Source organism: Dermochelys coriacea, chromosome 8, assembly GCF_009764565.3.
Source record: "Dermochelys coriacea isolate rDerCor1 chromosome 8, rDerCor1.pri.v4, whole genome shotgun sequence".
Taxonomy (NCBI): Eukaryota; Metazoa; Chordata; order Testudines; family Dermochelyidae; genus Dermochelys; species Dermochelys coriacea.
Genome location: NC_050075.1, coordinates 78,574,440 through 78,646,528, shown reverse-complemented (window position 1 = coordinate 78,646,528; position 72,089 = coordinate 78,574,440). Strand labels below are relative to the sequence as shown.

Sequence of the window (72,089 nt, the reverse complement as noted above, 5' to 3'; positions counted from 1 at the left end):
ATAATAATACAGAATTCCACTACAACACCAACATTTCTTAACTATAAATTTCTTTTTTAAATCGAAAAGGCTAAATGGTATTTTTACAGCTGCTCCAAATATACCTTAACTACCTAAGCAATCATCACACCCATACAGTAGCATGCAGTTATAACATTGATCAGGTATCTAGAACAGGACTAGCTAGACCTGGGATGTTAAACCCATGTTGGCTGGCTCCAACTGGACAGGGAGGTACCAGTAACAAATCCTTTAACAGTAAGAGTTCACCCTTGTATACCTTATCTATCGGAACCTTCATGATGATTGTGACTGCTTGTTGAATTCCTTTCTTTGCAAAAACCAGTTAGAACCATCCTTGATAATTGAGGCTTTTTCTTCAAAGATTTTCCTCGGAACTTATCAGCTACACTCAGGTATTTCCTATTAAGTCACATTCCAAGCCAGTATATCCAATTAAGCATTCAATCTTTCAAGGCACTTTACACAAACTGCAAAACACATATATTCTTTAGTCAAGGTAATCTAACCCTTTATATACCTTCTAATCCTACAAGCTGCCATGACATTTCATTTTTTTGCTGAAATAAGACAAACTAGTGTAAGTAACTATGTTAGTCTTTGAACTAGGTTCAAAACCAGGTTATTTCAGTATATGCTACATAGACTGAGTGACATGGTTGTAACTGTAAGAAAACCAAACATCCTTTTAATTTTTTTTGGCCTGCTGGAAAGGCTTATATGATATGATATATAAAAATTATCTAAATGTACTTGGTACTGTATTGTTTGCAATACAAAGGCCTTTATCATAAATGACTGCATATCGGATGATCAGTTGTCATGACTTCCAAATAAATGACTACACCATATTTATACTGTCATTACTTAAAAAAATAATTTAATACAATGTTTAATAATCTGTATATAGATTGTTCCAGTTGTTTATGTTTGTCCAAAATATGCCCTGGACTTCATTATTGCTAGTCAAGTCATTCTGTTCAGGATGCTGATGTAAAATTTAATCTAAAACACCTCAACCTGTCAATTAAGTTAAATGATAGCTAAGGCAGCTAAATCTTTACTCCAAAGATATTTTCAGTAAACTGCCAGCACTTCTTCATACCATACATCTACTTCTTCCACCCTTTTATTTAATGAAGAGGTAATGTGTTGCTGAGAATTAGTTCATCAGTGATGCACACAGTACTCACAAATGTAAACTCCCATTTACTGCAGTGGGACTGCTCTGACAAAAAGGGGCTGAACTGAAAGATCACTAGAATGCACAGTGACTGTTTTTCATATGGAAGTATGGTATTCATGGCATTAATGTCATTACATTGTCAATTGTTTGCCAACACAATGCCAGATATTAAGAAGTGTGTGGGTATTGTAACTCGGCTATATTATTTGATACATATGTATTAAGAGCTAGATTTTAATGTACCATATCAGGGAAAGTATACATCCCTCCCTCCCTCCTGCCCTCACCCCCCTCTCCCAAGCTCCATAGTGAACAAGGAGAGTGCACAGACCCTAAAACAAAAAGATAATTCTATATACAGAAATATAAAATATGACAAAGGCCAAATTCTGCATTCTGTTACACGTGTCAATATGGAATCAGTCCACTTTCAACACTGAATTGTTTCCAGATTTATACCTGTGTAACAGCTAGGAGAATTTGCCCTCATATGTGCAAAGGACCAACCAACATTTGTTGCCTATAGGAGCCATAACTTTGAATTGTCTGATTTGTTCCTTAAAAACCTCAAACATAACTTTTTACTGACATAGTGTTTTACAATGATATTGGGCTGCTATATGTGAATAGCCACTTCTAGGCCATCATAATTACATCAGACAATTCAAAATTTCATCTTATCACAAATTGATATATAAACTGGATAATTGACCCTTGAAACTGATATACCTGATTTTCAAATTAAAGCAGAAAAGTGTTGTAGTAAATTATAATGAAGGTGGTTGTTTGGTTTTTATGTAATACACAATACATAGGCTCAAACTCAACATGCTTTCCTCACTGAAATATAGCATAAACTTTCTTACATTCGTAGACTTTTTGAAATCAGTGAGACTGCTAATATGAGTAAGGTGAGCAGGATTTGACTCTGAAGTATAATATGTCATAGATTATACAGTAAGTAATAACATTACAATATTGATTTCTCTACATCATACATACCCAGGATTATAATAATCACTCACCAAAAACTACATTAAAATAACTTTGTGGCTTTAAAAAGAGAGGTGGGATGGATGGGAAGAGGCAGGAGAGAGATGCTGCTTTAAATATTATGCAGACTCTGCTGGGTGTTTGTCAAGGCCCAATACTTTATCTGATTTAAAAAACATAACAACTTTTTCCATTTCTGTTTAGGAAACTGGAGGCACTAAAGCATTTCTTTTTTCATAGTTTAATTATGGCAATAGTATCTGATCAAGGAAAGTCTCCATTTCCACTTCCTAAGCATGGATTTAGCTGGTGTATAACTGTGGATAACAAGCACAAATATTTTACTGATCTTTATTAAGGCAGCTGCTCATTCCATCTGGGTATTTTCAGAAAGCGAGCTATGGGCCTCTTTAAAAAAAAGGCCAAAAAACCCCTCTACCTTGCTAATATATTAAATGGGGAGGAGGAGTGGTGCAAGCCTACAGATCTAGGAGGACTAAGAGGTGGATGATAGGGAGATACCCCTCTTCTGTAGCATTGTCCCCCACCCTCTTCTCTAGACCCTCTAATGAATTCCCTCTAGAGTTAGCAAGCCAGTTGCAACATGAGTCAGCAAAGTGCACTTAACATTTCCCATCAAGATCATTATCTGCTAACAGGGTGGGGTTTTCAGGCAAATACTGTCAGCCTGGTTCCAAACCTCCTCATGTGTGGGGAGTACAAATCTGTAATAAGTACCCAAATAGCTTGTTTATTCATGTGTACGGTGATTCATGCTGACAGGTTTTTTAAGCATTACTAAGAGAAATGTGCACAAAATGAAGCCACTGTATCATACAGTCAGGGCTGTCCCTAGAGGGGTGCGGGGCCCGGGACAAATCAGCCTCCTCGCCATCCTCTTGGTGCACCCGCCCGCCTGCCGCTCGCTTCCTCACCCGCCTGCCCACCGCTCCCCTCCTCACCTGCCTGCCGCTCACCTCCCCATTAGTCTCCTTGCTGTCCATCCGGCACCCGCTCCGTGCGCCCGAAGGCCGCTCTCCTCCTTGCCATCGGCCCGCCCACCTGCCTCCTCACCCCCCCTCCCACTTGCCCGCCTGCCACTTGCCTCCTCACCCCACTCACCCGCCTCCTTCCCGCCTCACCTCCCTGCCTGCCTCCTCACCTGAATACGGGGACAAACGGCATCCCGATCGCACATTGGTCGTGACGTGGGACAAAGGGCTAAATATCAGGACAGTCCCGATTTTATCGAAGCGCGGGGGCCCCCAGAGTGTGGGACGGTCACCCCGATTCGCCTTACTCAAGGGACAGCTCTGCATACAGTTTCCTCAGCTGCAGGTTCTAAAGTGGTGGAGTGGGGGCGGGGTCTGGGCTGGAGTGGAGGGCGGGAAGAGGCGGGGCGGGAGTAGGGACTTGGGGGAAGAGGTGGAGTGGGGGCGAGGCCTGGGGCGCAGTGTGGGTTGAGCACCATCGGGGAAGGAAGAAGCTGGCGGCTGTGATTTCAACTATTGACTGGGTACATGTCACCTCAGGACTGGATGCAGAGATAAAGTTTCTTGACACCTTCAATGATTGTTTCTTGGAGCAGCTAGTTCCGGCACCCAAAAGAGGAAAGGCCTTGATTCAGTCCTAAGTGAAGCACAGGGTCTGGTCCAAGAGGTGAATCTAGCTGAACCGCTTGGTAATAGTGACCATAACATGATAAAATTTAACATCCCTGGGTGGGGCAGCGGGGGAGAAAACACCACAGCAGCCCACCATGGTAGCATTTAATTTCAGAAAGGTGAACTACACAAAAATGAGGAAGTTAGTTAAACAGAAGTTAAAAGATACAGTGCCAAAACTGCAACCCGCAGGGAAGCTTTTTAAAGCACCATAATAGATGCTCAATTTAATTGTATACCCCAAATTAAAAAACATAGTAAGAGGACCAAAAAAGTGCCACCGTGGCTAAACAACAAAGCAAAACAAACAATGAGAGGCAAAAAGGCATCCTTTAAACCCTAGTGAGGAAAATAGAAATTAGAAAGGAGCATAAACTCTGACAAGTGAAGTGTAAAAAATATAATTAGACAGGCCTAAAAAGAATTTGAAGAACAGCTAGCCAAAACTCAAAAAATAATAGCAAACAAAAAAAAAATTAAGTACATCAGAAGCAGTAAGCCTGCTGAACAACCCGTGGGGCCCCGGACGATTGAGATGCAAAAGGAGCACTCAAGGAACATAAGGCCATTTTGGAGAAACTAAATTAATTCTTCACAGCTGATGATGTGAGGGAGATTCCTAAACGTGAGCCATTCTTTTTAGGTGACAAATCTCAGGAATTGCCCCAGACTGAGAAGCCAGTGGATGTGGTTTTGGAACAAATTGATAAATTAAACAGTAATAAGTCACGAGGACCAAATGGTATTTACCCAAGAATTCTGAAGGAATTCAAACATTCACCCCTTCTTGTCAACTGTTGGTAATGGGCCACATCCACCCTGATTGAACTGGCCTCGTTAGCACTGACCCCCTACTTGGTAAGGCAAGTCCCATCTTTTCATATGCTGTGTATTTATACCTCCCTACTGTATTTTCCACTCCATGCATCCGATGAAGTGGGTTATAGCCTACAAAAGCTTATGTCCAAATAAATTTGTTAGTCTCTAAGGTGCCACAAGGATTCCTCATTGTTTTTCCAGTAGATATAGTGTACCGCTTTGACAAGGATCCTCAGCAAAGGCTCTTAAGAAAAATAAACTGTCATTGGATAAGAGGGAAGGTCCCCTGGGATTAGTAACTGGTTAAAAAATAGGAAACAAAAGGGTTGGAATCCATGGTCGGTTTTCAATATGGAGAGAGGTAAGTATGGATAGTAGTGTTCCCCAGGGGTCTCTACTGGGACCAATACTGTTCAACATATTCACAAATGATCTGAAAAAAGGGGTAAAGAGTGAGGTGGCAAAATTTGCAGATACAAAACTCAAGATAGTTAAGTCCAAAGCAGATTGCAAAAAGTTACAAAGGAGTCTCACTAAACTGGGTGACTAGGCAACAAAATGGCAGATGAAATTCAATATTGATAAATGCAAAGTAATGCACACTGGAAAACAGAATCCCAACTATACATATAAAATGATGGAGTCTAAATTAGCTGTTACCACTCAAGAAAGAGATCTTGGAGTAATTGTGGATAGTTCTCTGAAAATATCTGTTCAATGTGCAGCAACAGTTAAAAAAGCTAACAGAATGTTGGGAATCAATAGGAAATGGATAGATAATAAGAGAGAAAATATCATATTGCCTCTATATAACTCCATGGTACATCCACATCTTGAATACTGCATACAGAACTTGTCAGCCCGCTCAAAAAAGGTATATTGGAATTGGAAAAGATACAGAAAAGGACAACAAAAATTATTAGGGGTATGGAACAGCTTCCCCATGAGGAGAGATTAATAAGACTGGGACTTTTCAGCTTGGAAAAGAGATGACTAAGGGGGGATATGGTTGATGTCTATAAAATCATGACTGGTGTGGAGAAAGTAAATAAGGAAGTGTTATTTACTCCTTCTCATAACACAAGAACCAGTGGTCACCAAATGAAATTAATAGGCGTCAGGTTTAAAACAAACAAAAGGAAGTATTTCTTCATACAACACACAGTCAACCTGTGGAACTCATTGCCAGCGGATGTTGTGAAGGCCAAGACTATAACAGGATATAAAAAAGAACTAGATAAGATCATGGAGGATAGATCCATCAATGGTGATTAGCCAGGGTGGGCAGGGATGCTCTGAAGTGTTCCTAGCCTCTGTTTGCCAGAAGCTGGGAGGGGCAACAGGGGTGGATAACTTGATGATTACCTGTTCTGTTCTTTTACTCTGAAGCACCTGGCATTGGCCACTTTCGGAAGACAGGATACTGGGCTAGATGGACCATTGGTCTGACCCAATATGGTCATTCTTATGTTCTTAACAACCTCCTTGATCTAACTCCATAATAAGTAATGCATCAAATATAAATACACAGAGACATGCTCCTTATTAATAAATAAGAGATATTTCCTAGTTTGTCACACATATATTGCTCTGTCTTGACTTGTTAAAAACTTAACAATACTAAATCCTGGATCAGAGTTCTTAGGCCTCTTTTAACACATCTTACCACATGCTCATTGGAAAGCCAGTTGTACTGGTGCCACTACTCATTTCTTGTGAGTCATTTCTAAACTCTCAAATCTCAGCCAGGAACCTTAGGATGTACAGGGAAGTATCAGAGTCTAAAATAAAACAGTCAGCCATCTGGACTATTTGTTAGAGACCTTTGAGATTTTAAAAAGAGGTTTTAAATATCTTTAGTTCTATTGCTTTTTTCTTAAGCAACTTTTCAAAGTCTACATGTGTTTGTTCACCTGAGTTGTTCTATCTGTTTAGTTTGGCTTCTGTATTTGATAATCCTAGATATTTTCCCCCCCTAAGATAACAGACAGATACAATCCATGAGCCTGGTTCTGATATTATCCTCTTGGTTTCTGAAGGGCAGTCTACATGCAAAAAGTCCACATACAGCTGTATTTTTTGAAGAAGAAGGCAGTGCACTCAAGTCTACAAGTGTGATTTAAAACAAACACATGAAGGAACTGACTCTGTAGTCCTTACTAGGTAAAACTGCCATTCCTATGAGCGGGACAATGCAGGATGCAGTCAGTAATGGAGATTTCTGCAAGACCTGCAAATTTCTCTGTAGACAATATAGCAAAAGCACACACACTCAGTCTAATTACACGGCAGATTCAGAGGGAGTGAAATGTGCGAGTAAAAGCTGGACTTGGGCTAAAGTTGATATTATATTTATATTATATTTTGGTATTGTTGGTATTTAGACCTGCTGAGCAATGGGATGATAGTTTACATTTTAATAATAAAATCAGTGGGAGATTTGACTAAGTAAGGATTGAAGGATTTGGCCTTTATTCAGGATAGGTGTTACTGGCCGAACTTGTGAAGGTCTTACAATACAATCAGCTCTATTATAGGTGCCTCCCACCCACCGGCAGTTGCTCCCTCTCCCTCCCAGTGCCTCCCACCCACTGTGGATCAGCTGTTCCACGGAGTGCAGGAGGCGCTGGGAGGGAGGCGGATGAATAGGGGTGCAGCGTGCTCTGGGTAGGGAGCGGAAAGAGATAGGGAAGAGTGGGCTGGAGCAGGGGCAGGAAGAGACAGGGCGGGGTTGGAGACTTGGGGGAATCGGTGGAGTGGGAGCTGGGTTGGGGTGCAGCAGGGATGGGAAGAGACAGGGCAGTGGCTTGGGGGAAGGAGTGAAGTTGGGGCGGGGCCCGGGGGTGAGCAGCAGTTGAGCAACCTCAGGGAAAATTGGAAGCTGGAGCCTGTGAACTCTATGGTATTTTTCTCTCTGTCTGTAATGTGATAACTTTTGAATGCTGTATCTGATCAATCCAGAATTAAAGGGAGTGTTCTAGGCATCAATGGCTAGAATCCTACGGACTTTGGGAAAAATCAGAAAACCAAAAATGGGGGATACAAGAATCTCCAGGTAGCTCTTTAGCACAGCCAAAGCTAGTTGATGGCACTCCTTAATGCCTTCCAGCATGACAATACCCTTAACACATCTCTGCCTAGCCTCCCAGTAGCTTGTAACACACTGACATCCTGAATGACCTAGCTCTGAAACAGACAGAAGATTAATGATGGAGGTAAGGGTAAATGGGGTTTGGGGGAATGAGAATGTGCTCACAGCCCCTGGAATGGGGAAGGGGGAGAATGGGGATTGAGGAAAGGGTATGCACAGAGGTCCTAGTATGGGGTAGAAGGCGGAAATGAGGGCAAGGGGCCCCTCCTACTGGGGGGAAACAGATGGGGCAGACAGAATCCCTGTCATAGGTGAGAAAGAATGGGGGATCCTGGAATGGGTGGAGGAGAGAATTGGGAGTACAGAAAACCCTGGAAGGGGGGAAACTGTGGGACTCTAGTTTGGAGAATGGATGGCATGGTGGAAAGAGGAGAATGTGGAACCACAGAATAGGGGCTACACAGAGCTCCTAGCATGAAGGGATGGGGAGAATAGGGGCACACAGAACCCCTGTCATGGGGTGGAGAGAGAATGGGGGACCCTGATATGGAAGTGGTAGGGAATAGAGAATCCCTAAGAAGGGCGAGATTGAAGGCAGTTTCGAGGAGTCCCTGATAGAGGCAGATGGGACACAGGAAGCTGGGAGGGGATGGAGAGGGCAAGGAGCCCCTGGTGTATGCAATCAGTTTGGCCTACACAGGCGACAAAATGTACCACTCCCCAGTAAACAAGATCCACAATCGTTAAGGTAATTTTCATCACTAAAAAATTGTGTTTATGTTAAAGGTGGGAATCTCATCTGTGATGGATTATGGCAGTTTCCTGCAGTATGCTTGAAAAATGTTATCGAATTAAGTTTAAATATTTTTGGAGTCCATTGTATTAAATACAAAGGTTATGTATTATTGGGAACCCTGGGAAATGTTATCAATGTAAAAGGACTGTATTGAACAATGTGCCAGATAAAAATGAATCTTGAACAGTGTCAAGTGGTTTGTCTGGGGAATCTCTACAGAGAGGTGACTGCAAATTCCCACCTCCAGTTATGCAAAATCTGATCCTTTTGAAGATACACCCTGAGGAAGGGACCATTGTCTACAAATTACCTAATCCTGGAAGCTAAAGATCAAAACTGTATAAAGGGAAGACTAATGTATGCATGGGAGTGCTTGTTTTGAGCTAAAAACTTGTTATGAACTTGTAATCACTGGGGAAAAAAACTTTTTGTGGGGTTTGAAGGACTGATTCCTCCCAGAGCCCATTCTGGGGTTGGGTGAGGCAGGCAGGGTTATTTCTGGCAAGCTTAGTAGCCTGTGTCTATGTTCTTTTATTGTTTTGATGTTTTCTCTGTAGTGCTTTTACCTTAAAAACAAATGTGCTTGCTTAGAAAGAGCGGTTTGTGGTAATTTATAACTGTGGGCAGCTACATTGTTTATTGCCTCTGAAGAGAAAGCAGAGGGCAGGTATTCTGGTTTGCTGAGGATATCAGAGTGTAGGCAGGGAACTGTGCTGCCTGGAAAATCCCTGGTCAGGAGGTAGAGAGATGCATGCATCTCTACCCAAGAGAAATGACAGCTGGAAGCCTAGGAAGCCCTTGCAGGATCACAGAGGGGCAGAATGCAATTGCCCTGAATTTTGACACCATTTCAAATCTGTTAAAAACATTTCTGGGGAAGAAAAGTTATCTGATCATATCAGCTCATTCTTTAACCAATGGGTGTAATTGAGGGCACATTTGGGGTCACAATCTCCATAGAGCTAGCAGAGGGCCCCTTCTCAGGAGGGATAATCAAGAGACAATAAGAAAAATCACTCTTGTATTTCCTGGTACTTAGCATGTGTTCATCACTAAAGCAGTTTGGCCCCTGGTTTTGAAGATACTTGTCCCATCTTTAAAGGCACACTTGGATGTTGGCCCCTTGAGAGTCCTGCTTCTGTCTTTCTGGGTGGGGAATTAGGTTTACAGCTCTTTCAGGCATGCACTTGGATTCTGAAAGAGGAATGATGGTTTGGTGTTTTAAAATATGAAGACAGGTTTCAGAGTGGTAACTGTGTTAGTCTGTATCAGCAAAAATAACGAGGAGTCCTTGTGGCACCTTAGAAACTAACAAATTTATTTGGGCATAAGTTTTCGTGGGCTAGAACCCACTTCATCAGATGTATGGAGTGGAAAATACAGGAGCAGGTATAAATCCATGAAAAGATGTGAATTTCCTTACCAAGTGTGAGGGTAGTCTAATGAGACAATTCAATTGACAGCATGATACCAAGGGAGGAAAAATAACTTTTGAAGTGGTAATGAGAGGGGCCCATTTCAGACAGTTGACAAGAAAGTGTGAGTAACACTAGGGGGAAATTAGTATTGGGGAAATTGGATTTAGGTTTTATAATGACCCAACCACTCCCCGTCTTTATTCAGGCCTAATCTGATGGTGTCCAATTTGCAAATTAATTCCAGTTCTGCAGTTTCACGTTGGAGTTTGGTTTTGAAGTTTTTTTGTTGATGAATTGCCACTTTTAGGTCTGTTGTTGAGTGACCAGGGAGACTGAAGTGTTCTCCAACTGGTTTTTGAATATTATGATTCCTGATGTCAGATTTGTGTCCATTTATTCTTTTGCCTAGAGACTGTCCAGTTTGGCCAATGTACATGGCAGAGGGGCATTGCTGGCACAGGATGGCATATATCACATTGGTAGATGTGCAGGTGAACGAGCCCCTGATGGTGTGGCTGATGTGGTTAGATCCTATGATGGTGTTCCTTGAATAGGTATGTGGACACAGTTGGCACCAGGGTTTGTTGCAGGGTTTGGTTCCTGGGTTGGTGTTTTTGTTGTGTGGTGTGTAGTTGCTGGTGAGTATTTGCTTCACGTTGGGGGGCTGTCTGTAAGCAAGGACTGGCCTGTCCCCCAAGGTCATGAAAGTGAGGGATTGTCCTTCAGGTTAGGTTGTAGATCCTTGATGATGCACTGGATCGGTTTTAGTTGGGGGTGTAGGTGACGGCTAGTGGCGTTCTGTTACTTTCTTTGCCTGTCTTGTAGTAGGTGACTTCTGGGTACCCTTCTGGCTCTGTCAATTTGTTTCTTCACTTCAGCAGGTGGGTATTGTAGTTTTAAGAATGCTTGATAGAGATCCTGTAGGTATTTGTCTCTGTCTGAGGGATCGGAGCAAATACAGTTGTATCTTAGAGCTTGCCTGTAGACAATGGATCGTGTGATGTGGTTTGGATGAAAGCTGAAGGCATGTAGGTAAGCAGGGCCGGATTAACTTTTTGTGGGCCTGGTGCCAAACATATTTGTGGGCCCCCTGGGGAATGATTGTAAAAGGGGTCAGGGGCAAAAGCCCAGTGGGGTGGGAACTAGGGTTGGTCCCTGGAGCAAAGGAGCAGCTGTGGTAAACTTCAAGTGCAGCAGGGCTGGGGAGGGGGTAAACAGTATCCCCCCCTGCCCCTGCCCACATAGAGCAGGTACCTACCTTCTCCCTGGTTCTAGCCCATTCTCTTCATCTCTCTCTCAGCACTGAACTGCCCCTCCTCCAGTGTGACAAAGTGGGAAAGTTCTTAATGTTTTCTCTGAATACTGTGTGGGTGCCTCAGTTTCCCCTATGCATTTCTTAAGTATCTAGGTGGTGGGATAAGGGTGTATGATTGTTGCAGAGCCCTAGGCAGGTGTGATCCTGTCTGCACAGAGAATGGCTGACACCCTGTCTCCTGATGGCCTGGGCCCCTCCCCTGCAAGGTGCCAACTGAAGGTGTTGGAGAACAAAGAAATCAGGTGGCCTCCTGGCCCGGGAAAGAGACAAAGGACAGAGGAGGAGCTGGAGGGGGTTGCAGTTTGGAGCTGGCTGGGGAAACAGAGGGAGGTCCAGCACTGGGAGTGTGTGAGGGGGTGCATGGGTCAAGGCAGGGGGCTGGGAGTGTGTGAGGGGGGTGCAGGGGTCAGGGTTGGCAGAGGGCTGGGGGTGTGGGCTGGGGTCATGGGGGTGCTCACGGCAAGGGGCTGGAGGGGGTAGCCCCAATTCCAGCCCCTTCCCCAAGACTCCGCCCCCGCCTCGTCTCATCTCCCTTCCTGGAGCGGCAAGCATGCTGAGGATCCGCTCTTCCCCCTCCTTCCTGCTGGCAAACAGATGATTGGCGGCAGGGAGAGGGGGGAGGGGTGGGAATGCAGCATGCTGGGGAAAGAGGCAGGGGAGGAGCTTTGCTGCCAGTGGAGCCTGCCCTGCTGCAGCAGGAGTCCCAGCACCCACAGCTTCAAGCTTCTGCCCCCACCGCGGGGAGGGCGGCGGCAGAGAAGAGTGGGCCAGCCCGGGGCCCCTTTGGACTGTGGGCCTGGCACCATGGCAAATCCGGTATAGCGGTCAGTAGGTTTCTGGTATAGGGTGGTGTTTATGTGACCATCGCTTATTAGCACTGTAGCATCTAGGAAGTGGACATCTTGTGTGGACTGGTCAAGGCTGAGGTTGATAATGGGGTGGAAATTGTTGAAATTTTGGTGGAATTCCTCAAGGGCCTACTTCCCATGGGTCCAGATGATGAAGATGTCATCAGTGTAGCGCAAGTAGAGTAGGGGCATTAGGGGACGAGAGCTGAGGAAGCGTTGTTCTAAGTCAGCCATAAAAATGTTGGCATACTGTGGGGCCATGCGGGTACCCATAGCAGTGCCGCTGACTTGAAGGTATAAATTGTCTCCAAATGTGAAATAGTTATGGGTGAGGACAAAGTCACAAAGTTCAGCCACCAGGTTAGCCGTGACATTATCGGGGATACTGTTCCTGATGGCTTGTAGTCCATCTTTGAGTGGAATGTTGGTGTAGAGGGCTTCTACATCCATAGTGGCTTGGATGGTGTTTTCAAGAAGATCACCAATGGACTGTAGTTTCCTCAGGAAGTCAGTGGTGTCTCGAAGATAGCTGAGAGTGCTGGTAACGTAGAGCCTGAGGAGGGAGTCTACATAGCCAGACAATCCTGCTGTCAGGATGCCAATGCCTGAGATGATGGGGCATCCAGGATTCCCAGGTTTATGGATTTTGGGTAGCAGATAGAATACCCTTAGTCAGGGCTCCAGGTATGTGTCAGTATAGATTTGTTCCTGTCCTTCTTTAGGGAGTTTCTTGAGCAGATGGAGTAGTTTCTTTTGGTAATCCTCAGTGGGGTCAGAGGGTAATGGTAATGAATTGTCTCATTAGACTACCCTCACACTTGGTAAGGAAATTCACATCTTTTCATGGACTTATACCTGCTCCTGTATTTTCCACTCCATGCATCTGATGAAGTGGGTTCTAGCCCACGAAAGCTTATGCCCAAATAAATTTGTTAGTCTCTAAGGTGCCGCAAGGACTCCTCATTGTAGTTGTTGTTTTAAAATATGAAATTGCCAGAAGAAAGTTTTTCATGTAGATCTAAAGACCCTCACCCCGCTTTCTCACTTAGCCACATCCTGAACTCTTTAATCAGCGTTTATATCATCCTACATGGAGTAAGGACCGCAAGGTTTGCCCCTATACGTAATTATTTTGGAAATTGACAGCTGCTGTGTTCTCGATCAACCTCCAGGCTTTAGCCCACTTCCAAACAGATACAAACACGCCCCACGCTTTAATCGTGTCCCCCACTCCTTCCTGTTTCAGCTGATTCCGCAGGATGCACGTACGGGTCCGGACAGCTCTGCCATCCTCGACCTTCACGCTGCCTCTTTCTCCCCTCGCTGATTGGCTTCAGGGCAGTTGTAAAGCTGGCGCTGCAGGGAGGGGCTGTTACGCTCCCCAGCGAGAGAAGATCAGATCAGAAAGATTGGGGATTTCTCTCGCGCGCACTAATCTCTGCTCCGCCTGCCAGGGCGGCGGTGGTTAGCAAGATGCTCTCTTGCTGCGCCCACTGCGGGAGGGAGTGGAGGAAAACGGGCGAGCAGGTTAGGAGCCCAGCCTAGGGTGAGGTGAGCCGGGCCAGTTCCTAAACCGCCCTGCCCCGCTCCACAGAGGGGCCGCGCTCCTCCCCAGTCCTAGCTAGCGAGCTCGGCATCGTGCAGGCAGGAGGGTCACTGTGCGGGGTCTGAGTCCCCCATTGCCTGCGGGATGAGCTGCGCAGACGGGGCTGCTGCTGCAGGCTGGCTGCTGACGCTGCTGCTCACCATGGCGGCGCCCCGGGGCGCTGCGGCGCTGCTGCGGGGCAATGGCTACGATGGGCTACTTGTTGCGATTAACCCGCAGGTGCCAGAAGACCAGAAGCTCCTCGCAAACATCAAGGTAAGAGGCCCCCCGTGAGGCCTCAGTTCGGCTCGAGCTCCTCGTGCAATACAAACCGGCTTCCCTGCAGCTTGAACAGTCCTATAGCTCACCTCCAGAGAAGCACCAGTTCAGTAAGGCAGCAGCAAGCCAGTGCAATGCTGGGTTGGAATAGTCAGTTTGTTGGCACACAGGCTCACTTTGATCACACCCCCTTTGGCCTTCATCTTCCCTTCTGGGCTGCAGGAAAGTCAGAGCTGAGGGTTTTTGTTTTTAAAAAGTCTGACCCCTCCTAGGTTTTCACAAAATATTTTTCACTGAAGGCTGGAAGGAATTCCTTGTCGCATGCTCACAGGAACGAAGCAAACTCCTGACATTAATGGTGATGGGTATTTTAAAAAAAGCCATGTGCAGTATTACACCAGTAACTGTGTTTCTGTTGATGAAATTATTGCCTAGGTATAGATTCAAATCAAATGAACTTGGGGTGGCCCTGCGGAAGCCCAGGACATAGGGTATCACAATTTTTTTTAGATAAAGATATCTGCTCTTGGAATTGTAATGCAGAAGTTCTATGGCCTGTGTTATAGTGGAGGTCAGACTAGATAATCACAATGGTCCCTACTTGCCTTAGACTCTTGTGAGTCTATGATGCCTTTAGTATTTTGCCAGTGCTTTGCTGCTCTATTAATATCCAGGTGTTCATCTGAGAAGGTGTGGCCTTCAACAGGTCCAGAGTTTCAACATGAAAGGGAATCTGCAGTAACAGCTCCAAAGCCAATTGTTCTCCTAGTTCCACTCCTGACTGCTATTGTGAAAGTTAAGGCAATTATAATTGTCCAGACAAGTCCAGTGCAGTATGTATGTATAATCTGTCTCAATAAAACTGACTTTAAGTGAGACTGTTCAAGCTTAATTTATACCAGCAGGTTGCACAGATGTTATGCTTTATTGTTTGCGGTTGTACTTATCACCAAAAGGTGATGTGACTAGTGGGTGAAGCTGAGGTGCAGGAGTCAGATCTCAGTTTCTGGCTCTGACACTGATTCTCTCTGTAGCCTTGTTACGACCCTTATGTGGCTCAGCTTATCAGTCTGTAAAGTGACAATAACAACTTTTAGTCTAACCTCACAAAGGTGGTGAGGGATTTCATTCACCTTTGTAAAGCACACTGCAATGCTTGGATGAAAACTCTATAAAAATGTGAAGTAGCCTCATTATATTTTCTTCTTCTGATTGTCCAATAACTTTTCTACAGCTCTTGCTGTGCATAGTAATATACACCATTAACCTAATGCCCCAGTGACTCAAGTAAGTTTACTGTTTTTTTTTAATTTCATTTTATTACTAGGAAATGATAACTGAAGCTTCTTTTTATTTGTTCAATGCTACACAAAGAAGAGTCTATTTCCAGAATATAAAGATTTTAATACCTGCTACATGGAAAGCAAACAATTATGGGAAACCAAAACATGAGTCATATGAAAAGGTAATATTTAAAGCCTGTCTTAGAAACTGAAGTACCGTCATGAGCATGTTTTAAAAGTGACTGTTCCTTTTACCCCAAGGACTCTAAACGTCCATTTCCACCATTGAGTCTGTCCCCTCCCCATGCCAGATACACCCCCTCCCCTGCAGTGTGCAAAAGCTAGGTCACAGCACCAAGGACCTGCTGTCTGCTCCTCTTCTTGCCCCCTTCTTTCACTCTCGACTCTTTGGATGGCAAGAATGAAGGCTCATTAAGGCATTTTTGGATTTGACTTCCCCTTGACTATCTTGTCTCCAGCTGAGGATGCTGCTCACCTACAAAACCTCTGGACTATATCAGTATTCACAAGTAAAATGTCACCCAGTGGGCAGGCTTGCTGTTCTGTAAATCCCACTTAAGTATGTAGTTTGTGCACATTCCTTCATGCCCCTTGATAGCATTAAACCCAGAGATTCTCTGAATGTTTTTGTTTGCCTGTACCTACAGTTGGGGCAACTTCAATCTCCCTACCAGCGTTATGTAGTGGTTCTCAGGCAGGGGTCCAAGGCCCCTTGGGGGTCTGCGAGCAGGTTTCAGGGAGGACTGCCAAGCAGAGCCAACATTAGACTTGCTGTGGCCCAGGGCAGAAAGCTGGAGCTGATGCTGAAGCCTGAGCAATTAGCTTCACAGGGCCACCTGTGGCACGGGGCCCGGGGCAGTTGCCTTGCTTGCTAACCTCTAATGCTGGCCCTGGCTTTTATATGCAAAAAAACAGTTATTGTGGCACGGGTGGGCCATGGAGATTTAATAGCATGCTGGTGGCGGTGAGTGGGGGGGGGCTTACAAAGAAAAAGGTTCACTTATTACTTTTGGCATATGTTTTCTGACTGGGGAAAAATTAGACAAAAATAAAGAAAAGCTTATTTGGCTAATTATTTGAATGAATGTTATCAATACTAGGCAAAAATAATATTAAAATGATTTCCAAAATAAATGAATGTTTCTACTGTCACAGAGAGATAGAAAGTGTAAAATAGCACTTCTGAAAGGAAGAAACTGGCTACATACTAGAAAGGAAACAAGTATGAAAAGAATATTATCAAGAAAACTGCACCTGTTATAAAAGTATTTGCTGGACTGTGGTGTCTCTGGTTATTGCTATATGTACAGGGACTGATTCTTATTTACCTTAAGGCCATTTTATACACGTTAGTCATGTAAGGAGGCCTGAGTATGAGTATAAATGTAATTTTTTCCCACTTTAAGGCCCCTTTATTCTCCCAGAAAGGTGTAATGTGGCCTTAGTGTAAATGAAAGTCAGACTCCGAATGTTTTTGTTCATGATTTGTATTGTAATAGCACTTAAGGGTCCCAGTCACGTACCAGGACCCTTTGTGCTAGACGCTGTACTTGCACAGAACAAAATATTATTACACTTAATTCATTAAACATGATGTTTTTGTAATTTTAGGCAGAGGTCATAGTTGCTGCTCCTTATTGGAAACATGGAGATGAGCCATATACCCTACAATATGGAGAATGTGGAAGCATGGGAAAATATATACATTTCACACCTAACTTCCTAGTAAATGATTATTTGATTGAGGTCTATGGATCCCGGGGTAAATTAACTAAATCATTCTTAATTTTCTGTTTTTATTCTCAATTGTGTTCAGCAAAAGAGGTGTATCTATGAGAATTCTCTATATAATAGTTGCTGTCACTTTCATGCATGTAGAAGTGCAATTTCTAAGTATGCCAAGAGTCGTAATAATACTCGGTACTTGTATTGCTCTTTCCATTTGAAGGTCTCAAATTGCTTTGCAAACATTAATAATGCCTCACACCACTGTGAAGTAGGTTATTAGGATCTCAGCACTTTGCAGGACTGAAATAATATTTCTCCCTCCTCCCCCTGCCCAAAAATACACTTTATGTAGAGTAGCTATACAATAGTCCAGGTTTGCCTCTCCTCAAATGTGTGGCCAAAAAATCATAGAAATGTATGCGAGGTCATATATCTAGTTGATTCTCTCTGTGCCAGGGCATGCTTAAATATACTATTAAAAATCATATGACATGATGAAATCCAGAGATGAGGTGGGTGAGGAAATTTCTTTTACTGGACCAACTTCTGTTGATAAGAGACAAGCTTTTAAGCTCAGATCTGAAGAAGAGTTCTGAGAAATTCTCTTTCACCAACAGAAGTTAGTCCAGTAAAAGTTACCTTACGCACTTTGTCTTTCCCGTATCCTGGGAGCAACATGACCACAATAACACAGCAACCACTTGTGACACCCAGCAAATTATAAATATGGAAAACTGATAATTTTTGGAATACTATCTTTATCAAGATTATCCACTCATTACATGGAACATGAAGTTTATTTTGTTAAATGCAAAAGCACACATTGAATGCAATGATATCAATGACATAGATAAGTACTCATAAGGCTAAAAATGCTGAGAACGTTAAAAAGTCAAGGAATGCTGAAGTTAAGGTTGTCATAGTAATATTATTTCATTTGCATCACATTATATATTCAAGCATACATGAAAAAGCTTAACTAGTAATCTAAAATATCATATGTGTAATTGAAGACAAGTTAATTTTATCATGAGCACAAGGTAGGGTGTGAACCTGTGTCTGCTTTTGACTCACAGGAGGCAAATGACTTGGGGTCACTTCAATGGGAGTTGGATCTGGCCATTAACCTCTCTGTTTCTTTCAAGCATGGAAAATTAGAGCCCAAGTTGAACTTGGATTGCTTTGGTTAGTTGGGTTTTTTTTTGAGCAATTCTCTTCTGAAGAAAGTCTATCAGTTGAATAACGGTGTGTGAAAACTGTGGAAATTATTGAAAACTTTTCTCCGTTTCACTTCGGGTAAGACTACTCCCCACACACAGACCTCACATGATGAGCGTGGGGATGAGTGAGTGCCCATTGCAGAGAGATTGACTGAGAGATTTAACTTTTCTGTGAGTTTCAGTTCAGTGACTTTTTTCCATCAAATAGATGGGAAAATTCAAAGCCAAATTAGCTCTGCAATGGACCCATTTTCAGAGGAAAATGCGTGCAAATTTTGCATATAAGTACCATGTCTGAATTCGTAATAAAATGAAAAAAATGGAAAATTGCATAGTTGAACCGTTTGCTGCAAATGTTTCACAGATGTCTCTCTAGGAAGCACTACTTGCAAACCTTATGTTAAAATTGTATAGGGATTTGCTTTTGCCCCATTCTCTTGGCACCTAAAGAACTCAGTTCACCTAACAGAAAATCAAGTACTGGTGCTTAGATGCATCAGGAACCTTAAGTCTATAATTACTGTTTATTGTGCACCTTCTTACTATTTCATTGCATATTTAAAAAAAAAAATCTCATTGCACATCTATATCACTATAGGTTTAGTGCAAGCCCAGATATATAGTAAAGTTAGAAGATGATTTTCAAAGAAATAAAACCCAAGATTTTCAAATGAGTGTCTAAAGTTAGCCATATTTAAGCATCAATATAAGTGGCTTGATTTTTTTTCAAAAATATTGAGCACCCACTCTCACTGTTCCACAGTGGTATTTGCTGGGTACTCAACAATTCTCACCATTACTATACATCTTGGCTGGTTGGTTTTATGTAAAGTGATCTGCAATGACAAACAACTAGAATACATCTTACAGTACCCCTTCATTTTCCATGTACTATTCCCACAGGTAGAGTTTTTGTCCATGAATGGGCCCACCTTCGATGGGGGGTATTTGATGAGTATAATAATGAAAAGCCTTTCTATATAACTGGACAAAATCAAGTTAAAGTTACAAGGTAATTGATCATTTTACTCTTTTAAATTCCAGTTCTGATCGGCTTTAGAAATATGGGTTTCAGTAGTATCCTACCTACACTAATTAGTTCATATGAATTGTGTTTATTATCCTTTCCTTGCTCCACATTGCATTTTTCTCTCTTAACACTGTTGTGGTTAGTAGTTTGTCAAGAACACTGAGCCTGATTTTCTACTGCATTGTTCCTGTAGACTCTGAATTACTCTCAATCTGGAAAAGCAGATGTTTAGCAATTCCCTTTCCTGTCACACCCCCTCCCCCATCTACTTGACTGTCTGTCCGCTGCCTGTTCCTTTTCTCTGCTGCCTCGTTTTCTCTTCTCTCTAATCCCTCCCAATATTCTGCAGGCCCCATTTTTTCTTCCAGAGCTTCTTGTGCTGGGCTAGTTTTTCCTCACCTTTTCTATCATCACTGTCTCAGAACTGGTACCATCACTGCTACGTGACCTGCTCTCACCCAGTGGGATTGTCTCTGTTTCATCTTTTTTCTCCATGCTGCGTCTCTTCCCATATGCCAGGGCTGGATTAGAAAAAACAGCAACATGTTTTTACTTGTTAAAACTAGCACATTTTATCTGGAAGTCATTGAGAGACTATAACCATAAATCCACACAAACCCATTTTAAGACGGTCACTTTTCAGAATGAAATATTAACCATGAAATGAGTAAAAAGCAAGAATAAATTCTACAAGATTAATGTTTTTGATTCCTCAGTCACTCTAATCCATTGAGTGAATCAAAAATAGTATAACTGGTTCTTCCTTATGTATTCCATGCTATGCTATGGAATACATTTCTACAAAAAACATCTCTTCAAACACATTAATTGTGTGTAATTCATTAAGGCCATGATCCTGCAATTAGGCTCTGCCCAGTGGATAACTGTATCATTAAAGTCAGGGTTCCCCTCATACCCATAATTGGGGCCTAACTCTAGCCAGGAAGTTCTAAATTATAAATATTCTTTCATTTCCAGGTGTGCAGCTGACCTTACAGGGATCTATGTCTGTGAAAAAAAAATCTTTCACCGAAGGAAATTGTGTCATTAACCAGCTGACGGGACTTTTTAAGGAAGGATGTGCATTTATTCCTGAGAGAACTCAAACGGCAAAGTCATCAATAATGTACATGCAAAGCTTATCATCTGTAAGTATAATCACATAAAAACAGATTTTTCTACAATCCACTCTACAGTTGCAAAGGTTAGACTTTATCCTTCTTTTAGAAATGCTAAGTTTGTTTAAACCTTTATCTCAGTAAACAAACTATTAAAAACATTGCTACCAATGAATCCTGAACTGTTTTCTATCTACTGATGTCTCCATTATATATGACAGTCCATTATAAAAATCTAGAATATCTTTTTGGACCCCAGGTATATTTCACAAATCAGACTCTACTTTTCAAACCATTATAGAAATGTACATTGTATGCATTTGTGGATGTCACTAAACTAGGATCATATAAGTAATATTGTTTCCACAGGGGCAATTCTGTAATCTTTACTCGGGCAAAAGTTCCAGTGATTTTCATTGGAGTTTTGCATAAATAAGAACTGGGCTCAGATTTTCCGTTTACTCATGATGTCTTAAATAATGCTTCTTACATGGCACTGGCATGCTGGACAGGAGAGGGAAACACACTGCCTAAGCAGTAATATTAGATCAGAGGCCTTTCTGTGGGCTGCAATAGTCTAGTGGTTTGGGCACATGACTGCATGAGAGAATTTCTAGGTTCTGTGCCGCACTCTGCTGCTAATTTGGGTAGCTCATTTAACCCATGTCAGTGCCTCAGTTATTGCGTTTGGTAAAACATATAATAAGGTTAACTGAAAGTGCTCCTGGCTCCTGTAGTAAAATATACATCCAAATTATTATTTGTCTTACATCAGTATTTGTGTTCTTGTGTTGTTGGCTTTATTTACCTTTTTCCCACTTCTAGGTGTTTGAATTTTGTAATGAAAGTAACCATAATAGAGAAGCTCCCAATCTGCAAAACAGAATGTGCGACTATCGAAGCACATGGGATGTAATAATAAGCTCTATGGACTTTAATAACACCCTTCTAAGAACCAACACCAGCCTCCCACCTCCTCCTACCTTCTCATTGCTACAGAAGAGAGACCGAGTGATCTGTTTAGTTCTTGATGTTTCCCACAGTATGAATGGGGTAAATTGTCCCTCAGAAATATTTCTGTCTGTTTATTGTTAACCCATTTGACTTGTTTACATTGTGCATTGAAACACTTTAATCTATACTAACCTGGGACTATTTTTTGCTGAAGAAATTTTCAATCCTGTTGTGCGTGCCCACACGTGTTTAAAAAACAACAAAAAAACATGTATGGTAGTGATTATTATGGCTAAGATTTAGTAAAAGTGAGGGACAGATCACTGGCAATAAACAAAAATTCATGGAGCCCCTGACCTGTCTGTGACTTTACTAAAAAATAACCGGGATCAGGGCTAAGTAGGGGGGAGGAATAGAGTCTGGGGGGGACGCACAGGCCGAGCCCCCTCCCTCTCCCTGCCATGGCGGGGGGGCACAGCTCCAGTTCCAGTGGCTGCAGCGGGAGGTGCAGCCATGGGGAGCACACAGCCCCCACTCTGGAGCTGGCTGCAGTTGTCCACTGGGGGTGCGCAGCTGGGGCTACAGCCCCTGCCAAGACCCAATTGGGGTGGGGTGGGGGAGGGCGCATGGCCCTGGGACTCAGCAAGGGGGGTGCCCGCTGCAGCCCCTGGTGGAAGCCGCGGGGCTGGGACACAGTGGGGGGCGCAGCCATGGGGATTGCACAGCTCCTGCTCTCGAGCTGGTTGCAGCTCCTGGACAGGGGTTCATAGCGCAGCTGCAGCGTTCCCTGCCCCAAGACACAGGGTGGGGGCTGCTTCCAGCCCCAGTTGCAGGGCAGGGGCGAACAGTCCTAGATGGGAGAATGAAATTCAGACTGAAAACTGTGATTAAAAATGTCAAAATTAGCCTCATGGTTCCCGGCCAATGGGAGCTGCGGGAGTGGCGCTCAGGGCAGGGTTTGCATGCGGAGCCTCCCTGGCCACTCCTTGCATCAAGGAACCGGATATGCCGGCCACTTCCGGGAGCTGCTTGGAACCAGGACCAGCAGGGAGCCTGCCTTAGCCCTGCTGTTCCACTGATCGGACTTTTAGCAGTCCAGTTAGCTATGATGACCAGAGCCACCAGCGTCTCTTTTCAACAGGGTGTTCCGGTCAAAAAATGGACACCTGGCAACCCTAGCTACCCCTGACTACACTGCTATTTTTAGTGTGCTATCTCAGCCAGTCTGTCTACTGAAGCTGGGAAACATGATGCCAGCTGCAGTGTAAATATACCCTGAGAACAGTAGCAGCCTGGCCCTCCGGACTGTTGGCACTACCCATACTCATCTCACCATTACCTTGTGTCCCCACTGTCTGTCTGTTTTATACATCTCTTGTTTCTCATAATATGCTTAGATTGTAAATTCTGTTGGGGGCAGGAACTGTATTTTTGTTATGCATATAGGGTGCCTACTAGCACAGGGCCCTGCTTTCTGACTGGGGCCTATAGGCACTGCCACAATACTCCTACCACTGCTAATTTTAATAAAGTAGAACTACAAATCCCAGAAAACCTTGCCCTGGAATCTATTCCCCCTGGTGATTCGTGTGTGAGGGAGAAGGGTCAGCTGCCATCTTGATAGAAGATGCCCATTGGAGTACGAGGAAGTATGGGGGTACTTTTAATCCCTTAGGGTCCCATTTTTTTGCTTCCAATCAAGAAAGGAATTCCTTCCCATCTCAATTGATTCTCTCTCACTGTTTAACTGGACTACTTCAGACAGGAATCCTGAGCTGTAATAGAGCTGCTTTCCTGCAATCAGCCCACCGGGCAGCCTCTCGGGACTCTACCATAGCTGCTCTTCTACTGATTTGAATAAGAAACCTGCTAAGGCAATATCTAATCCAACTCCCTTTTCTTCACTGAACATGACAGCATCTGGGACCATCTGTAAATACCTAGGACTGTTCCAGCCGAACCAGGGCTGTTGCAGCTCTGTGATTTCCATTGACTCCGTTAACATAAGTGGAACAGACATTGCCTGTGTAGCTGATCCTGTACCAAACTTCACACTGCAGGGCTCATTTGTTTCATCCGCCTTTGGGATATAGGCTGATATAGGGGGTTTTAGCATTTGACTATCCTGCTGCTAGGTAAAGCTTATTGATCTGCAAATTTTGGTTTTGTAATTTTAAATAACTGGTAAGGCATGCAGAGCCTGTCCCTGGGCACCTTTTATTCTAAATTGAAACTAGTTTTTGAATATGCAGTATTTTATACTGTTTTTCTCTAAGATGCTGTTCTTTTCAGCAGATAATTTAGAGGTGCCTGGTTTCATTATTGTGAATTATTAATAGCACTGTTTTCTTTGAACGTTTTATATATAGGATGATCGGATAAATCGACTGCGTCAGGCAGCAGAATTGTATCTACTGCACGTTGTTGAAGACAATTCCTATGTTGGTATTGTCACCTTCAATAACAAAGGAGAAATCAGAAGTCAGTTGCGTCAAATAGTCAACAAGGACATACGGAAAGAGCTTGCTTCTTACCTACCTACTGCTGCACCTAGTGGAGGAACAAACATTTGTGTGGGTCTGCAGCTGGGATTTGAGGTTAAATAGTGCAAGCATTGTTTCTGTTTGCATCGCTTGTGAAGTCACTAATTATGAACATTTCTGGGTTTTTGTTGCTATATCAAATGGAGTCTGTTGATTTATAATGTTTTTAAATAACTTTTATTCGTTTTCCACTATACATACCATACATTTACAACCTACTATCATAACTAATAAAAATTGGATATTTCAAGTCAGGTTATTAGGTTTTTTTAAAAAATAACTTTTTCCTTTAATTAGTTTACATTGCACAGTCCTTCATAGGCTTAATGATCTGTATTTTAACATGCAATTTTAGAACTAGAAATCACCCAAATGAAAAGTTTCTAAACTCTCTCATCTACTATTGAAAGTGCAGTTCTGCTTTGATAAGTGATTAAACAGCAGTGGTACTTCTTGCTCAGCAGACCCGCTCCCTGTATGTACTCAGGGTCATATCTGCCAACACTAATGACTAAAATACATTTAATTCCATTATTTCTTGTGCATCGACAGCTCCAATCAGTTACACAGGTTGCATGGGTTTAGCCAAGGACATAATTTGGCCAGCAAAATCTTTATTACTGGTGGAGGTGAATTAAAAGGAAAGAATTCAATTTGACATTCAGAGTCAGCAGGGTTGATGGATAAAAATAAATACAATAAAAAACAGCTGAGCACATTTGATATGGAAATCCTTTGAGAGAAAACAAGCCTAGAACCCCTGGATGCTATTTAATGGTATTTGTGTCCTGCACAAGTACACTGGGAAGGGGGTAAAGTTGAAGGGGTTCCCTTTGCTCATTCCTTCTGAAGTTTACCTATACAGGACATTCTTAATTTAGCCCATATTATTTCTTCACTTCATAACATAATGGATACCAAATGCAGATAAATTGATGAATATAAGGGCACTTGCATTATGTTTTCTTTGATATACTTTCTCTTACAATTCCATTTTCCTGTACCTGAATGTGCAGAACATATAATGTACATTTTTTCTTATTAATAATTAGTGCTCTATTATCAGGTGATTAAAAACAAGATGGAAATATATATGGTTCTGAAATTATATTACTGACAGCTGGAGAAGACAGTGGGATAATTGAATGCTTTTCTAACGTAATTAACAGTGGATCAATCATTCACACCATTGCTCTTGGGCCATCTGCTGCTAAAGAAGTTGAACAATTAGCCCATGAGACAGGTAAAAAAAAAAAAAATAACTTTTTTTTAACAAACCATGTCCCCAGTCCTGTAAACACTTGGCTCAAGTGTTAAAGTAAACAGAGTAAAGTTAAGTAAATATGTAGATGTTTGCTTGATTGTGATGCTGTCCCTCTTGTGTTTGTTTAAAACAATCTATGGTTGTTTGCAGTGTTGTTGTACCTGTCTCCCTTAAACAATCTGGGCAACTATGTAGGTAGTCTCGCCATACTCTGAAGGAACTACTACTAAAAAATACTGCTTTTGCAGAGCTGAGCTGATAATTCATAATGAGTAGTTTGTCAATTTTCCCTCTTTATTTTCTGTTTGAAACGTCCATGAGCAGACTTCAAGACTCTCACATTTAAACATTATTCAAAATTATTTGCAATTTTCTTATTCCTATACAATTGCTCACTAACAGTTCGTTCCAAATATTTAACATACTGAGTTTTGTGCTGCATTGGTAAGATACATAAGTCATGTGGTAATGTTTCTTTTCCTTGATTGGATGGCTTATTTAACTAACTTACATGGTTAGACTCTGAGTATTAGCAGAATATAAAAATGAAAATTGGATTTCAGTGAATAGAGAAGACTCAAGCTTAAAATTCCATTTTCCATCTCAACCATTTAGATGCCTGAGATCAGTGAGACAAACTGTAAGAGTAAGGTCCATTTGTCATAGGTGAAATTAACCCTTGTGTGGAGGGCCACCCCAAGGATTGGAGTGGGATTTAATGTAGACCTTGTGTTTGGCCTCTTTACAAAGGTGAATTTTATTCCATGTGAATGTATGTTACAGGGTCGGATCCAGGGTCTAAGTTCCCAAAAGTGAACATTAATTTTTGCGTAGCCATCATTACATGGTTAGGGTTACATAGTCTAATCCCTACTCACACAAATAGCCTTATTAAAGCCAAAGGGTCTAATTATGTGAGAACTCACCAGCATGAGTGAGGGCACCAGCATCTGGCCCTTTGTTTTTAAACTGGACACTCACAAATGGAGGTATGCAAAATCCATTAGTCACTTTTGAAAGTGCTGATCACCCATACCTCTATTTTAAATCAGTAGGACCGTTGGGGGCTGAACACCCTTGACAATTAGGTCAAATATGTCTAAAACTACTGGGCACTAAAAAATTGTGACGTCCATAAAAATGAGGCCACTTTTGGAAACCTGGCCCTAAATGTCTAAGCAGGGTCCAATCCTGTAATCCTTATTCATGCAAAAAGCCTACACCACAACTTGTCTCATTTAGTAAGGCTTAGAGGATTGGGTCTGTAATGCAGTTGGAATGCATTCTGTAAATGTAAAATGACTACTAGGATTTTTAAAATAAACCGAGTCATTAAGAGATGGTTCAGATTGTCACTCTGATGAGATCTATTTTGAAAGCTACGGGAGAGCTTTTAATCACAAGACTGTTTAAAGTCCATGTTTATGTTGTGTAGCAATCCTTGTGTTGCTTTGAAAATGTTGGGCTAAGATTCTTGTGTCAAGTTCATTGTATATCAGTTAAATCTGAGATCATACATCAAATATGTCAAAAGACTACAATAGCTAAAATTGAGTTTCTATTACAAAATAAAAACCATACTCTATTTCAGGGGGCTTAACGTTTTTTGCCTCAGATAGACTGGACTCCAATGACCTAATTGATGATTTCAGCGCAATTTCATCAGGGAGTGGAGATACTTTCAGTCATTCCATTCAGGTCTGTCTTGTAACCAGTTTTAATGCTTTGGTTTTCCAGTTTGACTAGCACTGCAGCATTAGTAAAACTTTTGTATGATACTGTATACATTTATTTTGAAAGAGGCACAGAAATAGTAATTAAGGCAAACCAGTTCAGGCTAAATAAGAATTGAACCTCCTGTAAGATTTTGATCAATTCACAAACCCTTCTTTTCCCCCTTTGCACCTTTCCGACCTGTCAGCCCACAGCAAACTTCTCTAACCCTCCCTTTGCTGTGACCACCACTCTCACCTTTACAGGACAGCTGATGGGCCTAGCTGGGTTTGTGGTAGGCACCGGTCTGTCCATTTTGAGTTCTTGTACAATGTGCTGTGCTTTAGCATTTTACAACAAGCTCTGCACCATGCTAGAGCACATGCACTTCTTCATATGGAGGGGTGTGACGGTTTGCAGCAGGTTCAGCTGGGCACGATGCATAACCTACTGATACAAACAGAGGCTTAAGAGGAGACAGGAGTGTCTCCACCGCGAGCTTCTTTTGTCGGTGTGCAGAGAAGGGTGTGGAAATAGATTGCCAAGAGTTCCATCTGAATCAAACTTTTTAATCATATCCAGTGTTGTCCTTACTACTAGCAACATTGCTGTAGAACAACGTGACTATGCTCGCATCTGGAATATTGAATACAACTTTGGTACTCTGCAGTATAAAGTAGATATTGTAGAGAAGAGTTAACAAAGTGTAACTAGAAAGCTCTGAACACTGAAGGATTTGTCATGCAAATAGATATGAAGGAATCTGAACTTGTAATACAGAAAAACAAAAGCTTTTTTTAAAGGTAATGTGCTAATGATTTAAAGGAGGAAATATGCAGATTCTGTCAGAGTTGGATATACTAGAACATTGACTCTCAATAAGAAAAGGAGGATATTGTGAATACACAATTATGCCCAATCCTCAGCCGGTGTAAATAATTTTAGCTTCATTGAATATGGGCATCTGTACAGCTAAAATATGTGCTGCTCTAACTACCCTCCTAGTGTGGATGAAGGTACACCAGTATAAAAGTATTTATACTGATACAGCTATTCCCACACTGGAAAAGGAATAAGATATCCCAGTATAAGACACCTTTATACTAGCATAACTGAGTCCACACTACAATTGTACTGGTAGAACTATTTTGGTAAAATATCCCATCTCCTGACTTTCAAGTGTAGACCAGGCCTTAAATGGAGCGATAGTGATTTACACCAACCAAGGATCAGTTCCATAGTAATTAATAAGGCTAATAAACAGCTACAGCAGCAGAGACAAAATGGAAAAAAATGCCCCATTCCTTGATCTCTTTCCAATTATCACAAGATTAGACTAATGAGAACTAAACAATGACATCACAGTAAACAGAAAGGAAAAAGACCATCCAGGAACCATGGCACACCCAAAGAATGGGCACCTATCTTCTCCCTTCTCTCTCTCTCTGTCTTTATTTTTATGCCTTACTCCACGCTGAGCTCTCTGTCAGCGCTCAACAAATAATTAATAACACGAGAGGCCTTTTCCAGCCCTTGTACTTGCCTTATGTGAAAGATCACACGAGTACACCAACTCCTCCATATTTAGACAGCCACAGAAAGTTTTTTGCAATTGACTGAGCAACCGTATTCTTAAGTCCTATTACAAATAACCCTGCCAAAGGAGTGCTACATTTTAGGAGCTCTGTATTTTAAGAACATAAGAATGGCCCTGCTGGGTCAAACCCATGGTCCATCTACCCCAGTATCCTATCTTCTGACAATGGCCAGTGCCAGATGCTTCAAAAAGAATGAACAGAACTGAGCAATTTATTGAGTGATCCATCCCCTGTCATCCAATCCCAGCTTCTGACAGTCAGAGGCTTAGGGATTGCATGCGTGACCACCTTGGTTAATAGCCATTGATGAACCTATCCTCTCCGACTTTATTGAATTCTTTTTTGAACACAGTTCTACTTTTGGCCTTCACAACATCACCTGGCAACAAGTTCCACAGGTTGACTCTGTGTTGTGCAAAGAAGTACTTCCTTATGTTTGTTTTAAACCCATTAATTATTAATTTAACTGGGTGACCTCTCTTCTTGTGTTATGTAAAGGAGTAAATAACACTTCCTTATTCGCTTTCTCCACACCATTCAGGATTTGATAAATCTCTCATCCTCATTTTTCTAAGCTGAACACTCCCTGTCCTTTTAATCTCTCCTCATTTGGAAGCTGTTCTGTACCTGTAATCATTTGTGTTGCCCTTCGTATTTTTTCCAGTTCTAATATATCTTTTTTAGATGGGGCAACCATGCATGAAATGTTCACAGTGTGGGCATAGCATGGATTTATGTATTGTGATGTTTTCTGTCTTCTTATCAATCCCTTTCCTAAAAGTACCTAACATTCTCGTAGCTTTTTTTTGACTGCTGCTGCACATTGAGCAGATGGTTTTTGGAGTACTAAACAGTGGCGCCAAGATCTCTTTCTTGAGGGTAACGGCTAGTTTAGACCCCATCCTTTTAATATGTTTTATTGGGATTGTTTTCCAATATGCATTAATTTGCATTTATCAACACTTAATTTCATCTGTCATTTTGTTGCCTAGTCACCCAGTTTTGTGAGATCCTTTTGTAATTTTTTGCAGTCAGCTTTGTAACTTTTGCATTCCCCTATCTTGAGTAATTTTGTATCATCTGCAAACTTTGCCACCTCACTGTTTTACTCATTTTTCTAGATCATTTATGAATATGTTGAGGAGCACGGTCCAGTACAGATCCATAGGGGACCTTGCTATTTACCTCACTTCACTTTTAAAAGCTGACCATTATTTCCTATCTGTTGGTTCCTATCCTTTAACCAGTTACTAATCCATGAGAGGACCTTCCCTCTTATCCCATGACTACCTACTTTGCTTAAGAGCCTTTGGTGAGGGACCTTTTCCAAAGGCTTTCTGAAAGTCTAAGTACACTATGTCCACTGGATCATCCCAACATATATTTGAGCTTGTCAGAAATTCCATCTAGTAGTGGGAATTGTGTGCTCCGTTTTGGAAGAAAGCCATTGGGTCTGAATATCCTTTCATTTACACCAGTGTAACTTCTCTGATTTCAGTGGAATTGCTGCTAAAATATGCTCAGAGCAAGAGGGAAAATTATGAAGACAAATGTTTTGCTATGTATTGTGTCCTATTTAAGCATCAGATTTTATTTTTAAGGGTAAAATGGAAGGTCTTTTTTTTTTTAATTTAGTAATTCTGGTTTTATTTTTTTTCTCTGGTAGATTGAAAGTGCTGGTGAAAGGACTGAAAGCTGTAAGCAGTTTAGTAGGACATTGAGGATTGATAGCACAGTAGGATAGGATACCTTCTTTGTAGTAACGTGGCAGACTGCTGAACCACCAAAGATCTCTCTCCTTGATCCAAATGGAAAAAACTACACCAATAAGGACTTTGAGGTTAATACGGTGTTGCAAGTAGCTCGTCTCCAGATTCCAGGAATTGCAGAGGTAGAAATTCACTTCTCTTTTTTTGCCATTTGATTGAAACCAAATAATTCGTGTAAAACATGAATTATTTAAATTGCATTCACATATGGAATAATTGAAAGAATGCGATATGATGACTCTGCCACATTGCAATTCATGACCTTTTGTTTTACCCACCGAGCTGAAAAATAGGTCTCTTTAGATTTAAAAGAGACTTTAAAGCTTATACTCATTTTATTTTCACTTCCTTTACAGTAGAATTCAGCTCCACATCCCCAGCCCCTCACTGCTATGCAGGGGGTCCATTTTCTTCCTTTTTATTTCTCTGTCTGATATGTAGCACCAAAAGGATTAAAATGACTTGTTAAAATTTACAAAGCCATAATTGAAAAGAACCTGTACTTTAAAAACATCAAGTTAAAAGGCTCAAGAATAAAGGAGAAGGAGAGAGACTTCTCTAGAGATGAAAAGGAGCATGTGAAGACTGAACTAATCCAGCGTGTTTAATTCCTTTTGAAACACTCACAAAATTAGTGTGTTAAAGTTGCTAACAAGCTTCATTAAAACAATGACATCCAGTGCATCAGATTTTTGTTAAAATTTTATATATTCCTAATTATTCTTCTGAGCACTCAGACTCCATGAGACTAGAGGTGCTGAGTTTTATAACCATGAAGGGCATGAATCTGTAAACCCTTCTTCACAGGAGTAGCCCTTAGTCATATGAGTAATCCATTGAGGTCAAAGGAGACTACTTCAATGAGTAAAAACTACTCATGTGAAAGGCTTTTTAAAATCACACTCTGTGACAAATTCTATCACTCTTAGTCATGTAGAGTAATATTTACTCAATTATTTAAACAAGGCAATCGGAAGAGTAAGGTACTCAGGACGAGTAAGGATGTCAGAATCAGGCCCAAAATTAAAATCTACGATCAAAGGGGGGGGTTCTTTAATTTTAAAATACTGTTTTTCAGGTTGGGGAGTGGACCTATGCTCTCATGAATACTCACCTGTCCCCGCAAGCTCTAACTATGACAGTGACTTCCCGAGCAGCAAACTCTACTATACCTGCAATAACTGTGAAAGCCCACATGAGTAGTGATAGAAACGAATACCCTAGATCGATGGTTGTTTATGCACGAGTCAGTCAAGGACTTTCACCTATTCTTGGAGCAAATGTAACTGCCGTTATCAAACCAGGGACTGGAGATCCAATTATCTTGGAACTTTTAGACAATGGTGCAGGTAACGAGGCTGTTGTGACACATGTTGCAATTTTACAAAATAAAATCAAAGGGCTATCATAATTGCTAATGCATTGTATGATTTTTAAACAATGTGCTCAGAGATATTGGCCCTGATTTCAATCTCACTTACATGAGTGCAACTGACATTAGTGGAATTACTCCTAGTTTAGGTCCCTATTCTGCAAAGCACTTCAGCATGTGCTTAATTAAAAGCGTGTGAATAGTCCCATTGAAGTCTTAACAGAGTTCTGGTGTATATTGTATTTGAGTGAGGGCCCAGTCCTCTATTCTCCTTCAAATGGAGGGACATGGATGTTGATCTGTACTTGTGGTATCAAGCCTTTAAGAGCCAATAATGCCAAACACATATTACTTCTCAGTAATAAGTATTTGCAGGATCAGGCCCTTAAACTGTTAGCTCCTCAGGGCAAGAAACTTGAGCCTGATTCTCCAGTGCCTTGCACCTGGTGCAATCGTTTGCATCTATGTGAAGTGGATGTAAAACATCACCATTTTGATTTAGTAGCATTCACACCCATTATACATTTGCTTTGCACCGCTTTAAATGACTCTGTGATGTGCAAGGCACTGATAAATCACTGCATCTATGTATTTTGTGAAGCAATGTGTATCTCTGTGCTGCTCCATACTACTTACAAAGGCTTTCTATAGACAGTTGGTAATTATCACTTCATAATTTTATTGACTGACATTTCTATAAATTGGAAGGTGATTTATACACTGTTTTCTTTTGTGTAATTATCTAGCATTTACTGCTATGATGAATCTAATCCCAGTTACATCACCACTTATTTAATTTACTCATTGCGGTCATCCTTAGAGTTAAGGCCTCAGTCAGAATTCAGTTGTCACTAGGACTCTGTGGAAATAAGAGCCCATGCCTGAAAATCCCTTTGTAGGACTGAGACCCAAGTGTTTTCAGCTTCTCCTCTGGACCTTTATTTATTTCGCTGCCCCCAACCTCCTCAAATGTCCCTCAGTGAGGCTAGCTGTTGCTTCAGAAATGACACTTAGCTTCTTGCTTCTGCAGTGTGTGGCAACTGAATCTGCTGTAACAATTTCTGAAAGCACAGATTATATGTGAGAGGCACCCAGGAAAAGTAAAGATTTTAATGTGAATGGTGCTCTTGACTTGTCATCTGTTATATGCAATTTGTGTGACTACACTTGCTACTGAATCGTACACACATTGGGCTTTTTGACAGGTTTCAGAGTAGCAGCCGTGTTAGTCTGTATTTGCAAAAAGAAAAGGAGGACTTGTGGCACCTTCGAGACTAACACATTTATTTGAGCATAAGCTTTCGTGAGCTACAGCTCACTTCATTGGATGCATTCGGTGGAAAATACAGTGGGGATATTTATATACACACACAGAGAACATGAAACAATGGGTTTTATCATACACACTGTAAGGAGAGTGATCACTTAAGATGAGCCATGACCAGCGGGGCGTGGGGGAGGGAGGAGGAAAACCTTTCATGGTGACAAGCAAGGTGGGCCATTTCCAGGAGTTAACAAGAATGTCTGAGGAACTGGGGGGGGAGAAATAACATGGGGAAATAGTTCTACTTTGTATAATGACTCATCCACTCCTAGTCTCTATTCAAACCTAAGTTAATTGTATCCAGTTTGCAAATTAATTCCAATTCAGCAGTCTCTCGCTGGAGTCTGGTTTTGAAGTTTTGTTGTTGGATAGCCACTCTCAGGTCTGTAATTGAGTGACCAGAGAGATTGAAGTGTTCTCCGACTGGTTTTTGAATGTTATAATTCTTGACATCTGATTTGTGTCCATTTATTCTTTTACGTAGAGACTGTCCAGTTTGACCAATGTACATAGCAGAGGGACATTGGTAGGTGTGCAGGTGAACGAGCCTCTGATAGTGTGGCTGATGTGATTAGGCCCTATGATGGTGTCCCCTGAATAGATATGTGGACAGAGTTGGCAATGGGCTTTGTTGAAAGGACAGGTTCCTGGGTTAGTGGTTCTGTTGTGTGATATGTGGTTGCTGGTGAGTATTTGCTTCAGGTTAGGGGGCTGTCTGTAAGCAAGGACTGGCCTATCTCCCAAGATCTGAGAGAGTGATGGGTCGTCCTTCAGGATAGGTTGTAGATCCTTGATGATGCGTTGGAGAGGTTTTAGTTGGGGGCTGAAGGTGATGGCTAGTGGCGTTCTGTTGTTTTCTTTGTTGGGCCTGTCCTGTAGTAGGTGACTTCTGGGTACTCTTCTGGCTCTGTCAATCTGTTTCTTCACTTCAGCAGGTGGGTATTGTAGTTGTAAGAATGCATGATAGAGATCTTGTAGGTGTTTGTCTCTGTCTGAGGGATTGGAGCAAATGCAGTTATATCGTAGAGCTTGGCTGTAGACAATGGATCATGTGGTGTGATCTGGATGAAAACTAGAGGCATGTAGGTAGGAATAGCGGTCAGTAGGTTTCCGATATAGGGCGGTGGTTATGTGACCATCGCTTATTAGCACCGTAGTGTCCAGAAAGTGGATCTCTTGTGTGGACTGGTCCAGGCTGAGGTTGATGGTGGGATGGAAATTGTTGAAATCCTGGTGGAATTCCTCAAAGGCTTCTTTTCCATGGGTCCAGATGATGATGTCATCAATGTAGCGCAAGTACAGTAGGGGCATTAGGGGACGAGAGCTGAGGAAACATTGTTCTAAGTCAGCCATAAAAATGTTGGCATACTGTGGGGCCATGCGGGTACCCATAGCAGTGCCGCTGATTTGAAGGTATACATTGTGCCCAAATGTGAAATAGTTATGGGTGAGGATAAAGTCACAAAGTTCAGCCACCAGGTTAGCCGTGACATTATCGGGGATACTGTTCCTGATGGCTTGTAGTCCATCTTTGAGTGGAATGTTGGTGTAGAGGGCTTCTACATCCATAGTGGCTTGGATGGTGTTTTCAAGAAGATCACCAATGGACTGTAGTTTCCTCAGGAAGTCAGTGGTGTCTCGAAGATAGCTGAGAGTGCTGGTAACGTAGAGCCTGAGGAGGGAGTCTACATAGCCAGACAATCCTGCTGTCAGGGTGCCAATGCCTGAGATGATGGGGTGTCCAGGATTTCCAGGTTTATGGATCTTGGGTAGCAGATAGAACACCCCAGGTCGGGGTTCCATGGGTGTGTCTGCGGATTTGTTCATGTGCTTTTTCAGGGTGTTTCTTGAGCAAATGCTGTAGTTTCTTTTGGTAATTCTCAGTGGGATCAGAGGGTAATGGCTTGTAGAAAGTGGTGTTGGAGAGCTGCCTAGTAGCCTCTTGTTCATATTCCAACCTAGTCACGATGACGACAGCACCTCCTTTGTCAGCCTTTTTCATTATGATGTCAGAGTTGTTTCTGAGGCTGTGGATGGCATTGTGTTCTGCACGGCTCAGGTTATGGGGCAAGTGATGCTGCTTTTCCACAATTTCAGCCCATGCACGTCTCCGGAAGCACTCTATGTAGAAGTCCAGTCTGCTGTTTCGACCTTCAGGAGGAGTCCACCCAGAATCCTTCTTTTTGTAGCGTTGGTAGGAAGGTCTCTGTGGGTTAATATGTTGGTCAGAGGTGTGCTGGAAATATTCCTTGAGTCGGAGACATCAAAAATAGGATTCTAGGTCACCAGAGAACTGTATCATATTCGTGGGGATGGAGGGGCAAAAGGAGAAGCCCCGAGATAGGACAGATTCTTCTGCTGGGTTAAGAGTATAGTTGGATAGATTAACAATATTGCTGGGTGGGTTACGGGAACCACTGCTGTGGCCCCTTGTGGCATGTAGTAGTTTAGATAGTTTAGTGTCCTTTTTCTTTTGTAGAGAAGCAAAGTGTGTGTTGTAAATGACTTGTCTAGTTTTTGTAAAGTCCAGCCACAAGGAAGTTTGTGTGGAAGGTTGGTTCTTTATGAGGGTATCCAGTTTTGAGAGCTCATTCTTAATCTTTCCCTGTTTGCTGTAGAGGATGTTGATCAGGTGGTTCCGCAATTTCTTTGAGAGTGTGTGGCACAAGCTGTCAGCTCACGAAAGCTTATGCTCAAATAAATTTGTTAGTCTCTAAGGTGCCACAAGTACTCCTTTTCTTTTGCGAATACAGACTAACACGGCAGCTACTCTGAAACCTGTCGTTATGCAAGGCACTGAATTTAGCCATATAGAGTGGAAATCTATCAACTTCATGAAAAAACTCGTACAGATACAGACAGATATCATCTTCCTCTTCAAATGCAAACAGATGGACATCATACCAAAAGGACTGAAGGTAAAAAATCCATTACAATCTACATACCACACAGACTATGCTGACAGCTTGTGCCACACACTCTCAAAGAAATTGCGGTACAAGAATTATAACTTTCAAAAACCAGTCAGAGAACACTTAAATCTCTCCGGTCACTCGATTACAGACCTGAGAGTGACTATCCTTCAACAAAAAAACTTCAAAACCAGACTCCAGCGAGAAACTGCTGAATTGGAATTCATTTGCAAACTGATACAATTAACTTAGGCTTGAATAGAGACTGGGAGTGGATGAGTCATTATACAAAGTGAAACTATTTCCCCATGTTATTTCTCCCCCCCCCCCCCCACCTCCCACTGTTCCTCAGATGTTATTGTTAACTGCTGGAAATGGCCCACCTTGCTTGTCACCATGAAAGGTTTTCCTCCTTCCCCTCCCCCCCATTGGTGATGGCTCATCTTAAGTGATCGCTCTCCTTACAGTGTGTATGATAAAACCCATTGTTTCATATTCTCTGTGTGTGTATATAAATCTCCCCACTGTATTTTCCACTGAATGCATCCGATGAAGTGAGCTGTAGCTCACGAAAGCTTATGCTGAAATAAATTTGTTAGTCTCTAAGGTGCCACAAGTACTCCTTTTCATTTGGCTTTTTGACATCTTCAGCAATTTTAATGTGTATAGCCAGGGGAACAAATGTGCTCTGGGCTGTCTTTTGCTGGTATGCAATGCCTTCCAGAACAGGCTGTAACTAGAGTTTTATTTATTTATCAAGTCATCACCTGCCAACGGTGATGTGCTACCAAAAATTAACAAGGGTTCCCATAAAAATTTTACACTGCGGCCAAGTGTATATGTGCTTACAGGAAGGAAGTGTGAAGGAATTGGGAACCATTTCTTTCTCATAACCAGTGAAAAAGAAGGCACTACCAATTGGCTCACAAACTTTGGTTACCTGTGCTTTAATGGAAATAGGTGTACTTACTTAATGAAAAATGTGTTAAGTATAACTGATAGTGTAGCACTGGAGTTTTTTTAAGTTTTGGTTGTGGATGAAGATTTAAATGGGGGTAATCTGGGAAATTTCTTGAAAATATCTATTGTGTGCTGCATTCCAAGGCAAAATGTATGTTCTTTGTGCGGCCCAGGGATCTGTTCTCTCCGAAAGCGATGGGTTAGCCATATACAAAAAGGGAATAAACTCCATCATAAACAGAAAGATCATCCCAACCTTCCTTCAATCTTTGGCAGAATTTTAATAAAGACCTCCCTGGAGCTCCCTCCAGTTGCATAACCATGCCTTTCTGTTGAAAGCACAATACTTGCATCATTGTCTTTTAACTGAGCAGTGTGGTTTGATCGTGTGGCCTTTTTCTTACAGTGGCCTGACTTTGGCTCACTTAGCTTTAATGATATAGTTGTATGATCATCCATGCTCGGAAGCAATAGGCCCAGGAGATGAAAATCCCTTCTCTCTTCCATGCTGAGAAATCAGCTGCTCCCTCAGTCAGCATCCCTCAGGGTGATACGCAAGCATTCTAGCTTCTGACTGCATTCTTTTTGGTCACTTTATAAACAGCCTGTGCAAAATTATTCTCTGATTTTGTACAGCACCAAAGTCAATGGAGTTGCATGGGCTATAAGTCAGAACAGATTTCCCTCCATCCTTGTTAGAAGGAAACTAAAAGGCAGGGAAGAACTAACTAATGCAGTAATTTCTTTGTGCTAATTCTGTTTTTTCTGTCTAGGGTCAGACATTGTCAAGAATGACGGTGTCTATTCCAGGTACATCTATTCTTTTTCTGAAAATGGCAGATACAACTTGAAAGTATGTGTTCAACAAGCTAGCAAGACTATCATACCAAACCCCACAGTGCCATGGAGTCATTCGATGTATATACCCGGTTACATCGAAAATGGTAAGATGGAGTAATGCGGTGTGAGGCATGTAAAACAAACTTCATTGTGGATACACTGGAATAAATAACTGCATCACATTTTCTCAAACACTATTAAAGGGCATTAGAGCACTGGCATCCTTGCTAAGAGATCTTCACAAGTATAAGGATCTGCCCATGGATGATATTAGTTTTGGATCCTTTTCAGAAATTGTTTTAACTAAATTCTGCCTTTTCTACACAGGAGCAAAAAAGGGATATCTAAAACTGGTTTAAAGTAAGCTTAAAACCATTATTTCATAGAACACTACTTTTGTAATGTAGATGGCACCTTAGAAGGAATAAATCCACACGGATTTATGTTTTTGCCTGTGAAAAAAGCAGATGTTGGAAGTTCTTCGCCCTCTATATCTGTAAAGTGCCATGTACCCCAATGGCACTGGAAAATCATAATCAATCATATTGCATTCAGAATTGTTATAAAGGTTTAGCAAATGTCAAACACTAATCATTTTATGCTGAGTCCCAACAACTTCACTTAGGTATTATTTTCATTCTCATTAATTCAGTATTCTTGAAGATACAGAGCACGTACTATGGAGTGATTCTGGTCTCTCAACTCCACTGAGTTCAATGGAAACAACAAGGAGTCCGGTGGCACCTTTAAGACTAAATTGGGGGGCGAGGGGTTACTCATGAAAGCCCAAATAAATCCATTAATCTTCAAAGTGCCACCGGACTCTTCGTTGTTTTTGTGGACACAGACTAACACGGCTACCCCTCTGATACTTGAGTTCAACGGAGTTACTCCTGATTTACAGTAGTATAAATGAGATCGGAATGGAGTCATCATATCTTCAGAGTTCAATAATGTGAAAATGTTGAGACAAGTCCAGTTGTGGGTGAGGTTTTATGTTAGTGTTTTTTTGTGTATGTGGCTGTAGGTAAGATCCAGATGAACCCACCAAGACCCTCCGTTATCAGTAATGAAGATATTCAAACCAGAGTCGATGGCTTCAGCAGAACAGCCTCAGGAGGCTCCTTCGTAATGTCTGCAGTTCCTACTAGACCCCATAATGATGTGTTTCCACCATGTAAAATTATTGATCTTCAGGCCAGAACAGCCAATGATGTGATTATTTTATCATGGACAGCATCAGGGGATGATCTTGACCAGGGGCAAGGTATGTTTGATGGTTTGTCGATTTGTCATCTCATTTCAATGAAATTGCAGTGATGTAAACAAATTTTCGCTGGTTCTGCTTAACTCTGCTCACAAAAACTTGCAAGCACAACCATTTTATCCAGAGAAAACACACCTTTTTTTCAAGTGTCAGTACAGGTTTTACCTGTGCAAACCAATATGCTTCTGAAGCATGAGAGCAAGTGAAGAAACTTTCTGAAATTTTTACCCAATATTTCTATGGTGGTGGTTATGGAAAAAAAATAAAAAAGGTCATTATGAACCAGTATGCTATCTATAAATGATCTATATGTGCCATTCCTGTCACTCAGCATGAAACACAGCACACAAAAGATTTTTGGGAATTTCATAGATTCATAGATACTAAGGTCAGAAGGGACCATTCTGATCATCTAGTCCAACCTCCTGCACAGCGCAGGCCACAGAATCTCACCCACCCACTCCTATGAAAAACCTCACCTATGTCTGAGCTATTGAAGTCCTTAAATCATGGTTTAAAGACTTCAAGGAGCAGAGAAGCCTCCCTCAAGTCAACCATGCCCCATGCTACAGAGGAAAGCGAAAAACCTCCAGGGCCTCTCCAATCTGCCCTGGAGGAAAATTCCTTCCCGACCCCAAATATGGCAATCAGCTAAACCCTGAGCATATGGGCAAGATTCACCAGCCACATACTGCAGAAAATTCTTTCCTGGGTAACTCAGATCCCATCCATCTAATATCCCATCTCAGAGGATTAGTCCTATTTACCCTGAATATTTAAAGATCAATTACTTATCAAAATCCCATTATCCCATCATACCATCTCCTCCATAAACTTATCAAGTAGAATCTTAAAACCAGATAGATCTTTTGCCCCCACTGCTTCCCTTGGAAGGCTATTCCAAAACTTCACTTCTCTGATGGTTAAAATCCTTCGTTTAATTTCAAGTCTAAACTTCCTGGTGGCCAGTTTATACCCATTTGTTCTTGTGTCCACATTGGTGCTGAGCTTAAATAATTCCTCTCCCTCTCCTGTATTTATCCCTCTGATATATTTATAGAGAGCAATCATATCTCCCCTCAACCTTCTTTTAGTTAGGCTAAACAAGCCAAGCTCCTTAAGTCTCCTTTCATAAGACAAGTTTTCCATTCCTCGGATCATCCTAGTAGCCCTTTTCCGTACCTGCTCCAGTTTGAATTCATCCTTTTTAAACATGGGAGACCAGAACTGCACACAGTATTCTAGGTGAGGTCTCACCAGTGCCTTGTATAATGGTACTAAAACCTCCTTATCCCTTCTGGAAATGCCTCTTCTGATGCATCCCAAAACCGCAATAGCTTTTTTCACAGCCACATCACATTGGCAGCTCATAGTCATCCTATGATCAACCAATACTCCAAGGTCCTTCTCCTCTTCCGTTACTTCTAATTGATGCGTCCCCAACTTATAACTAAAATTCTTGTTGTTAATCCCTAAATGCATAACCTTACACTTCTCACTATTAAATTTCATCCTATTACTATTACTCCAGTTTACAAGGTCATCCAGATCCTCCTGTATAATATCCCGATCCTTCTCTGAATTGGCAATACCTCCCAACTTTGTATCATGTGCAAACTTTATTAGCACACTCCCACTTTTTGTGCCAAGGTCAGTAATAAAAAGATTAAATAAGATTGGTCCCAAAACCGATCCCTGAGGAACTCCACTGGTAACCTCCCTCCAACCTGACAGTAGGACCCATTGCAGTCTCGCCTTTAACCAATTCTGTATCCACTTTTGATGTTCATATTGATCCCCATCTTCTCCAATTTAACTAATAATTCCCCATGTGGCACGGTATCAAATGCCTTACTGAAATCTAGGTAAATTAGATCCACTGCATTTCCTTTATCTAAAAAATCTGTTACCTTTTCAAAAAAGGAGATTAGGTTGGTTTGGCACGATCTACCTTTTGTAAAACCATGTTGTATTTTGTCCCATTTACCATTGATTTCAATGTCCTTAACTAATTTCTCCTTCAAAATTTTTTCCAGGACCTTGCATACTACAGATGTCAAACTAACTGACCTGTAGTTACCCGGATCACTTTTTTTTCCTTTCTTAAAAATAGGAACTATATTAGCAATTCTCCAATCATTCCGGTACTACTCCTGAGATTACAGATTCATTAAAAATTCTTGCTATGGGCTTGCAATTTCAGGTGCCAATTCCTTTAATATTCTTGGATGAAGATTATCTGGGCCCCCCGATTTAGTCCCATTAAACTGTTTCAGTTTCGCTTCTACCTCCGATATGGTAATATCTACCTCCATATCCTCATTCCCATTTCTCATGCTACCATTATCCCTAAGATCCTCTTTAGCCTTATTAAAGACTGAGGCAAAGTATTTGTTTAGGTCTTGGGCCATGCTTAGATTATCTTTAACCTCCACTCCATCCTCAGTGTTAAGCGGTCCCACTTCTTCTTTCTTAGTTTTCTTCTTATTTATATGGCTATAGAACCTTTTACTATTGGTTTTAATTCCCTTTGCAAGGTCCAACTCTACTCGACTTTTAGCCTGTCTCACTTTATCCCTACATCTTCTGACCTCAATTAGGTAGCTTTCCTTGCTGATCACTCCCATCTTCCACTCCCTGTATGCTTTCTGCTTCTTCTTAATCACCTCTCTAAGACGGTTTCAGAGTAGCAGCCGTGTTAGTCTGTATTCGCAAAAAGAAAAGGAGTACTTGTGGCACCTTAGAGACTAACAAATTTATTAGAGCATAAGCTTTCGTGAGATGGTGAGCTGTAGCTCACGAAAGCTTATGCTCTAATAAATTTGTTAGTCTCTAAGGTGCCACAAGTACTCCTTTTCTTCTCTCTAAGACGCTTGCTCATCTAGCTTGGTCTACAACTCCTTCCTATGAATTTTTTTCCCCTTTCTTGGGTTACAGGCTTCCGATAGCTTCTGCAGCTTTGATTTAAAGTAATCCCAGGCCTCCTCTGCCTTTAGATCCATAAGTTCTTCAGTCCAATCCACTTCCCTAACTAATTTCCTTAATTTTTGAAAGTCAGCCCTTTTGAAATCAAAAACCCTAGTTGCAGATTTATTTTTGTTAATCCTTCCATTTAGTTTGAACTGAATTAGCTCATGATCACTTGAGCCAAGATTGTCCCCTACAACCATTTCTTCTATGAGGTCCTCGCTACTCACCAAAATTAAATCTAAAATGGCATCCCCTCTAGTTGGTTCAGCAACTACTTGATGAAGGAATCCATCAGCTATCGCATCTAGGAAAATCTGAGCCCTATTATTATTACTAGAACTGGTCCTCCAGTCTATATCTGGGAAGTTAGTCTCCCATGATCATGCAGTTTCCATTAGTATTTACTTTATTAAAGACATTAAAAAGGACTCTATCCATATCAAAATTAGATCCCGGATGTCTATAGCACACCCCAAGCACTATCGTAGGAGAGGCTTTACTAGTTTTCTTCCCCAATGTAATTTTTGCCCAGACGGACTCTGTCTTATCCATTGCATCGCTTCTTATTTCTTTACGTTCTTCCTCATCATTGATATACAATGCTACTCCAACACCTTTACCTTTGTTTCTGTCTTTCCTAAACAGCGCACACCCTTCAATACCTGTAGTCCAGTCATGACTACTATTCCACCATGTTTCTGTTATCCCTAGAATATCTGGTTTCACTTCTTGCACCAGTAGCTCTAGTTCCTCCATTATGTTACCTAGGCTCTTCGCATTGGTGTATAAACATCTTAATTTTTGCTGTTTGGCCTCACTCACATTTTGTACCCTATTAGGCACAGTCATTCTACAGCCAGTATAACTTATTAGACTAGTATCCACACCGCCCTCGCTCCTTATATACATTCTCCTACCCACGGCTTTATCCTTTCTTACTTCGTCTTCTTCTCTCTCAATGCTAAAATCTGGCATGGAGATTTCCTGGACATCTCCCAACCATCTCCCCCTAATTCCTAGTTTAAAGCTCTCTTTATCAGTTGTGCCAGCCTTGATCCTAGAAGTTTCCTTCCCTACTCAGATGAAGTCCATCCCGAGAGAACTGTCCTCTGTCCGTGAATGCCTCCCAGTGGCCATACATCCCAAAGCCCTCCTTATAGCACCACTGCCTAAGCCATCTATTGACGGTCATTATCTTGTCACACCTTTGTTGCCCTTCTCTAGGAACGGGAAGAATCCCGCTAAAGATCACCTGAGCCTCAATTTCCTTAAGCGTCTTCCCCAGCCTACCATAGTCTCCCTTAATACTTTCCTTCGAGAATCTAGCCGTATCATTTGTTCCCACATGAAGGATAATTAGGGGATTCTTTCCCACTCCCTTTAGGATCCTTTTCAACCTCAGGTCTACATCCCGTATCTTAGCACCCAGAAGACAGCACACCCTTTTATTCTCTGGATCAGCTTTAGTTACAGGCCTGTCTATTCTTCTCAATAAAGAGTCCCCGATCACATAGACCTGCCTTTTCCTGGTGACGGTGCTATTCTCCAGTCTCTCCCCTGTTCCTTCAATTGATTCTATTGAAGTCAATAGGAGTTTTGCCATTAACTTCAGTGGGGCCAGGATTTCACTCCACGTTTTGGGGTGATTTTGGACTAATTACGCCAATGCATTTTGAAAGAATTGTAAAAGTGGTGCTTGCAATTGTGATGGAAGGCTTACCTTCACAATATTGTTGTATTGCTTTCTGAGCAATCACAGAAGGGAGCCATATGGTCTCCAAAGGTGAAGGGAGAGAGTGAAGTGAAGAGCAAAACCTTTGACTCAATAATTTTACTGTAATTTTACTACTTTATTCTAGGCTGAATTGAGTGAAATTGGTAGGGCTGCGAGGCTTTGGGAGAGGACAGAATTAGCCCATTCTGGCTAATTAATTTCAGTGTTGTGAATCTTTGTCTTCAGTGAGATTTCAATTCCTCAAGTCTCCCTCAAGTTAGCAGAGCAAGTGTTCTGTTATGGGATCTGTCCAGCATGCAACCTTCACTATTCAGATGGTTGAACAGGGTTACTGGAATAGGTGCTCACTTGTGTTGCTAACAATTTGACTGCTTCTAATGGAACAGATCAACAGTTTTAATTACAGAGTTAAATACATGCTGTATAATTTCTATTGACATATTTCCATTTTCAGCTGTAAGTTACGAAATAAGAACAAGTGAAAGTCCTCTGGAACTAAGAGACAACTTTGATAAAACTATTCTGGTGAACACTTCTGATCTGACACCTCAGCATGCTGGGTACAAGGAAATATTTGTATTTAAACCAGAAGCTTTTGCAACAGAAAATATCACCATCATCTAAGTGGCTGTACGTGCCATTGATAAAGCCTCCCTGCACTCTAATGTATCCAATATAGCACAAGCAGTGAAGTTTGTTCTCCCAATGGATTATCTCACTGGTAATATTGAGTACAGTGTTTCAAGGATAGTGTTGCTTGGATTTGGGTTATTAACAGCAGTTTGCCTTATTACAAGTGCAACCATATGTGATTTAAAGAAAAAGAAGAAAGTAGTTATCACAGAAAAGGCAACAAATCTACTGTGACTTATGGTGAAAGTTTGGATGATGTCGACTTATTTTTCTAAGAGCTGTTTTGATTTTGTTTTTTCACAAGCCACATAAAAATAATTGCCCTAGTACAGAAAAGGGTGTATAAGAATAATTGTAAAACCATAATACTGAACTGTATGAAACTGCTGTGATTTAGTAGTAGTATCATACTGCACGTACACCGCATGCCGGAATGGTCTGGTCCAATTAAAACTACATTATATGTACCCCCTAAGCTCATGCCACTAAAAGCTTTATGCCACTTGATTACGTATTTTTATGTATACAGTATGATTTCCTGCAGCTGCCTATAGGGTGAACCTCTTTATAATTCAGCTCTCGAGCATGTCATGGCACCCGGAGGGAACAGTTGTTTAGAAATGCACCCTTTTGGAGGATGTGCTTCGGCAGGTTCGTCCTTGCCTGATTCCTAGTTCACTGACAGCAAAGTACAATGTTTAGTGGGGACTAAAGCACATAAGTGAAAGTAGTTTCCCAGGAATGCTGCAACCCAAGGAGCTTGTTCACTGAGAAAATGCAGCTGCACATCTGTTTTCAGCCATTTAGAGTCAAACTCATAAAAATACTTGCATGAGTTTGGAACCTCAAAGTTAGACAGGAGTCAGTCTGAACTCAAACGGTAACTTAAATTTAGTCCACACACCACCTCTTTTGCCCATTTCTACTAGAAATTGAGGTTTATAATGCAAACAATGAGCTGTTCACTATATCACTGCATGTATATTACCATGATACCGCTTCCAAAATGTCAAAGGTATTTCAAGGTAGCCTCTACATTTGTGCCCATTATTTTTCATAGAAACTGTTGCACGTATAAAAAGTGAATGTGCTTGTGAATCCATTTTCTGCCTACTGTTCATAAAGAAACCTTTGCTTTGTGCATGCATAAAATTTGAGGGTGTCAATTTGGAGAAGATTTTAAAATGTTTTCAAAAAACATAAATGTTACAATATATTGGTCTGCTTGTTCTTGGCATCCTCAAACATGAAACAAATATAAAGAATATAGCCTTTAACATACGAAGCCAAATCCACCTCGCACGCTACTACAACTGAAAACAATTGGCCAAATTCAAATCTAGTGAAACTCCAGTGTTGTTAGCTATTTGATCACTCAGTGGCTCCAAAGCCTGGTGCATGTTGCTATGCCACTAATGTGGTTTTGTTTTCTAGCTGCTGCCTCTTTAAAATTTTGGTTTTTATGGGAAGATGATAAATGTGGGAGAGTTCTCTCTCTGACATATCCTATAGTGGTTACCACAAGGCAAGTACTTTATCCCACCTGTGAGTAAACTCACCTAGTTTACCCCACCGTAAAACTAAACAGCTTTGCTTCCACTAACTAGCTAACAGACATTAAGAAAAGGAGTACTTGCAGCACCTTCAAGCCTAACAAATTTATTTGAGCATAAGCTTTTGTGAGCTACGGCTCACTTCGTCGGATGCATTTGGATGAAGTGAGCTGTAGCTCACGAAAGTTTATGCTCAAATAAATTTGTTAGTCTCTAAGGTGCCACAAGTACTCCTTTTCTTTTTGCGAATACAGACTAACACGGCTGCTACTCTGAAACCTAACACACATTAGTTATCCTATTTTAAACCATACCCTTTTTTTTTTGTCAGGGAAGACCCACCCTCAGACTCAGATGTTTGCAGAGGCAGAACTGATTCAGCATGTAAATCAGAGGTGGCAGATACTGTTCCCCCACAGAGTTTTTACTTTTGTTCCTTGTTTTGCTGAAGTGGGAGTAGACTGGCTCTTTGCTGACAAGCTGGGTCTGAACTGCATTGAAAAGCACTAAAATTGCTTGTCTCATTTAGCCTAAGCAGAAGAAGGCTGAGGGGAGATATGATTGCTCTCTATAAATACATCAGAGGGAAAAATACCAGTTTGTGAGAGGAGTTATTTAAATTAAGCACCAATGTGGATAAAGGAACAAATGGATGTAAATTGTCCAACAAGTTTTAGACATTTAGAAATTAGACAAAGATTTCTGAACAGCGGAGGAGTGAAATTTTGGACCAACCTTTCAGGGGAAGCACACGGTGGGGGGAAACCTAATTGGCTTCAAAACTGAGTTTGATAAGCTTATGGAGGGGATGGTAGCTGACCTGTGACTGCTAACAGTAACTGTCCCTGGTGACAGGATACTAGACAGGGAGGGCTGTGAATTACTACAGAGAATTCTTTCCCAGGTGTCTAGTTGGTAGGTCTTCCCAAATATTCAGGGTCCAACTCCAGGGTGCCGGAATAGGGAGGGGCAAAGGGGCTATGGTCCATCCACTTTTTGCCATGGGCTCAGCCCCTTGCCCCTCCTCTTGCCCTGGTCCCTTGAGCCCGGGCAGCTATGGGGAGCCTTGGACCCTCCACTGGCCTGGGGGAGGGGGTTAAGATCAGACCCCAGCCCATGTCCCTGGGTCCCCTACCCAGGGCAGGTGGAGGGTCCAAGGCTTCCCATAGCTGCCCAGGCAGCTCTTACTATAGCCCAGTTCTGACTCTTTGTCCCCCAAGGCCCAACTCCCAGTCTGGAAGCCGGAGCTGTGTCAGGGTAAGAGCTGCACGGGCAGCTGTGGGGAGCCACAGACCCTCCACCTGCCCTGGGTGGGTAGCTCACAGGGCAAGGACAGAAGCTGGGGCCTGCTCTCAGGCTTGTCCACACTGGCTCCATTTTGGCCAGGGGTGGTGCCTCAGGGGGAAGAGGAGGAGTGGGTCACAAAGGGGGCCATGCCTTATTTCCTACCCTTCCCCCAGGCAGAATCCATCACCCCTGGTCCAACTGATTCACCATAATTGGGGTCAGGAAGGAATTTCCCCTCAGGGCTGATAGGTGAACCCCCCTCCCCGCACAGGGTCTGTCAAGGTTCCTTCCCCACTCTGAACTCTAGGGTACAGATGTGAGGACCTGCATGAAAACCTCCTAAGCTTACCTTTACCAGCTTAGCTTAAAACTTCCGCAAGGTACAAACTATTTTAGCTTTTCCCCTTGGACTTTCGCTGCCACTACCAAACATCTAACCAGGTATTTTTATTAGGAAAGAGCTGTTTGGAAACATCTTCCCCCCCCAAAATCCTCACCAAAACCTTGCACCCCCCTTCCTGGGGAAGGTTTGGTAAAAAACCTCACCAATTTGCATAGGTGACCACAGACCCAAACCCTTGGATCTTAAGAACAATGAAAAAAGCATTCAATTTCTTACAAGGAGATTTTTAATAGAAGAAAAGGTAAAAAGAATCACCTCTGTAAAATCAGGATGGTAAATACCTTACAGGGTAATTAGATTCAAAAGATAGAGAATCCCTCTAGGCAAAACCTTAAGTTACAAAAAGACACAGGCATATCCATTCTATTCAGTACAGCTTATTTTCTCAGCCATTTAAAGAAATCCTAATCTAACGCATATCTAGCTAGATTACTTACTACATTCTAAGACTCCATTCCTGTTCTGTCCCCGGCAAAAGCATCACACAGACAGACCCAGACCCTTTGTTTCTCCCCCCTCCAGCTTTGAAAGTATCTTGTCTCCTCAATGGTCATTGTGGTCAGGTGCCAGCAAGCTTATCCTAGCTTCTTAACCCTTTACAGGTGAAAGGGTTTTTCCTCTGGCCAGGAGGGATTTTAAAGGTGTTTACCCTTCCCTTTATATTTATGACATGCCCTCCAAATCACAGATAGGGTGAAACGCTGGCTGGGATTTCTTCCTGGAGCTCTAGGAAAAAACAGTGTTAATAAGACACATGCACCTCTAAATATACTACCAAGTATATAAAGACTAACAATATTTTCCACATCTCAAGGACGATTTTAACTAGTTGATTCTGGGAAACTCGTGAGAGAGTACATCAGCCACTTTGTTAGAAGCTCCTGAGATGTGTTGGATGTCGAAATCAAAATCTTGGAGAGCTAAACTCCACCGAATAAGTTTTTTGTTATTTCCCGTGGTGGTATGAAGCCACTGTAGCGCAGCATGGTCAGTTTACAGGTGGAAACGCTGTCCCCAAACATATGGGCATAGCTTTTCCAGAGCATAGACAATGGGGTAACATTCTTTTTCACTGACTGACCAGTTGCTTTCCCTCACAGACAGCTTTTTGCTGAGAAACACTACAGGGTGGAATTCTTGATCTGGTCCTTCCTGCATTAAAACTGCTCCCACACCACGCTTGGACGCATCTGTGGTTACTAGGAACAATTTGTCAAAGTCTGGGGCCCTTAGTACAAGGTCAGACATGAGTGTCGCTTTAAGCCGGTTAAAGGCCTTCTGACACTTTCCGGTCCACTGAACGGCATTTGGCTGTTTCTTTTTGGTTAGGTCTGTCAGTGGGGCGGCGATTTGGCTGTATTTTGGTACAAATCATCTGTAATAACCGGCCAAGCCTAAAAAGGATTGAACCTGTTTCTTTGACTTTGGGACAGGCCACTTTTGGATAGCATCCACTTTGGCCTGTAGGGGGTTGATAATTCCTTGACCCACCTGGTGTCCAAGGTAAGTCGCTCTGTTTAGGCCTATTTAACATTTCTTAGCCTTAACAGTCCTGCCTCCCTTATGCGCTTGAAGACTTTTTGTAGATATTCCAGGTGTTCTGCCCAGGAATCCGAAAATTTGGCCACATTATCAAGGTAGGCAACTGCATATTCTCCTAATCCCACTAGGAGACCATCTACAAGTCTTTGGAAGGTGGCGGGTGCATTTCGCAGCCCGAAAGGGAGTACATTAAATTCATACAGCCTGACGTGTGGTGAAGGATGACCTTTCCTTGGCGGATTCATCTCGCGGTACCTGCCAGTACCCCTTGGTTAAGTCCAAGGTAGAGATGAACTGGGCCCATCCCAGTTTCTCTAATAGTTCATCTGTGCGTGGCATTGGATAGTTGTCTGGGTGAGTTACAGCATTTAGCTTACGGTAGTCCACGCAAAAACATATCTCCCCATCTGGTTTGGGAACTAGAACCACTGGAGATGCCCATGCACTGCCAGAGGGGTGGATTACGCCCATCTGTAACATATCCTGGATCTCCCGTTCTATAGCAGTTTTAGCTTGAGAAGGCACCTAGTAAGGTTGGACTTTAATTGGGTGAGCATTACTTGTGTCAATGGAGTGGTATGCCCGTTCAGTCAGTCCTGGGGTGGCTGAGAACGTCGGTGTGTAGCTAGTGCACAGCTCCTGGATCAGCTGTCACTGCATATGCCCGAGGGTCATGGAGAGGTTCACCTCTTCCACGCCACCAGCACTTTTCCCTTCGTAGTAGACACCTTCAGGCTACTCAGCGTCATCTTCTCCCTGGGCTGTAAATTGACAAACTTTTAATTCTCTGGAATAAAAGGCCTTTAGAGAATTAATATGGTATACCTTAGGCTTTCGGTTGGAGGTGGGGAATGCTATGAGATAATTAACAGCTCCCAGGTGCTCCTGGACCGTGAATGGCCCTTCCCACAATGCTTCCATTTTATGGGCCTGGAGCGCCTTTAAGACCATGATCTGGTCTCCTACTTTGAAGGAACGCTCTCTGGCATGTTTATCATATCAGTCTTTTTGAGCATCATGTAGGTTTTCTTTAGCAAGGGCTAGAGAGGTTCGGAGGGTGTTTTGTGGGTTGGTTACAAAATCCAGAATGTTAGTTCCTGAAGAAGGTGTAAATCCCTCCCATTGCTGCTTCACCAACTATAACGGCCCCTTAACCTTGCGGCCATATACAAGTTCAAATGGTGAAAACCCTAAACTAGGATGTGGTACAGCTCTGTAGGCAAAAAGCAACTGCTGCAACACTAGGTCCCAATCATTGGAGTGCTCATTTACCAATTTACTTATCATGGCCCCCAAAGTTCCATTAAATTTCTCCACCATGCCATTTGTTTGATGGTGGTAAGGAGTGGTAACCAAGTGATTTACCCCATGAGCTTCCCAAAGGCTTTCCATAGTTCCTGCCAGGAAATTAGTTCCTGCATCTGTGAGGATGTCGGAGGGCCAACCTACCCTGGCAAAAATGTCTGCTAGTGCCTGGCACACACTTTTAGCCCTGGTGTTGCTTAGAGCTACTGCTTCTGGCCATCGGGTGGCAAAATCCATGAAAGTCAGTATGTACTGCTTTCCTCTGGGTGTCTTTTTCGGAAAAGGACCCAGACTATCCACAGCTACTCACTGAAATGGAACTTCAGTGATGGGGAGTGGCTGGAGAGGGGCTTTGACCTGGTCTTGGGGTTTTCCCACTCTTTGGCATACCTCACAAGACTGGACATAGGTAGAAAGATCCTTGCTCATTCCCTCCCAGTGGAATGACCTCTCCAAACGGTCTTTGATCCTGTTCACTCCAGCATAGCCATTAGGATGATCGTGGGCTAAGCTCAAGAGCTTTACCCAGTACTTAGTTGGAACTACCAACTGTCTCTGAGGATGCCAGTCTTCCTGGCGTCCACCAGAAAGCATTTCCTTGTATAAAAGTCCTCTTTCTACAACAAACCTGGATCGATTAGAAGAGCTGAGAGGCAGTGGGTTGCTCCGTGCCACCGTCCAAGCTCTCTGGAGGCTTTCATCTACTTCCTGTTTGGTCTGGAACTGTTCCCTTGATGCTGGAGACATCAGTTCCTTATTGGATTGTGGACCTTTGCTTGTCTCTCTGGAAGCGATGTAGGGGATGGGACTGTTTCTGTTGACTGAGAACTGCTCTCCGCTGGTGCACTATGTTGGGGTTCAGGCTCCGGCTGAGCCTTTTGGGTAGGGTTATCGGCTGCTGCCGATTCAGGTTCGATGGGGCCCTCTGGGGTTGGGGTTGCAAGTACTGGATTCAGTGCCGGCAATGGGTCTGGTGCTGGTTGTTCCGCCAGTTCCGGTTTCTGAGACTGGCTCTGTCTGGGTCTCTGGGACTGGATCCACTACTGCTGTTGCAGACATTGGCCTGGTGTCTGGGTCCATCACCTCTGAGCGGGTCCTGGTAGAAGTTTCTGGAACAGAGCTGGGCATGATGGCTTGTTTAGCCTGGCTGCAGGTGACCATTCCCACCCTCTTGGCTAGCTTCACATGATTGTCCAAGTCTTCCCCCAACAGCATGGGGCTGGGATAATCATCATAGACTGCAAAAGTCCATGTTTCTGACCAGCTTTTGTACTGGACAGGCAACTTGGCTGTAGGCAAATTGAAAGAGTTGGACTTAAAGGGTTGAATCATCACTTGGATCTCTGGGTTGATTAAATTGGGGTCCACTAAGGAAGCATGGATAGCCGACACTTGTGCTCCAGTGTCCCTCCACGCGGTGACCTTCTTCCTGCCCACATTCACAGTTTCCCTCCGCTCCAAGGGTATCTGGGAGGTATCTGGGCCTGAGGACCTCTGGTGTGATTCCGGTGCAATGAACTGTAATCTGTTGGGGTTCTTGGGGCAGTTGGCCTTTACATGCCCCAGCTCATTGTATTTAAAACATTGTCCAGCTGACAGGTCACTGGGGCGAGGTGGGTTGCTGGAGAACAGTATGACGGGATGATAAGGTGTCTGGAGGGTTCCTTGGGTGGTGGTTGGGGCCTTGGGTGGACCCCAGTAGTAGGGAGTGGTCTGAGGTTGTCCCTTCTGGTATCCACTCCAACTGTGACCAGTTTTTTTTCTTTTCTGCCATCTCCACCCATTTAGCTCCAATCTTCCCCCGCCTCGATTACAGTTTTGGGCTTCCCATCTAGGATGTATCTTTCTGTTTCCTCAGTAACACCCTCTAAGAACTGTTCCATTTTCATTAGGAAGGGCAAATCTGCTGGAGATTTAACACTTGCTTCTGATATCCAGGCATCCCAATGTTTCACAATGTGGTAGACATGTCAGGTAAATGACATGTCTGGTTTCCACCTTAGGGCTCTCAACTGCTGACGGGAATGCTCGAGGGTTAGCCCCATTCTGACTCTCACCTTGGTTTTAGTCAGTTCATATTATGCATTTCAGCCGTCACCTTAGCTAAGGGTCCACTGAGCTGCGGCCTCAGCTCTACCATGTATTGGTCTGTAGAGATGCTGTACCCAAGGCAGGCCCTTTCAAGGTTTTCTAAGAAGGCCTCGGTATCATCGCCTGCCTTGTAGGTGGGGAACCTTCTGAGATGGGAAGTGGTACCTGGAGAAGGATTGCTAGGGTTTGTTGGTATATTCTGCTGAGCCTTTGCCTTCTCCTTCTCCAGTGCATGCTTCCTCTCTTTTTCCTTCTCCTCCTCCACATGCTTCCTCTCTTTTTCCTTCTCCAGTTCTTTGTCCCTTGCCTCCATTTGTTTTTCCTTTGCCTCCATAGCTCTCCTGTGAGCAGCCTCTCGGTGTTGTTCTGCCTCTTTCACTACCTCCATTTCTTTGTCCTTTGCCTCCACTTCTCTTCTGTGGGCAGCTTCTAGGGCTTTTTCTACCTCTTTCGCTGCCTCCAGTCTGGCTAACTCCAATTTGTGTTGTGTCTTGGTTTCTGTCATCTTTACCTCTCTGTTTTTAACTAACTTTACACCCAAGAGTTAGAAATAAAATAAACAAAAAAAAACTTGGCTTGTAAAATATTGCTGTGCTATAATATGATACCTATATTCTCTGATAGTGATTGTCAGCCTACAGAAAAATAAAAAAAAACCCAAAACCAACAACAACAACAAAATTCAAAAAAAAAACCCAACAACCCTAACATCTTTGTCTCCAGGCAAATAGGCAGAAAACCCCTCTAGTTGGTCTTAGGTAAAAACAACTTCAGGTCTGTGAAGACTTGTGAATTTCCCTTCAGGAGGTTAACTACCCTGCCTTTAGGTAGAGAAAACTCTAGCTCACAAAAGACAATTCCCTTTTGTCTCTGCTCTGGCCCCAAAGCAAAGAAAAAAAATCCTAACAGCTTTCAGTTTAACCTGCTTTCCAGCAGCTCAAAGGAAAAAAAAATCCTTTTCAAATCTGTGCTTCTGATTCAAAAAAATCTCAAAATGTTTTCAAGTTGATCCCACTGCTACCACCATGTCAAGGTTCCTTCCCCATTCTGAACTCTAGGGTACAGATGTGGGGACCTGCACAAAAACCTCCTAAGCTTACTTTTACCAACTTAGGTTAAAACTTCCCCAAGGTACAAACTATTTTACCTTTTGCCCTTGGACTTTCGCTGCCATCACCAAATGTCTAACCAGGTTTTTTATTAGGAAAGAGTCATCTTTCCCCCCAAAATCCTCACCAAAACCTTGCACCCCCCCTTCCTGGGGAAGGCTTGGTAAAAAACCTCACCAATTTGCATAGTGACCAGAGACCCAAACCCTTGGATCTTAAGAACAATGAAAAAAGCATTCAGTTTCTTACAAGAAGAATTTTAATAGAAGAAAAGATAAAAAGAATCACCTCTGTAAAATCAGGATGGTAAATACCTTACAGGGTCATTAGATTCAAAACATAGAGAATCCCTCTAGGCAAAACCTTAAGTTACAAAAAGAAACAAAGACAGGCATATCCATTCTATTCAGCACAGCTTATTTTTCAGCCATTTAAAGAAATCATAATCTAACACATATCTAGCTAAGTTACTTACTAAATTCTAAGAACTTTCAGAAAGTTCCCATTCTGCCTGTCAAGAGACTCCTCTGAGCAGCTTCAAGTCCCTCAAGTGATTCGTTGATAAGTTCCAGTCCACCTGAAGTCCAGACTAGGAAACTGGTTCCCCTGGACTGCAGCCAGCAGATAGTTCTAGGCTGCTTCCTTTGAAATAGATTATCCTAGCTGATGATATTTGATCGCTCTCCATTATTATCCTTCAGCTTAGGTGCAAGGATTTTTCCTGATACCTCAGGTGTGTTTTCAGATCAAGATGAAGGCTGCAGTGCCAAAGTGAAGGCACAGCCTAATTTTATAATCAGAATGGTGTTCACAAAACAGAATAGGGTGTGCACGCAGCCTCCACCCCGAGTGCCGGCTCCCCATCTCCCATTGGCCAGGAGCTGCGGCCAATGGGAGCTGTGGGGGTGGTGCCTGTGGGCAGAGGCAGCGTGCCTCTGGGCCCTCACCCCCTCCTGTGCCCCAATCCCCAGCCCTGAACCCCCTCCCACCACACACCCAAACTCCTGCTGCTGCTGGGGGAGAGAGGCATGGTGGCCTGAGAATGACCCAGCAGCAGCCGGTGCAGCTGGCTCAGGGCTTACCTGAGCTGCTTACTGACCCCCAGGTCAATCACACCAGCCACTGCAGAAGTCACAGAGGTCCCAGAAACTCATGGAATCCATGATTTCTGTGACAAACTCACAGCCTTAATTATAGGCCAGTTAGTCTAACATTGTTACCCAGCAAATTAATGGAAAAACTCATGTGAGATTCAACCAATAAAGAATTAAATGATGGTAATATAATGAATGTAATTTGCTGTGATTTTATGGAAAGTTGACTATTTGAGATACTGTACTTTACGTGCCTTACCAAATATTTATAATATATTCATGATAACAAGACATGGGTCACTTCAAGATGCATCAATTGTATAAGGAAATACAGTTCAGGTCATTATAGTTGTTAGGAATTTCCCCATATTAATATGTTACCTGACACCATCAGATTGACCACAGTTATGCAACCTGAATTTACACAACGGATCTGTATATACTTGCCATAAAATGTACAGATACTTTTGTGTAAATAATCAATTGTATAAATAGCGCTGCTGTGACACCATATTTATAACAAAAATTGTGGAGAAAGGGACAATGAGGGTGTTCAAGAGCTTGTTTCATTTATTTCTGCTACTTGTAGTGAGAGGTTCTACGGTACAACTGAAAAATGGTGCCTATGAGGATATTATTATTGCAATTAACCCTGGGTTACCAGAAGATCACAATATCATTAGAAACATACAGGTAAGAACTTTGGTATATGTAATGTTCTTCTGTGACATTCAGATTTCTTGAAAAGAAAAGGAGTACTTGTGGCACCTTAGAGACTAACAAATTTATTAGAGCATAAGCTTTCGTGAGCTGAGCTGTAGCTCACAAAAGCTTATGCTCTAATAAATTTGTTAGTCTCTAAGGTGCCACAAGTACTCCTTTTCTTTTTGCAAATACAGACTAACACGGCTGCTACTCTGAAACCTGTCAGATTTCTTGGTTAGTTCTACCTCTAGATTAGCCGTAATCTTAAAAGACTAGTTCCAGCCTCCATTAATGTCAATGTGAGGTTTTTTCCTTTGATTTTCATGAGAGCTAGATCAAATCCAAATTTGTTCTTAGCTTGAATTTTTCTTGTTAAGTGCTGGTGTTAATGAAATGAATGTACTAATCTCTTGAAGTTTAACAGGAATACTATGGCTCAGTGTCGGGCTGATTCTGTGTATCATCTTCTTTCCAAAACATAAGTATTTTAGACTAGAGAATCTCAGGAACATGGATATTTAATTACCATTTACTGCACCTCCATTACAATGTTTTCCATTTGTTTTTATCCTTCCTTTCTCCCTGGCCTTGCAGATACTTACTGTGTTCTTAAAAATCCTTGGTATATATAGTGATATTTCTGGTTTTAGTTATTCTTTCATTTCTCAATGTCACCGTGTAGATCTTTGCTCCATGTTCACATGATTTGGTCATTGAGCATTCAGTTGCTGTAAAGAGAACAATAAACTAAGGTAGGCATAGCCATTAACTAGTGACCCCCAAACTACTGAGGAGAGGTGGTGAAGGAGCAAGGAGGAGGGTAACAGGAAAATAGTGACAAAGTAGAGGCAAAGTAAAGCCCATTGTAGAGGCAGTAAAAAGGTACAAGCCTATAGAAATGGAGCACAGAAAGGAGGAATCCCAGGGAGAAGAAAAAGGAAACCACAGGTTATTACTTACAATTTATCATTTTATATTATTTATCAAGCACCACAGTACACTTTAGCAATCAGTGAAAAAGACTGATCCAGGCCCGAACCATCCTTCACCTCAGTCCCATGTCAATTTTTTGAGGAAATGCCATGTCTGGAAGGTTCTCTGTCAAGGTTTATTTTCAGGGATAGATTGTGGTTTTTATCATAAGCCCTGAGCATATAGTGTATATTTCTACTGCCCTAGGAGCAATCCAGAGTCTTTCAGAGATACAATTTGGTCTCTCCTTGCTCCAAGAGGGAAATTATCTGTCCCAGCCCTTCCCTTGGCCAAGGTTGGTTTCGATGCCTTCACATATTTAGTGTTACTTTATGTACTCTTCTTTCCTGGCAAGGCTAAACTACTCATTGCCTCTACCGTTCAATTTTTAATTCATAAATCTTTTCTTTTCTTTCCCTACCAGGCCATGGTCAAAAAGGCTTCTACTTACTTGTTCAGTGCTACAAAACAGATTTTTTTTCAAGGCTGTAAAAATTATAATTCCTCTGCATTGGCAGACAAAACCTGAGTATTTAAGTGTAAAAACAGAGTCATATGAGAAGGTAAGACTTAGCCCTGGTCTACACTAGGCATTGAGGTCGAATTCAGCAGCGTTAAATCGATGTAACCCTGCACCCGTCCACATAATGAAGCCCTTTTTTTGACTTAAAGGCCTCTTAAAATCGATTTCCTTACTCCAACCCCGACAAGGGGATTAGCTAATAGCTGAAATCGGTTTTGCTGGGTCGAATTTGGGGTACTGTGGATGCAATTAGATGATATTGGCATCGAGGAGCTATCCCAGAGTGCTCCATTGTGACCGCTCTGGACAGCACTCTCAACTCAGATGCACTGACCAGGTAGACAGGAAAAGGCCCGTGAACTTTTGAATTTCCATTTCCTGCTTGGCCAGTGTGGCAAGCTGCAGGTGACCATGCAGAGCTCATCAGCAGAGGTGACCATGATGGAGTCCCAAAATAGCAAAAGAGCTCCCGCACCCTCCTGTGCTCTTCTAACTGCCCTGGTGTCTGGCTGTGCGTAACCAGCAGCCAGGCAATTTGCCTCAACCTCCCACCCCACCATAAACGTCTCCCCCTTACTCTCACAGATATTGTGGAGTGCACAGCAAGCAGTAATAACAGTGGGAATATTGGTTTCGCTGAGGTCTAACCGAGTCAGTGAACTGCACCAGCGTGCTTTTAAACATCCAAATGCACATTCTACCACCATTCTGCACTTGCTCAGCCTGTAGTTGAACAGCTCCTGACTACTCTCCATGCTGCCTATGTATGGCTTCATGAGCCATGGCATTAAGGGGTAGGCTGGGTCCCCAAGGGTAACTATAGGCATTTCAACATCCTCAAGGGTCTGGGAAGAAAGTACCCTTTCTGCAGCTTTTGAAACAAACCAGAGTTCCTGAAGATGCGAGCGGCATGTACCTTTCCCAGCCATCCCACATTGATGTTGGTGAAACATCCCTTGTGATCCACCAGTGCTTGCAGCACTATTGAAAAGTACCCCTTGCGGTTTATGTACTCGCTGGCTTGGTGCTCTGGTGCCAAGATAGGGATATGGGTTCCGTCTATGGCCCCACCACAGTTAGGGAATTCCATTGCAGCAAAGCCATCTACTATGACCTACACATTTCCCAGGGTCACTACCCTTGATATCAGCAGATCTTTCATTGCGTTAGCTACTTGCATCACAGCAGCCCCCACAGTAGATTTGCCCACTGCAAATTGATTCCCGACTGACTGGTAGCTGTCTGGCGTTGCAAGCTTCCACAGGGCTATTGCCACTCGCCTCTCAATTGTGAGGGCTGCTTTCATCTTGGTATTCCTGTGCCTCAGGGCAGGGGAAAGCAAGTCACAAAGTTCCACGAAAGTGCCCTTACGCATGTGAAAGTTTCGCAGCCACTGGGAATCGTCCCAGACCCGCAACACTATGCGGTCCCACCGGTCTGTGCTTGTTTCCCGAGCCCAGAATCAGCGTTCCACCACATGAACCTGCCCAATTAGCACCATGATGCCCACATTGGCAGGGCCCGTGATTTGAGAAAAGTCTGTGTCCATGTCCTCATTACTCTTGTCACTGCGCTGATGTCACCTACTCGCCCGGTTTCGCTTTGCCAGGTTCTGGTGCTGCATATACTGTTGGATAATGCGTGTGGTGTTTAATGTGCTCCTAATTGCCAAAGTGATCTGCGCGGGCTCCATGCTTGCCATGGTATGGCATCTGCACAGAAAAAAGGCGCGTAACGATTGTCTGCTTTTGCCCTGACGGAGAGAGGGGCGACTGACAACATGGCTTACAGGGTTGGCTTACAGGGAATTAAAATCAACAAAGGGTGTGGCTTTGCGAGAAACTGAATGGCCGCCTCAAGGATAGAACTCAAAACCTCAAGGATAGAACTCAAAACTGGGTTTAGCAGGCCGTTGATTTCACAGAGGGAGGGAGGAGAAAATGAATACAAAACAAATCTGGTTTATTTCTTGTTTTGAGCCACTTCATCTATCTTTATACATCATGCTGGCAGCAGACTGTGCAGTATGACCGCTAGCAATCATCACCTCCTGGGTGCTCGGCAGAAGACCGTGCAGTATGACTACTGGCCATCGTCTTCTGCTGGCTGCAAATTAAAAGACAGTGCACTGCCGGTAGGACTCAATTGCCACAAGACAAAACAAGAGAAATGACCTGGCTGAGTCACTCCCATGTTTGCCCAGGTGCCTGGTTAAAAGAGCACCCAGGACTACGTCGACGACGGTTACTAGTCATACTGTCTGCTGCCAAAAGGCAATAAACTGCAGCTGTGTAGCAATGCAGTACCATGTCCGCCAGCACCCAGGAGACATATGGTGACGGTGAGCTGAACGGGCTCCATGCTTGCCGTGGTATGACGTCTGCACAGGTAACTCAAGAAAAAAGGTACAAAACGATTGTTTGCCCTTGCTTTTACCGAGGGATGGAGGGAACGGGGGCTTGACGATATGTACCCAGAACCACCCCCGACACTGTTTTAGCTCATCAGGCACTGGGATTTCTACCCAGAATTCAAATGGGCGCTGGAGACTGCGGGAACTGTGGGATAGCTACCCACAGTGCAAAGCTCCCGAAGTCGACTGTTGCCTCGGTACTGTGGACACAGTCCGCCGACTACATGCACTTAGAGCATTTGTGTGGGGACACACACACTCGACTGTATAAAAACACTTTCTACAAAACCGACTTCTATAAATTCGACCTCATTTTGTAGTGTAGACATATCCACAGAGATGGACTACAAGCCATCAGGAACAGTATCCCCAATAATGTCACGGAAAACCTGGTGGCTGAACTTTGTGACTTTATCCTCACCCATAACTATTTCACATTTGGGCACAATGTATACCTTCAAATCAGCGGCACTGCTATGGGTACCCAAATGGCCCCTCAGTATGCCAACATTTTTATGGCTGACTTAGAACAACGCTTCCTCAGCTCTCGTCTCCTAATGCCCGTACTCTACTTGCGCTACATTGATGACATCTTCATCATCTGGACCCATGGAAAAGAAGCCTTTGAGGAATTCCACCAGGATTTCAACAATTTCCATCCCACCATCAACCTCAGCCTGGACCAGTCCACACAAGAGATCCACTTCCTGGACACTACGGTGCTAATAAGCGATGGTCACATAAACACCACCCTATACTGGAAACCTACTGACCGCTATGTCTACCTACATGCCTCCAGCTTTCATCCAGACCACACCACACAATCCATTGTCTACAGTTAAGCTCTATGATACAATCGCATTTGCTCCAACCCCTCAGACAGAGACAAACACCTACAAAATCTCTATCAAGCATTCTTACAACTACAATACCCACCTGCTGAAGTGAAGAAACAGATTGACAGAGCCAGAAGAGTACCCAGAAGTTACCTACTACAGGACAGGCCCAACAAAGAAAATAACAGAACGCCCCACTAGCCTCACCTTCAGCCCCCAACTAAAACCTCTTCAGTGCATCATCAAGGATCTACAACCTATCCTGAAGGACGGCCCATCACTCTCAAAGATCTTGGGAGACAGGCCAGTCCTTGCTTACAGACAGCCCCCTAACTTGAAGCAAATACTCACCAGCAACCACACACCACACAACAAAACTACTAACCCAGGAACCTATCCTTGCAACAAAGCCTGTTTCCAACTGTGTCCAAACATCTATTCAGGGGACACCATCATAGGGCCTAATCACATCAGCCACACTATCAGAGGCTCGTTCACCTGAACATCTACCAATGTGATATATGCCATCATGTGCCAGCGATGCCCCTCTGCCATGTATATTGGCCAAACTGGACAGTCTCTACGTAAAAGAATGAATGGACACAAATCAGACATCAAGAATTATAACATTCAAAAACCAGTTGGAGAACACTTCAACCTCTTTAGTCACTCAATTACAGACCTAAAAGTGGCAATTCTTCAATAAAAATCCTTCAGAAACAGACTCCAACGAGAGACTGCTGAATTGGAATTAATTTGCAAACTGGATACAATTAACTTAGGCTTGAATAAAGACTGGGAGTGGATGTGTCATTACACAAAGTAAAACTATTTCCCCATGTTTATTCCCCCCGCCCCCGCTACTGTTCCTCACACGTTCTTGTCAACTGCTGGGAATGGCCCACCTTGATTATCACTGCAAAAGTTTTTTTCACCCCCGCTCTCCTGCGGGTAATAGCTCACCTTACCTGATCACTCTTGTTACAGTGTGTATGGTAACACCCATTGTTTCATGTTCTATGTGTATATAAATCTCCCCACTGTATTTTCCACTGCATGCATCAGATGAAGTGAGCTGTAGCTCACAAAAGCTTATGCTCAATAAATTTGTTAGTCTCTAAGGTACCACAAGTACTCCTTTTCTTTTTGTATAGCAGTAGAGAGTGTTCCTAAGCATGCTCATGCACACTCTTGTAATAATATTAATTAATTAATATTTAGCTCTTGTATAATTCATTTCATCAGTAGATCTCAAAGCACTTTACAAAGGAGGTGTGAGGGGGTGTAGCGGGAACTTGAAGGCCCCCTGCTGAAGGCCTCATGGTCCTACCACACCCTGCCCAGAAAAGGGAACAGTAGAGGTGTATCTTCCAGGCTGTTTAGAGAGGCTCTAGGGAAGCAACCAATCAGAGACAGGATACAGGGAGCAGCCAATCATAATCCAGCAGGCTCATTTAAAAAGGAGCTGCTGATTAGCGTAGATCAGATGTTGGCTAGAGCCAAAGGAGTAAGGATGTTGCTCCTGACTGCAGGGTTGGGTAGGTCAATGTTGGCTAGAGCCAGAAAAGCGAGGAAGGTACTGGGGCTGAGAAGGATATGGTCCAGGGAAACATAGCCTGTAGGTAAAGGGAAGGAGCAGGCTGATGCTAGATATAGGGGTTGCCCCGCCACTAGGGAAGTGGCTTAATCTCTGAGCAAGGGAGAATGAGCCCTGAGCAGGAACTAAGGTCCTGGAAGAGAGTCAGAAATTGTTGAACTTTACTACCCCTGGAAGGGGTGGAACTGAACTGTAAAGAGGGACTGAGCTGGGACAACCAGTGGAGAATCTCCAGGGAAGAAGCCCTGGAGGCACTGCTTCATATCAGAGCAGGGACAATACTTGAGCGAGCCCAAAAGGGGCTGAGAGAGTTTGAAAGCTAGTCCTGGATGGGTGTAGTGGGAGGGGGGGTCACCCCGCTCTGACTCAGAAAGGGTTAAAGCCAGCCCTTGGAGAGAGGCTGTGAGAAAAGGCTGGCCTGATTGGGAAGGCAGCCACAGCTGGGGCCATGCCCCAATCAGGCCACAGCAGGCCCTATAAAAGGGCTGTGAGCCAGGAGCTCAGACATAGACTCTCTCTCTAGCTGCAGAGAGAGAAGGACCTGGCTGCCTGGGAGCTGAACAGGGTACCTAAAGTGGAGCAGGGCTGGGGGAAGGCCAGAGGAGTTGGGGAGCTCCAGCCTGGAAAACCCCCAGGCTGCAGGCCTTGCTAAAGGCCAGGAAAGGTACTGGGGCTACAGAGGGATAGCTTGGGAATAGGCAGAGGCAGCAGGTCCAAACCCTCCCTGCTGATGATGAGTGGTTTACAGATTGCAGTCTGCCCCAGTAAGCGGGGGCTAGATGGTGACTGTCAGTAGCCACTGATGCAAGGTGGGGATAGGGGGGTGGGGGTCCCTCTGGGTGGGGAGACCCAGATTGTGGGTTACTGCTGGGGGCAGAACCCTGATGTAGAGGGGCACCAAGGTCTGGGAGGAACACGGGGGTCAGCAGCAGGTGAGACACAAGCCTGCAGAGGGTGCTCTGGCATGGAAGAGCTAATTCCTGAGACAACCAGCAGGAGGCGCCACACCAGTGAGTCATCACCGCACTAGAAGGGGCTATAACTGGGCTACTGTGACAGGCCATGTTGGACAGACTGAGAACTGAACCCAGGGCTGCAGGCTAACACCAAAAAAGGTACTGTGATAGATCCTATTAGTCTTGCTGCTTGTTCAGTTTTCTTATTTTTCTCAGTGGAGATAATGAAAACAAACTAGTCAGTTTTTAATTAAATTTAATCTCAGATTTTCATGCACAGCAATTCTCAAACTCTGGTCCCTGAACCACTGCTATTCTGCAAAGTGTTGGCTGGCAATCTCACAAGGGGCTGGTTCTTCCTCTCATCTCCAGCTGCTAAACTACATTAAAAGAAAGTATTAATACATAAATACTTTCTCAGTATGACTCTTTCATGTAAGCAATTGCTGTAGTTGCCACAGGGATGTTATGTGATCATGGATGGGGAGGGGAGACACAAATGGCAGGGGCTGTGGTCCACACTAAAAAGAATGTGGGAACCCCTGTGCTAGTACAATGTTGAATTACAAACACTACAGAAAGTTTTTGTTTTTTTACATTGGTTCCCATTGAAATTAAGCTGAACCTAATGGTCTTGGCTTTTGTAAAAGTCTTGAGTCTCCTGGTCTTCAGGTCATGCCCCTACTTCTTCCACAGTCAGGAGCTGGAGTCAGAAGAAGGGCTGCTTATTTTTAGAAACATTTGTTATTTTTAAAAACCCTTATACTATAAATATTTATAACTATTATTCCATCAATGTTGCTTTTTATATGCCAGATCCAACATGCACTGAAGTTAATGGAAGGACGCACTCCCATTGATTTTTACTGGGTATTGGATAGTGACCTGTATACTTAAAAACAAGTTTCAGAGTAGTAGCCATGTTAGTCTGTGTGAGCTGTAGCTCACAAAAGCTTATGCTCAAATAAATTTAATCTCTAAGGTGCCACAAGTACTTAAAACAACTCTTTATATATCTTTACATCCATCATGCTCCCCTCAAAACTAAAAGGCACCTTTCCTCCTCCACAAAACAAATTTTATCAGCCAAGGAATTTGGAGGTGGAAAAGAAGTGGATGTTGGAAGTTTTCAAAATATAATCGCTTTAAAATGCTTTGACTTATTTATTTATTTATTTTTAAATCAAACTTCCCTGAAAAATCTCTGTCCTGGAATGAGAGAGGGAATGCAAAATTTCAGGAAGATCAGATACTTTCTGGAGAAGTTAGGTGTTAGGGCAGGATGAGGTAACTCAAATACTGAGCTGATAATGAGGGGCTAGCTTCAATCCATAGTGATTGCTATCCAGAGATCTCAGTTACTTTCAACTCCCATTTTTGAGTGTTTAAAGCTCAGTTTTTCAAACACTAGCACACAAAATTAGCTATTAAATCTATATGTAGAGATATAAGTGGTCTGGTCTGTGGAGGCAATGAGCAACCACAAGTCCCATTTGATCGATTGGCAGCTATAGGGGCTCAACCCCTGAAAGTAGGAGCACTGTTATCTAGGTATTCAAATTTGAGAACTTCAACTGACTTTCAGAAAGTCTCAGGGTGATGGCACTAGGAATAGAACCCTGCTCCTCTCACTCTCAGTACACTTTAGCCTCTACAGAACCATGGTGCCTCCTCTGAGGTTTGAAAGACAATCATGAACCAATGACACATTACATTACTAAAAATAGTTTCAACAAACTGGAGCTAAATCAACAGTAGAAAAAGATTTGAAAGCAGCATTCAATTAGCAAAGACCTATAAACTTGCTACAATAAAGGGTAAAGAATAGTAAATTGCATTCAAGCACAGCAAGTACTTGCATACACAGTAGCTTTCAGGTCTTGTCTTGATCAATAACTGTTTTGCACAATGGCAACTTTGGAAAGGTTTTTTTGGTGTGTGTTTGTTTTTTTTGAGCTGGAGGGGAGGGCATGTTTTCCCCGCCCCTTCCTAGAATCCTACTATTGAAAGGATATAAACAAGACCGAGTTGATTGTTTCGGTTACTTCCTCTTCCAGGAATTTGCTTCCTGTCCTAATGAACTAGATTGCCCATAGGCAAAGGGAAGGCAAAACAGTTTTACCAAGTCTAGCCAGTAATTAGTGCTGCTGTGGGTGGGTAAGCACCTTAAGTACAACATGTTTACAAAGTTATTTGCCAACTAAAAAAATCAATTTGTTTATGCAACATGTTACATCCTATAATGGCCAACACCAAACTAATCTGTGTGAACAAGCTGGCTGCCAATACAGGCACCTTCCTGAGCCCAGGTTGACCAGATAGCAAGTATGAAAAATTGGGGTGGGGGATAATAGGTGTCTATATAAGACACAGCCCCATATAACAGGACTGTCCCTATAAAATCATGACATCTGGTCACTCTACCGGAGTTGTGCAGTGCACATGCCAGTTGTGGGAACAAGCTGAGACCAGCCACCTCTGCACAGGCTGTAGGTCTGGCCCGGGCAGTGCATGTGGTGGCAGCGCTGGAGGCCACTGTTGGGACTGGTGGCTGGGCATCGGTCTCCATTCAGCAGCCACTCACAGCCCAGATCCTGCTCCTGAACTGGGCCCTAAGCTGGTCTCCGCATCCCGGGGCTGTCCTTGGCAGAGGCGGGGGATGGCTGGGGGAGTGGTGGCAGTAGGGTGACTTTTTTTTTGCTTCAATTGTTAAACATGTAGGACAAAATGGCTGTTACACACCACCAAGAGCAAAAAATTACCAGGCCTGATATAGTCTTGTTGAAGTAGAAGTAAATATACACCTGTAAAACATGGCCCTGTTTTATACAGTACATACCAGATCTACTATAAAACTTCCCTGTCATGTACTGGTGTATATTGTATTTGAGTGAGGGCCTAGTCCTCAGCTCCCCTTCACATGGAGGGATATTGATGGTGTTCCTTACTTGTCGTATCAGGCCTTAAGGGCCAATAACTCCAAACACACATTACTTCTCAGTAATAAGTATTTGTAGGAGCAGGCCCTTAAACTGTAAGCCCCTCAGGGAAGGAACTTGAGCCAGTTAGATTACATGAATGCTCCCAGAGCCACTCATGAATCGCACAGAGAGGCACCAGCCAATTCCCCCCAGGTCCCCAGCCTTACACCACAGAGCTGTACTGCCTTGCCCTGGTCAGAAGCATGGCCAGTGTAAGTTTATTACCCATTCTGCCACTCCCCACTATGCCCTTCCCTCAATGTGGACATGCACTAGCCTTTATCTGAACTGAGATTTCCCAAGCACTTCAAGCAAAACACCCTTTTGGGTAAAATATAAAACAGGTTTATTAAGTACAGAAAGGTAGATTTTAAGTGATACCAAAGAAAATAAAAGATAAGCACACAATCTAAATCGTAAACTTTGTTACATTAGACAGTATTTAGATCAAGCAATTTTCTCACACCACCGGATGTTCTGGTTCATAATACACCGGTTTCTCTTAGTCTTGTCTTTCCAGTGTTCTTGCTGCTTCCAGCATAGGTGAGGGAGGAGAGAGGCAAAAGTATGATGCCACTGTCCCCTATTTTATATCCTTAGTCCATGTGCCCAGGAGACACTTTCACCAGGACATGTCTGGGCGCTTTGCTGAGTTACAGTGGTGAGCAATCCCACTGGTGGTCTTATGCAACTGAGTCATAGAGGTGAGCAGTCCCCATTGTGTAGTGCTTGCCTAACTGTCATTGAATTGTAAATCCCTTGAGTACAACTCCCCTGCTGATTAAGGGTTGATTAACTCTCTCCTGGGCAGGTTTAGCAGTAGAGACTCTCAAACTTACTACATATATCAATAACAACCATACAGCAAAATCTCATAACTTGATACACACTAACAATATACATATTTTGACAGAACAATGGGTTTCAGCAGATCTTGACCTTTCATATGCTATCTTACACAGCATGTTTTGTGTGCAATATCCCAACCATATATGAAAAATATGAAGGTTACAAGGTGCTATTTTGAGGCACAGTGTGTCACGACTTCATGTGGGAATAAGAGCCCATGCTTGAAAATTGTTTACAGATATAAGGGTTTCCTGTTTTCAGCTTCTCCTCTGGACCTTTCTTTACTTATTTCACTGTCTTCCCCCACCCCCTCAGTGAGATTAGCTGTTGTTTCAGAAATGACATAGAGCTTCTTGCTTCTGCAGTGTGTGGCAGTTGAATCATCTTCAACAGTTTCTGAAATTACATGTGAGAGGCACTCAGGAAAAGTAAGGATTTTAATGTGAATGGTACCCTTGACTTGCCATCTTCACATGGGAAGCAAGTCTAAGGGGAAAAACAATAGAAGACAGTTAGCAGTTTTTCAAAGAGACATTATTAAGGGCACAAGAGTAAATTGTATAGGAAAGATAGGAAGTATGGCAAGAGGCCACACTGGCTTAACCAGGAGATCTTCAATGATCTAAAAATCAAAAAAGAGCCCTACAAAAAATGGAAACTAGGTCAAATTATAAAGGATGAATATAAACAAATCACGCAATATGTAGGGACAAAATTAGAAAAGTCAAGGCACAAAATGAGATCAAACTATCTAGGAAAAAAAGGGTAACAAGAAACCATTCTACAAATACATTAGAAGGAAGAGGAAGACCAAGGACAGGGTAGGCCTGTTACTCAATGCGGGGGGTGGGGGAGGAAACAAAAACAGAAAATGTGGAAATGGCAGAGTTGCTTAATGACTTCTTTGTTTTGGTTTTCACCAAGAAGGTTGGTGGTGATTGGATGCCTAACATAGTGATTACCAGTGAAAATGAGGTAGGATCAGAAGAGGCTAAAATAGGGAAGGAACAAGTTAGATGTCTTAAAGTCACTGGGGCCTGATGAAATGCATCCTAGAATCACTCAAGGAGCTGACTAAGGAGATATTTGAGCCATTTGCAATTATCTTTGAAAAGTCATGGAAGATGGGAGACATTCCAGGAGGCTAGTGCCCATCTATAAAAAGGGAAATAAGGACAACCCGGGGAATTACAGACCAGTCAGCTTAACTTCTGTACCTGAAAAGATAATGGAGCAAATAATTAAGCAATCAATTTGCAAACATCTAGAAGATAATGAAGTGATAGGTAACTGTCAGCATGGATTTGTCAAAAACAGTGTCAAACCAACCTGATAGCTTTCTTTGACAGGGTAACACGTCTGGTGGATAGGGGAGAAGCAGTAGACATGGTAAAGCTTTTGATATGGTCTCGCATGAGCTTTTCATAAACAAACTAGGAAAATGGAACCTTGATGGAGCTACTATCATGTGGGTGCAAAACTGGTTGCAAAACCATTCCCAGAGGGTAGTTAGCAGTGGTTCAGTCATGCTGGAAGGACATAATGAGTGGGGTCCCACAGGGATCAGTTCTGGGTCCGGTTCTGTTCAATATCTTCATCAATGGTTTAGATTATGGTATACAGAGTATATTTATAAAGTTAGCAGCTGATGCCAAGATGGGAGGGGTTTCAAGTGCTTTGGAGGATAGGATTAAAATTCAAAATGATCTGGACAAAGTAGAGAAATTATCTGAAGTAAATAGGATGAAATTCAATATAGACAAATGCAAAGTACTCCACTTAGGAAGGAACAATCAGTTGCACACATACAAAATGGGAAATGACTGCCTAGAAAGGAGTACTGCAGAAAGGGATCTGGGGGTCATAGTGGACCACAAGCGAAGTATGAGTCAAGAGTATAAAGCTATTGCAAAAAAAAAAAGCGAACATCCTTCTGGGATGTATTAGCAGGAATGTTGTAAGCAAGACACAAGAAGTAATTCTTCTGCTGTACTCCATGCTGATTAGGCCTCAACTGGAGTATTGTGTCCAGTTAAAGGCACCACATTTCAGGAAAGATGTGGACAAACTGGAGAAAGTCCAGAGAAGAGCAACAAAAATGATTAAAGGTCAAAAAAAGACCTATGAGAGAAGATTGAAAACATTGGGTTTGGTTAATCTGGAAAAGAGAACACTTAGAGGGGATATGATCAGTTTTCAAGTATGTAAAAGGTTGTTACAAGGAGGAAGACACTTTTTTTTCTTAACCTGTGAGGATAGGACAAGAAGCAATGGGCTTAAATTGCAGCAAGGAAGGTTTAGGTTGGACATTAAGAAAAACTTCCTAACTCTCAGGGTGGTTAAGCACTATAATAAATTGTCTAAGGAGACTGTGGGATTTCCACCATTGGAGATTTTTAAGAGCAGGTTAGACATACAGCTGTCGGGGATGGTCTAAGTAATACTTTGTCCTGCCTTGAGTGCAGGGGACTGGACTAGATGACCTCTCAAGGTCCTTTCCAGTTCTATGATTAACTTCAGTGGGGCCAGGATTTCACTCCAGGTTTAGGGTTGATTTTGGATGGATTGATCCAATGGGTTTTAAAAGAATTGCAAAAGTGGTGCTTGCAATTGTGATGGGAGGCCTTACCTTCACTATCGTGTCGTATTGCTTTCTGAGCAGCCACAGAAGGGAGCCATGTGGTCTCCAAATGTAAAGGGAGCAAATGGAGTGAAAGCTTTTGACTAAATAATTTTACTTAAATTTTTACTACTTCATTCTAGGCTGAATTGAGTGAAGTTGGTAGGGCTGCAAGACTTTGGGTGAGGACAGAATTAGTCCATTCTGGCTATTAATTTCAATGTCATTAATCTTTGTCTTCAGTGAGATTTTAAGTTCACAAGTGCTTCCTCAAGTCTCCCTAAATTTAGCAGAGCATGTGTTCTGTTATGGGATCTGTCCAGCATGCAACCTTCACTGTTCAGTTAGTTGAATTGGGTAAAGGCGCTCACTTGTGCTGCTAACAATTTGACTGCTTCTAAAGGAACAGATCAACAGTTTTAATTACAGGGTTAAATATATGCTGTATAATATCAGACATATTTTCATTTTCAGCTGCAAGTTTCAAAATAAGAACAAGTGAAAGTCCTCTGGAACTAAGACAACTTTGATAATACTATTCCAGTGCATACCTGCACTCTGATACCTCCGCATGCGGGTCCAAGGAAATATTTGTATTTAAACCAGAAGCTTTGCAACAGAAAATATAACTAGAACCTACGTGGCTGTGTGCACCATTGTGAAAGCCTCCCTGCACTCTCAAATATCTAATATAGCACAAGCAGTAATATAGCACAAGTTTGTTCCCCCAGTGGACTATCTCACTGCTAATATTGAGTACAGTGTTTCAATAATAGTGTTGATAGGATTTGGGCTGTTAACAACTGTTTGCCTTATTACAAGTGTAACCATATGTGCTTTAAAGAAAAAGAAAGTGGTTATCAAAGAAATTGCAACAAAGCAACTGTGACTTAAGACGAAAGTCTGGATGACGTCTACTTTGTTTTTCTAGTATTTGTTTAGATAATTTCAAGAAATATGCAAAAATAATTGTTAGCACAGAAAACAAGTATATAAAAATTATTGGAAAGCCATAATGCAGATCCATATGAAACCACACTGATTTAGTAGCAGTAATATTCTGCAAGTATACCACATGCCTGAATGGCCAGGTCAAATTAAAACGATATTGTATGTACTGCATATATACACCCTAATTCATGCCACTTAAAGCCACTTGATTCTATATATATCATGATGAAAAAGCTGTAATTAAATTGAATGAGAAGGACTTAAATCTATATGCAAAAGAAGACTTGCAATGAGGTTTCCTGCAGCTGCCTATATGGGTGAACATCTTTATAATTCAGCTCTTAAGAATGTCATGGCATCCGGAAGGAGCAACAAGTTAACAGTTGGTTTCAAAGTGTACCCATTTGGAGGATGTGCTGAGGCAGGAACGAACTTCATGCTGATCTTCACCTGATTTCTGGTTCACAGATAGCCTAGCACTGTGTTTAGTGGAGACTAAAGCGCATGAGTGAAAGATGTTTGCCAGGAATGTTATGACCTGTGGAGCTTGTTCACTGAGAAAATGCAGCTGCAGATCTGTTTTAAGCCTTTTGGAGTCAAACTCTGATGAAAATACTTGCAAGAGTTTGGAACCATTGAACCTTGAAGTTAGACATGAGTCAGTCGGAACTCAAACAATAACTTAAACCTAGTCCCCACACCACTTCTTTTGCCCATTTTTACTAGAAATGAAGGTTTACAATGCACTGTTAACTTTATCACTGCATGTACATTACCATGATACCTCTGCCAAAATGTCAAAGGGAGGGGAAGGCAGCCTCTACATTTGTGCCCATTATTTTGCATTAAAAAGTGTTGTACATATAGAAAGTGAAGTTTCATACACAAGTATCATTTATGCTTGTAAATCTTTTTTAAAAAAAAACAACCCACTGTTCATAAAGAAACCTGTGCTTTGTGCATGCATAAAATTTGAGGGTGTTAATTTGGAGAAGATTTGAAAATGATTCCAAAAAACGTAAATGTTACAGGGTCTAGCTCTGCTTGGTGTTGGCATCATCAAACAAATGTAAAGAAAGTAGCCTTTCACATACTAAGCCAAATCCACATCTAATGTTTTCAGTGGTTGTAACAATTGGCCAAATTCAAATCTAATATAACATCATTTTTTGTTTAGTCAATGGCTCCAAAGAATGGTGAATGTTGCTATGCCACTACTGTGGTTTTGTTTTCTGTTTGCTGCACCTTTTAAAATTTTGGGTTTTATGGGGAGATAAGAAATGTGGGAGAGTTCTCTCTGTCATATCCTATAGTATTTACCACAAGTTAAGCACTTTAACTCACCTAGTTTACCCCACAGTAAAACTAAAGAACTTTCCCTCTGTTAGTTATCCTGTTTTAAACCATACCCTTTTTTTTTTTTTTTTCTTGTTAGGGAAGACACAAAGTGAGGTGTTTACAGAGGCAGAACTGATTCAGCATGTAAATTAGAGGTGGCAGATACTGTTCTCCCACTGAGTTTTTACTTTTGTTCCTTGTTTTGTTGAAATGAGAGTAGACTGGCCCAGCCTGAACTGCATATAAAAGCCCGAAAAGAGTTTATCTTGTTTAACCTAACCAAAAGAAGGCTGAGAGGAGATATGATTGCTTTCTATAAATACCTCAGAAGGATAAATACCAGTTAGTGAGAGCAGTTAGGCACCAATGTGGATACAGGAACAAATGCAGTGGTGGATATAGAGTTAATGGGGCACTGTGCTCGGCTTCATTTTTGGGGGCCTTCCTTGGGACCCAGCCAAGAAAAAGAACATTCTCTGTTATCTGGTGGGGGTGCTTCCAGTGCCCTGCCCTGAATGGCTCATGTCAGGAGGCTGGGGGGGGGGGGGCCCTGCCCTTGCTCCACCCTGCCCTGATTCCACCCCCTTCCCCAAGGCCCCGCCCCAGTCTCTTCTCCATCTCCTCCCTCAAGTGTGCTGCAGCCCCACTCCTCCCCCTCCCTCCCTGAGTGACCTGAGCACCAGCAAACAGCAGTT

General features: G+C 42.6%; 1 protein-coding gene across 1 annotated transcript; it reads left to right on the top strand.

Annotated features, from left to right (window-relative positions):
* The first annotated feature begins 13,546 nt into the window (after positions 1-13,546).
* On the top strand, positions 13,547-45,834 carry LOC119860080 (calcium-activated chloride channel regulator 2-like). Its single transcript, XM_043520548.1, is given in 15 exon segments — positions 13,547-14,012; positions 15,343-15,480; positions 16,931-17,081; positions 19,171-19,279; positions 20,276-20,312; positions 20,314-20,445; positions 21,241-21,468; positions 23,739-23,974; positions 24,965-25,155; positions 26,768-26,874; positions 30,154-30,378; positions 31,335-31,605; positions 37,598-37,768; positions 38,692-38,931; positions 44,091-45,834. Coding segments are annotated over 15 exon segments (2,820 nt in total). The 5' UTR covers positions 13,547-13,841; the 3' UTR covers positions 44,504-45,834.
* Positions 45,835-72,089: the final 26,255 nt, after the last annotated feature.